The sequence below is a fragment of the Lepus europaeus genome, chromosome 7, assembly GCF_033115175.1.
Source record: "Lepus europaeus isolate LE1 chromosome 7, mLepTim1.pri, whole genome shotgun sequence".
NCBI classification, from domain to species: Eukaryota; Metazoa; Chordata; class Mammalia; order Lagomorpha; family Leporidae; genus Lepus; species Lepus europaeus.
The window spans coordinates 7,763,955-7,835,673 of NC_084833.1; the positions used below are offsets into that span (position 1 = coordinate 7,763,955).

A 71,719-nucleotide genomic window follows, 5' to 3' on the forward strand; every position below is an offset into this window, starting at 1 on the left:
GCAGGGGCCCAAGGACTTGGGCCATCTTCTTCTGCTTTCCCAGGTCATAACAGAGAGCTGGATTGGAAGTGGAGCAACTGCGACTTGAAGTGTCTCCCATATGGGATGCCAGCATTGCAGGTGGTGGCTTTACCCGCTACACCACAGTGCCGGCTCTCTTCTCTAATTTTAATCATTTCTTTCCTCCTACTAATTTTGGGTTTGGTTTGTTGTTGTTTTTCTAGGTTCCTGAAATGCATTAATAGCTTGCTTATTTTGTGTCTTTCAAATTTCTTGATGTAGGCAGTGGTTGCTATAAACTTCCCTCTTAACACTGCTTTTGCTGTATCTCATAAGTTTTGATATTTTGTATTGTCATCTTAATTTGTTTCCATGAATGTTTTGATTTTTTTTTAGATTTTATTAATTTATTTGAGAGGTAGAATTACAGACAGTGAGAGAGAGAGACAGAGAGAAAGGTGCTTCCTCTGCTGGTTCACTTCCCAAATGGCCTCAACGGTTAGATCTGTGCCGATCTGAAGCCAGGAGCCAGGAGCCTCCTCTGGGTCTCCCATGTAGGTGCAGGGACCCAAGAACTTGGGCCATCCTCCACCGCTCTCCCAGGCCACAGCAGAGAGCCAGATCGGAAGAGGAGCAGCCGGGACCAGAACCGGCACCGATATGAGATGCTGGCGCCACAGGCGGAGGATTAACCCACTGTGCCATGGCACCAGCCCCATGTTTTGATTTCCATTTTGACTTCCTTTTGACCCACTCTTCATTTAGGAGCATGTTGTTCAGTCTCCATATATTTGTATATTTTATCGAGAGTATTAATTTGTTATTTTCCAGCTTCATTCCGTTGTGGTCAGAAAAGATACATGGTATGAATTCAACTTTTTAAAAATTTGTTGAGTTTAGCTGTATGGCCTAGCATATGGTCTACTCTAGAGAATGTTCTGTGCACTGATGAAAAGAATGAGTATTCTGCAGATGTAGAATGAAATTATCCTGTTGATATCAGTTAGGTCCATTTGGTTCATAATGTAGATTAACTCTGTTGTTTCTCTGTTGATTTTCTGTCTAGTTGGTGTGTCCATTGATGAAGCTGTGGTGTTGAAGTTCACCATTGCTATTGTATTGGAGTCTGTGTCTCCCCTTAGATCCATTAATATTTGTTTTAAATAGCCAGGCACCATGGTATTGGGTGCATATATATTTAAAATAGTCACATCTTCCTGTTGAATAGATTCATTAATCATTACCTAATGCCTTTCTTTTTCTCTTTTCATTGTTTTTGTGTTAAAGTCTATTTTGTCTGATATTAGAATGGCTACCCTGCTTGTTTTTGCTGTGCGTTAGCATGGGATATCTTTTCCCACCCTTTCACTTTCAGTCTATTTGTATCTTTGCTGGTGACGTGCTGTCTTGTAGACAGCAAATAGATGGGCCTTGTTTTTTAATCCTTTCAGCCAGCCTGTATCTGGTCAGTGCTCCATGGAGGGGTGAGAATCCAGGGTAACACCCAAGTTGGGTGTGGGATTGCCTCTATTGTCAGCAGGGGAAAGGGTATGATTATGCCTATTGGTGTAATCACAACCTCTTATCCTTTCTTCCATGTGATCAATGACCAGGGTTAGCCCACTATGGGTACAACCCCCATCCATACTGGCACATGAACTGCACAAAGGATCTGTGTTCTCAATGTGAGCAGTGACCCACTCCAGGCCATCAGGGAGCTCTGAGCTTCTGATGGTAGACACTGTGATTGCTCAGAGACCAAACTACACCCTGTGGCTTATTGTGGAGTCACAGAATTCCCACAGCCACAGTGCATAAAGCTCCCATAGTCATGGAGTGTGGAGGATCTGCTCTGCCCCATGAGCTGGTTCTGTCCATGGAGAGAACAAAGATGGTCCCAGACTCAGCTGCCTGTGGTGCTCTTCCTTGGCAGTTTGAGCCCCAGAGCCTATGAAACATTGAGAGGATGGCGGCACCTCATCATCCCGTATGGATGCCAAGACCCCTGTCAACTCCCTCAACCAGACTCAAAGTTGGTGGGGGAATGCAGATTTTTTTCCCTCTTAAAATCCTGTATGCACAAGAGCTATGTAGCTTCTATTGGTGTCAAAACGGTCCCTTCTACATACTAGTTGCTGGGTGCCCTTGTGAGGAGACGGGGAGAAAGAGACATGGCTTTCTTTTGCTGGATTAAGTAGTTATGCTACTGCCGGCTAGGACTCCGGTCTGGACTCAGACAGTGTGGTCAGCAAGGCTCTCCCCCAGGGAATATCGCCAGTGGCACACACTGCTGCAGTCTGCTCTCACCCACTCTCCTCCAGCTCCAGGCTACAGGGATTGTGTGTGGTGCACCTGCTTGTTGCTGTGCATCCACGCCTTCCACACTGCTCCATGGCATCCCCCTTCCTTCTGTAGAATTTCCACCGCAAAGTTCTCTCCAACTCTCCCCTTGGGAATGCACTTCCTCTGGTTTTCTTTTGCTATTTTCCCCTGGTCAAAAGCAGCATGTCTTTTCTCTATTCATCCGTCTTGTAATCTTTGTTCTATTTCCTAATAATGTGGAAGCATCATGAAGGTTGTGTTCCCAATTCATTTTGTTATTCATGATTCATTAGGATTTGTGGCACTCCACAATTTTTCAATAAATATTTTATGCATGTGTATAACATGAAGAAATATCTACTTAATGACACACAGCAAAGATTGTTTTCAATACCTGGGGTGGAGAAATAAAAGGAAAAGCATCTCCCCACCACATTTCCATTCAGTCATGCTTTAGAATTTCTAAGAAACAGAGTGCAACCCCATACGAGTAGGGATTTGGAACTCTGTGGGCACTGTCATATATCCAAGGAAAAGTACAATCTCCCACAGTTAGGCACTCACTAAATACACCTTGAATGGAAGAACGTATGAGTGAATGTATTATATGTTTTCCTTCTGAATCGACTAAATTCTCAATTATACATTCCTCCTTAGACTCTGTATGCCCACTAACTTTTCACTTCTCTGACCTTCTTATCCCAAATGGGAATGAGTGGATTACTTTGGTTTAGTACTTATTACATAGTTGATTACTTTCATTATATATTTAGAATGAGTCTAATGGAAAAACCTTTATATTTTTTACACTTATTGTACACTTCACTTATAGATACTTTGATTTCTAGTTTTGGCTTTTGATTCTTTTTAGAGTTTTGTGATGGCTTGGATAACACTTTGGGTGTGGTGTATCCTTTAAGGATCATTTATTGTGGAATTGATCCCCAGTTTTACGTTAGCGGTTAATGGATCAACATTAATGGTTAACTGGTTAAGAGTAGAGACCGTAATGATGATGTCGAGAGCTTTTGGTCATTGGGGTGTGGTCTCAGAATGCAATTCTCACAAGAGGATTGTTATTTAAGCCAAGTTTGCCTTAGCTTCTCTCTGTGTTTCCTGCCTACCCTGTGATCCTTCCTTTGCACATGTCCTGCCATCCACTGCCCGCATCAGACACTTGACTGAAGTGGCCACATTATCTTAGACTGCAAGTTTGCAAAACTGTAAGCTGAAATGAACATTTTTTGTCCTCCCCCTCACGTAGCTCCTTTCATGTGTTTTAGATAAGGTAATGAAAAGCTGACCAATACAAATTCCTGTCTCTCTGTTACATTATGCAATTATTCTTCTCTGTTGTCTTCTATTCCCATTAGAATCTGTAGCACATTATCAGTTATTTTAAATTCTGGTGACTGCTCTATCTGAATCTATTTCTGATGCTCCCCTTGATTCTTCAGATTATGTTTTTTTTTTTCTCTTTAGCATGACCTGCAGCTTCTTGTTATATCCTAATATGACTTATTTGGTAATCAGAACTGCAATAAATAACTTAGTGTGAGGTTTAATGTTTCTCTAGCCAGGAGACAGGCTGTTTTTAATATTTTCTGCAGCTGTTGTCAGAGGATACGATTTCTTCTTTGTACTTGCTTTTTTCCTCTCTTGTGTCTTTAGCTATCCACAGAAATTCCTCATTAAATAGAGTCTTGTCTTGCAGCTCTCTGTGTGGTAATCTACTGTTACTAGTGCTTTCATGTGGTGGTGGGGTGTTGAGGATGGACTGTCTCCCATTTTATTATTATATATTTATTGTTTTCTAAGTTTTTTATTTTTAATGGGCCAGATTCCCTGGCATGTGATCTTTAGAAGAGTTTATCTCCCTTTATGTGAGATAGGAAGTCTAGAAGGGGTTAGAAAGGGCAAATTTCCTTCCCCCAGGTCAGATAAGTCTTTGGCACTATGATTTTCTCCAGACGGCTGATCTTCCTTACAGAGATTAGGACCAAGATTAGATGTTCTGGCCCTGGGAATACTCTACAATGATTGTTTTGCTTGTAATCCTGCCAGAAACTAGAAGGTATTTTTCTCTGATCTTCTCAGCAAGGACATGGTAGGGTTCCAAGAATGTGTGGGGTCCACTCCTAAAAATTTTACCTTCTCCAGAACTTTTAACCCTTAGGATAGTCCACAGTGAGTACCTGGTGATTATTCAATTACAATTTAATTGGTTCTATGAGTTTTGACTCTAGTAGTGGCGTTAGTAGTCTGCACCTGGGCTTCTGTGTTGGGTTGGCTATGTTTTTCTGCAGTTGATTGTCTCTTCACATGCCATGGTTTGTAGGTGTTTGTCTCCCAAATTTCACACGTTGGAAACTTGGTTCCAACTGCAGTGTAGAACCTTTGAGAGGTGTGGCTTCGTGCAACATAACCAGGTCATAGCGAATGCTGTCCTTGGATGGGATTAATGCCAATGTGGCAGAGTGAATTTGTTCCCATGAAAATGGATTGTTTTAAAAGAGCAAGATTGGCCCCTTCCACTCTTCAGCTTCCTGGTTCTTCATGTTGATTTTTCTCTTTCATGTGTGCTCCCCCCATAATGTGGTGCAGCCAAAGAGGCCCTCACAAGAGTTTGAATTGATGGGGCCACCTGATCTTGGACTTACCACATCTAAAACAGTGACCTAAATAATCCTCTTTATAAAGTATCCAGCATCAAGTGCTTCGTTACAGCAATGGAAAATGGACCAGTTCTCATGGGCTTCATTTTCTTTGTTAGATGCTGCTTTTCAGTTTCTTTTTACATGCTGTGAGGGTGGTCTTGACAACTGCCAGAGCAAAAAACTGGTCTTCTCTATTAATTATGTTAGACTACATTCCTCAAATATGATGATGAGCTAGCACATGTGAAATTGAAGCTGTGACAACTTCAAGTTATTGTGTTGCATTATACAAAGAGAAGATATGGCAATTTTCATCTTACACTGAACAAAAACAGCTGTTTTCTTTCTTTTTTTTTTTTTAAATATGGAACGCTTCACGAATTTGCGTGTCATCCTTGCGCAGGAGCCATGCTAATCTTCTCTGTATTGTTCCAATTTTAGTATATGTGCTGCTGAAGTGAGCACAAAAACAGCTGTTTTCTGACATCAAAATATATGCTGTACCTTATTCTAAGTTTCTGACCAAAAAATTAATACAATAGTATGTAGAAGCTAACTTTTTATAAATGGTCAACATCAATACTGATATTGAGAAGATAATAGTTCTTGAATACGTGAAGTAAAGTTATGCATTGTTATCTCTAAAAATATCATGTAAAACATAACCCCCCAAATACTTGAGTATTGCTTTTATGTGGAATTAGTAACTGACACAAAAACAATACAACCTCTGTTGTCTGTAAGTATCTAAGATAGATGACCAAGAGGAAAAGAAGCAGTCTATTAGAGGTTGATATATAAAACCAATTAGTGGAATAGTGCACATAGATGCAGAAATTCTCAACAAAATACTAGCAAATCAAATGCAAAACCACATCAAAAAGGTCATACATCATGACCAAGTGGAATTTATCCCAGAAATTCAAGGATGGTTCAAATGCACAGGGATGCACAAATCAATAAACATAATAAATCATATCAATAGAATGAAGAACAAAAACTGTATGTTCATCTCAATAGATGCAGAGAAAGTATTTGATAAAATTCAATACCACTTGATGGTAAGTATAGAAAGAACATTTCTGAAAGTTATAAAGGCCGTATATGACAAACCAACAGCCAATATCATACTGAATGGAGAAAAGCTGAAAGCATTTCCCCTCAGATCTAGAATAAGACAGGGAGGTCCACTTTTGCCAGTCTTATTCAATATAGTATGGAAAATCTTAGCAATAGCAACTATGGAGGAGAAGGAAATAAAGGGTATCAAAAGTGGAAAAGAGGAAGTCAAATTATCCATGTTTGTAGATGCATCATGTTGCATATGAAAAAACCTAAACACTCCACCAAAAAGCTGTTTGCATTGATAAACCAATTCAGTAAAGTTGCAGATTACAAAATAAACATACAGGCCGGCGCCGTGGCTCACTTGGCTAATCCTCTGCCTGAGGTGCCAGCACCCTGGGTTCTAGTCCTGGTTGGGGCACCAGATTCTGTCCCGGTTGCCCCTCTTCCAGTCCAGCTCTCTGCTGTGGCCCGGGAGTGCAGTGGAGGATGGCCCAAGTCCTTGGGCCCTGCACCCGCATGGGATACCAGGAGAAAGCTCCTGGCTCCTGGCTTCGGATTGGTGCAGCGTGCTGGCCGTAGCAGCCATTTGGGGGGTGAACCAATGGAAAAGGAAGACCTTTCTCTCTGTTTCTCTCTCTCACTGTCTAACTCTGCCTGTCAAAAAAAAAAAAAAAAGATAAAAAACAGTAGCTTTTTTGTATGCTAATGATGAACTCACAGAAATGGAACTCAAGAAAGAAAGCCTTCACAATAGCCACCAAAAAAATCAAATATTTAGGAATAAATTTAATGAAAGAAGTGTAAGATCACTACAATGAAAATTATCAAACATTGTTGAAAGAAATCATCAAGGATGCAATGAAGGAAAGATAGTCCTTGCTCATGGATAAGAGGAGTCAATATCATTAAAGTGTCTATACTACCTGAAGCAATATACAGCAATCCCTATTAACATACCGATAACACACTTTACAGAACTAGAAAAAACAATTCTGGGGCTGTTACTGTGGCGAAGAGGGTTAATGCCCTGGCCTGAAATGCTGGCGTCCCTTATGGGTGCCGGTTCTAGTTTCGGATGCTCTTCTTCCGATCCAGCTCTCTGCTATGGCCTGGGAAGGCGGTAGAAGATGACCCAAGTCCTTGGGCCCCTCTGCCTGTGTGGGAGACCTGGAGTAGCCTCCTGGCTCCTGGCTTCAGATCGGCGCAGCTCTGGCCATTGTGGCCATCTGGGAAGGGAACCAGTGGATGGAAGACCTCTCTCTCTGTCCATACCTCTCTCTGTAACTCTGTCTTTCAAATACACAAAATAAATCTTAAAAAAAAGAAAAAGCAATTCTAAAATTCATATGGAATCACAAAAGACCCAGAATAGCCAAAGCAATCCTGAAAAAGAAAAATCAAGCTGGAGGCATCATGACACCTGACAGAACTTCTCAATGTGGCAAAGAATGTTTTCCTTTCATTAAATAATGGGATATCTACATGTAAAGGAATCGATTTCAGTACTATCTAATACTAAGCACAATTTTTTCACGTAGTTATACTCTTCTTCATTTATTTATTTTAAAAATTTATTTATTTTAGTGGAGTGGGTATTTGGTATAGTGATTAAGAATCCACTTGGTATGCACACATTCCATATCAGAGTGCCTGGGTTAGAGTCCAGCTCTGCTTCTGATTTCAGTTTCCTGCTAGAATGCAGCCTGAGAAACAGCAGGTGATGGCTCACGTACGGCCATGTGGGAGACCCAGATTGAATTCTGGGCTTCAGGCTTTGGTCTGGACTTGCCCTAGCTGTTGCAGGCATTTGGAGAATGAACCAGTAGGTAGACTATCTGTCTTTGTCTTTCTGTCTGTGTTTCTCTATGCCCATTATTCTTTCTCTCTCTTTTTCAAGTAAAATACAATTAACAAAAATTTTAAAAAGACTCAAGGATGACACAGCAGGTCTCATGCTCCCAAAAATATTTCTGTACAAAAATATTAATTAAAAAAGAATCAAAGATCTAAATGTAATGGTAAAATACCAAAGTTTGTAGAAGAAAACATTGTACTAAATCTGCTTGACCTTAGGTTGGGCAACAGATTCTTGGATGGACATCAAAATCACAGCCATCAGTGGAAAAACAAATTGGGGTTTTAAAAAAATTAAGAGGCAATGCTTCAGAATATTTCATAGAAAGTGTGACCCTAGAGGATATTATGCTCAATGAAATAAGCTAAACACAGGGAGGTAAGGATTACACATTCCCATTTGTATTAGAAATCTAATGTGGTCGTATTCATAGAATCAGAGACTAGCAGGGAGGTTGCCAGGAACTGAGGGAGTTGGAAGCAGGGAGATATTGGTCAAAGGTAAAACGTTTTAGCTGTGTAAGACAAAGAGGTCCTAGAGATCCACTCTACAGCACAATTCCCGCAGTGAGTGATTCTGCATTGAATACTTAAAATTTTGCCAAGAAAAGTGGCTATTTAAAAAATGTTCTCAAATCACACACAGAAAAAAGTATACAAAGAAGGCAGGAGGAAACTTTTGGGATAGGTTGCATGTTTGTGGCATTGATCATGGTGACAGTTTTGAGTGTAAGCTTATCTTGCAGTACATCAAGTTGTATACAATAAATACCTACAGTTTATGTAATATCTTGATAAAGTGGCCAAAAAAGAGCGAAGATCCAAAGAACAGAGCTAAATATTTCGAATGTTGTCAAGAACATTTAAAGAACACTTACAACTTCTTAAAAAAATAAAAATTATGTAAACAATGGGCAAGTCATTTCAATGTATTTTTCTCCTAAATATTATATACAAATGGTCAATGTGCATAAGAAAAAATGACTACTATAAGTCATTAGGGGAATGTATTTGAATACACAGTGAGAAACCACCTCACACACACTAAGATGTCTATAATCAAAATAGAGATAACTTGCATTGACACAGCTGTGGATGTTAGAACCCTCACATGTTGCTGATGTAATACAAAATGGAGCAGCCACTATGAAAAGTGTGGCAGCTCAAAACATAGTGTTAAGTTACCTACTGTTCATCAACCATATTCATACTTTGGTTTGTGTACAAGAAATTTGAATACTTCACACTAAAACTGTGCAAACATTTATAATAATATTATCCTTAATAGGAAAAAAGGCAGAATTGACCCAAATTTCATAAACAAACGATGAGATCTAAAAATGTAGTTTATTTAATATTTGGCAGTGCAAAAGGAGCAAGTTAATAAAACATGTTATAAAATGTGTGAAGCTTCAAAACATTACACAATGTCAAGAAAGTCAGCCTCAAAACACCAACTATTGAAATCACAGAAAGTGACATTACCCAATAGCCAAGAAGCAATTGAACTTCATTCTTCTCCACAGAATACCAAATACAAGATTGCAAACACACATGGCTAGATTACCACCCAGAATATCCCAGGACTTAGGACAGGAGCTGGGCAGACGAATTGCAGAGCAGTGCAAGGCCATGATAATCAGTAAAACAATTCTGCAAGCAAAGGCTGATGTCTGTAGGGCTGTAGGTCTTGAAATCTGCTAAAAACAAAAGCAGAGTGGGGCTGGAGAAAGCCAGATCTGGTGACTACAGCCAGCCAGGGGAAGCAGAATCCTGGAGGGTCCTAGAGCAAGGAGTCATGCTGTAGGAAATTTGCCACTCTGTTCCTCCAGGAGCAAATCCCAGACCAGATTTCCCACCTTCATCTTGCCAAATTGAAAAAAAAAAAATTGTGGGATACTTGGCAAACCTGAACTTAGGGTGCCATCTAATGCTATAAAGGAGGCATTGTCTCTGAGTGAAGGGAACCTGGCAGTCTTCACAAGGTCATCAGACAGGTGCGACTTAAAAAAGACAAAAACCAAGCAAGATAACAAAGACTGGAACAGACACCAAGTTCTTCGATGCAAAGACACAGACACATGTCCATAGGAATCAAGAGCAAGCAGGAAAATACGACCTCACCAACTGGAAGGGACAAGACACAAGTGAACGATCCTCTTCAGATGGAGAGATGAGGAACATTTGAGAATTCAAATGGCTGTTAGGAGGAAATTGAAAAAAATCCATGAGAACACAGGAAAGTAATTCCGAAAATTCTCAGAGGAATAAAACAAAGAGACTGAGATAATGAAAATAAAAACCAGAAACTGTGGGATTGAAATTAGCGGTGAATAAATTTAGCAACAAATATGAGAGCCCCCAAAACAGGTCTGATCAAGTGGAAGAAAGAATAAGTGAACTTAAAGACAGGTTATTTGAAAATACACAGGGGAAAGGAAAAATAGAGAGTGAAGAGAAATGAAGAAAACATTTTGGGTATCTGAAAAAACATCAAAAGAGAAAATCTAATGGTCGTTGGAGTTTAAGAAGGAATTGAAAAGAAAAGGGCTAGGAAGTCTATTTAAAGAAATAATAGGAGAGGCCGAGAGCCTCGGCACCAGCGCTAGAAAGTGAGGTGAGACGAGACCGCAGTAGCCTGAGACATTGGCAGAAAAGTGGCAGGAAGAGCCTAGAGGGAACGAGGCTTGAAGCCCCGTGGGAGAAAGTACACCAGCCTAACTAGAGGAGAGGAAACGTAAAAGGGACGGTAGGGACGCGATTCTCTCCACTCACCTTGCAAAGGCATACGAGCCAATAGAGCAGGCGCCATTTTGGAAATACGTGACAGCTGCACCAGCTTGGGGCTGTGCCCAGCAATCAGCTGAGCAGAGAAACCTGACTCTGGTGGGGAGTAATAACAGGAGACATGGACGGTGTGGAGTTTCTGAACCGGGACTGTGGAAAAAAAAAAACTGAGGGTGTGTGGGAGAGTTCACGGTGCGGCTGAGACATGCATAGTCTCGGTGGGAGATGCCACAAGCTCGGGCGTCCCTGGCTGCCCGGTGGGAGACATTGCAGGGGAATCTGAGCTTATGCTGAGGACTGCACAGATCCTTTGTGTGGTCCTTGGGACAGAGCAGATGGATTTTTTTTAATTAAACTTTTATTTAATGAATAGAAATTTCCAAAGTACAGCTTATGGGTTACAATGGCTTCCCCCTCCCAAAACTTCCCTCCCGCCCACAACCCTCCCCTTTCCCGCTCCCTCTCCCCTTCCTATCACATCATGATTCATTTTCAATTCTCTTTATATATAGAAGATCAGTTTAGTATATATTAGGCAACGATTTCAACAGTTTGCCCCCATATAGCAACACAAAGTGAAAAAAAAAATACTGTTGGAGTACTAGTTATAGCATTAAATAAGAGTGTACAGCACATTAAAGACAGAGATCCTACATAATATTTTTTAAAAAAATTAATTAATTTTCTATGCCATTTCCAATTTAACACCAGTTTTTTTTTTTTCATTTCCAATCATATACAGAAGATCGATTCGGTATATAATTAGTAAAGATCTCATCAGTTTGTACCCACGCAGAAACACAAAGTGTAAAAATACTGTTTCAGTACTAGTTATAGCATCACTGCACATTAGACAACACATTAAGGACAGATCCCACATGGGATGTAAGTACACAGTGACTCCTGTTGCTGACTTAACAATTTGACACTCCTGTTCATGGCGTCAGTAATCTCCCTAGGCTCTAGTCATGAGTTGCCGAGGCTATGGAAGCCGTTCGGGTTCGCTGACTTTGATCTTATTCCGATAGGGTCATAGTCAAAGTGGAAGTTCTCTCCTCCCTTCAGAGAAAGGTACCTCCTTCTTTGATGGCCCCGTTCTTTCCACTGGGATCTCACTCCCAGAGATCATTCATTTAGGTCTTCTTCTTTTTTTCTTTTCCATGGTATCTTGGCTTTCCATGCCTACAATACTCTCATGGGCTCTTCCGCCAGATCCGAATGCCTTAAGGGCTGATTCTGAGGCCAGAGTGTTGTTTAGGACGTCTGCCATTCTATGAGTCTGCTGTGTATCCCACTTCCCATGTTGGATCTTTCTCTCCTTTTTTGATTCTATCAGTTAGTATTAGCAGACACTTGTCTTGTTTGTGTGATCCCTTTGATTCTTAGACCTATCAGAGCCATCAATTGTGAACTGAAATTGATCACCTGGACTAGTGAGATGGCATTGGTATATGCCACCTTGATGGGATTGTATTGGAATCCCCTGGCACATTTCTAACTTCATCATTTGAGGCAAGTCTGATTGTGCATGTCCTAAATTGTACATCTCCTCCCTCTCTTTTTCCACTCTTAAATTTAACAGGGATCACTTTTCAGTTAAAATTTAAACACCTAAGAATAATTGTGTGTTAATTACAGAGTTCAACCACTAGTACTAGAACAACAACAACAACAAATACTAAAAAGGATAAAGTGATACATTGTACATCTAGAGTGAGGACAAGAGCTGATCAGTTCATTGTTTCTTATAGTGTCCATTTCACTTCCACAGGTTTCCCCTTTGGTGCTCAGCTGTCGCCGATCAGGGAAAACAAATGATATTTGTCTCTTTGGGACTGGCTTAATTCACTCAGCATGAAATTTTCCAGATCCCTCCATCTTGTTGCAAATGACTGGGTTTCAGTGTTCCTTACTGCTGTATAGTATTCTATGGAGTACATGTCTCATAATTTCTTTATCCAGTCTACTGTTGATGGACATTTGGGTTGGTTCCAGGTCTTAGCTATTGTGAATTGAGCTGCAATAAACATTAATGTGCAGATGGCTTTTTTATTAGCCAAATTAATTTCCTTTGGGTAAATTCCAAGGAGTGGTATGGCTGGGTTGTATGGTAGGGTTATGGTCAGGTTTCTGAGGAATCTCCAGACTGACTTCCATAGTGGCTTAACCAGTTTGCATTCCCACCAACAGTGGGTTAGTGTCCCTTTTCCCCCACATCCTCTCCAGCATCTATTGTTGGTAGATTTCTGAATGTGAGCCATTCTCACCGGGGTGAGGTGAAACCTCATTGTGGTTTTGATTTGCATTTCTCTGATGGCTAGTGATCTTGAACATTTTTTCATGTGTCTGTTGGCCATTTGGATTTCTTCTTTCAAAAAATGTCTATTGAGGTCCTTGGCCCATCTCTTAAGTGGGTTGTTTGTTCTGTTGTTTTTGGATTTTCTTGATTTCTTTGTAGATTCTGGTTATCAATCCTTTATCTGTAGTATAGTTTGCAAATATTTTTTCCCATTCTGTTGGTTTCCTATTCACTTTCCTGACTGTTTCTTTTGAAGTACAGAAACTTCTCAGTTTGATGCAATCCCAAATGTTAATTTTGGTTTTGACTGCCTGTGCTCCTGGGGTCTTTTCCAAGAAGTCTTTGCCTGTACCTATATCTTGCAGGGTTTCTCCAATGCTCTCTAATAATTTGATGGTTTCGGATCGTAGATTTAAGTCTTTAATCCATGTTGAGTGAATTTTTGTGTAAGGTGAAAGGTATGGGTTTTGCTTCAAGCTTCTGCACGTGGAAATCCAATTTTCCCAGCACCATTTATTGAATAGACTGTCCTTATTCCAGGGATTAGATTTGGATCTTTGATCAAATATAAGTTGGCTGTAGATGTTTGGATTGATTTCTGGTGTTTCTATTCTGTTCCATTGGTCTATCCATGAGCAGATGGATACTATACCCACTGGGGCTAGTGCTCACGCACAGATTGCCATCGAGGAGAAGAGCTCAGCTGAATAGAATAACTTCCCTTCTGATTAAAAAAAAAGAGAGAGAAGATTTACCATGCCAAACCTGGTGTGTCACCTTAGGCACACCCTTAACCCTGACTGGCCACACCCACCACAAGCCTCTAGAGATTCACTGAAAGCAGACAGTCCACTTATCTACAGAGTCATAGTGCAATGAGAAAAGCCACCACAGTGGAAAAAAAAAGAAGAAGCCAATGAGATGCATATGATATGATTTTTTATTTAGGGGATCCAAAGAACTCTACTAAGAGACTATTGGAACTCATAGAAGAGTTTGGCAAAGTAGCAGGCTATAAAATCAGTGCACAAAAATCAACAGCCTTTGTATACACAGGCAATGCCATGGCTGACAAAGAACTTCTAAGATCAATCCCATTCACAATAGCCACAAAAACAATCAAATACCTTGGAATAAACTTAACCAAGGATGTTAAAGATCTCTATGATGAGACTTACACAATCTTAAAGATTGAAATAGAAGAGGATACCAAAAAATGGAAAAATCTTTCATGCTCATGGATTGGAAGAATCAATATCAAAATGTCCATTCTCCCAAAAGCAATTTATACATTCAATGCAATACCAATCAAAATATTGAAGACATTCTTCTTAGACCTGGAAAAAATGATGCTAAAATTCATATGGAGGCACAGGAGACCTCAAATAGCTAAAGCAATCTTGTACAACAAAAACAAAGCTGGAGGCATCACAATACCAGATTTCAGGACATACTACAGGGCAGTTGTTATCAAAACAGCATGGTACTGGTACAGAAACAGATGGATAGACCAATGGAACAGAATAGAAACACCAGAAATCAACCCAAACATCTACAGCCAACTTATATTTGATCAAGGATCTAAAACCAATTCCTGGAGCAAGGACGGTGTATTCAACAAATGGTGCTGGGAAAACTGATTTCTATATGCAGAAGCCTGAATCAAGACCTCTACATTACACCTTATAGAAAAATCCATTCAACGTGGATTAAAGATCTAAATCTATGACCTGACACCATCAAATTATTAGAAAACATCAGAGAAACCCCGCAAGATATAGGCACAGGCAAAGATTTCTTGGAAAATACCCTGGAAGCACAGGCAGTAAAAGCTAAAATTAACAATTGGGATTACATCAAATTGAGAAGTTTCTGTACTGAAAAGGAAACAGTCAGGAAAGTGAAAAGGCAACCGACAGAATGGGAAAAGATATTTGCAAATTATGCAACAGATAAAGGGTTAATAACCAGAATCTACAAAGAGATCAAGAAACTCCACAACAACAAGAGAAACAACCCACTTAAGAGATGGGCCAAGGACCTCAATAGACATTTTTCAAAAGAGGAAATCCAAATGGCCAACAGACACATGAAAAACTGTTCAGAATCACTAGCCATCAGGGAAATGCTATTTCAAATGAGATTGCTTTCTTTATTTTCTCTTCAGGAAGTTTATTATTGGTGTATAGAATTGCTTCTGCATTTTCTATGTTGATTTTTGTACCTGCAACTTTACTGAATTCTTTTGTTAGTTCTAATGCTTTTGACAGCATTTGGGTTTTTGCATGTATAAAATCACGTCATCTGCAAACATACATATTTTTACTTCCTGCTTTCCAATTTGAACGCATTTTGTTTCTTTCTCATTCTAATTTTTAATTTAATTTGCTTTACTTTTCTTTGTACTTGAGGTGACATTTTAGACTGTTTCTTTTAAATCTTTGTTTTTTATTTTTTTGGTGTGTGTGTGTGTCTGTGTGTGTCTGTGTGTGACAGAGAGAGAGAAAAAAGGAGAGAGGGGGAGCAAGAGGGAGAAACATGCATTGGTTGCGTCACCTAAATGCCTGCAATGCTTGGGCTGTACTGGGACAATCAAGGTTGCCCACATAGGTAGTGGGGATCCAAGCACTTGGGCCATCTTCCACTACTTTCTCAAGAACATCAGCAGGAAGCTGGGTCAGAACTGAATCCATGCACATGTGGAATGCTAGCGTTGTAGGCAGTAGCTTACCCATTTTTTAAATTTTTAATATAAGACTCCCTTAAACATTTCTAGTAAGGTTGGTCTGATGGTGATAAATTCCCTTGTTTTTTTTTTTTTTTTGTTGGTCTGCAAAAGGCTTTGTTTCTCCTTCATTTTTGGAGAATAGTTTTGCTTGTATATAATATTGTTGATTGTCAGACTTTTCTTTCAAGACCTTGAATATATCATCCCATTCTCTTCTGGCTTACGGAGTTTCGGCTAAGAGGATTACTGTTAGTATTGGGTTTTTCTTTACATGCATCTTGACACTTTTTTCTCACCATCTTTAGGATTCTCCTTGTTTTTGTCTGTTTGACTATAATATGCATTGTAGAAATTCTTGGATATTGATAGCCATGTATCTTTCAAAACTCAGGAATTTTTTTAGCTACTATTTCATAAATAGGTTTCAATGCTTTTTCCTTTTCTTCTTCAGGATTTTGTATACAGTGTGTATGCTCAATGGTGTCACATGTGTCTTAACTCTTTACTTTTTTCTGACTGGATTATTTTAAAAAAATTGCACTCAAGCTCAGGAATTCTACTTGCTCTCAATTGCAGTTTTCATTTAATTGATGAAAATTTCAGCTCTACGATTTTTGATTTTTTTTTTGACAGGCAGAGTAGACAGTGAGAGAGAGAGATAGAGAGAAAGGTCTTCCTTTGCTGTTGGTTCACCCCCTAAATGGCCGCTACGGCAGACGCACCGCGCTGATCCGAAGGCAGGAGCCAGGTGCTTCTCCTGGTCTCCCATCTGGGTGCAGGGCCCAAGCACTTGGGCCATCCTCCACTGCCCTCCTGGGCCACAGAAGATAGCTGGACTGGAAGAGGAGCAACCGGGACAGAATCCGGCGCCCTGACTGGGACGTCAGCGTGTGCCGTGTGCCGGCGCTGCAGGCAGAGGATTAGCCTAGTGAGCTGCAGCGCCGGCCGATTTTAGATTTTTAAAAACAATTTCTATCTCTTTGTTGAATTTCTCATTCATAGCATGCATTTTCCCCATATTTCTTTGAATCTCTTTTATATGTATTGTTTTTGCATCTCACTGTTTTCTGTCATTATTTTGAATTATTTTTTCAGGCATTTCATAGATTCCTTTAAATCATGGTCTACTCTTAGAGAATTATTGTGTTTCCTGCTTTTTCTGTCCCTAGGTTTATGTCTATGCATCTGGTACAAAACTTCATTCCTCTTTATAGAGTAGGTTTTATTGGCACTTACTTCTTAGGTTAGTTGATCTATTGGGTGTCAGTTTGGTAGTTGCTTTGACTTTGTGGAATTCATCTGTATTTACGGTGCTAGACTGCATCAATGATGGGGATTCCTGTGCTTCCCTGTGTACCTTCTCCAGCAGGGTGGAGTTCCCGCCTGGCTGGGATAGGAGCTGCAGTATGCTTTACGTCTCTGTTTCTGTTGTCGTTCTGACTCTGTGCTGTTTATGGAAGCTATCACTTCTTTACTGATTTCCAGTCAATGTCCTGATTCTTCTTTGCAGCATATTCCCATTTTTTTAAAAAAAGATTTATTTATTTATTTGGAAGAGTTACACAGAGAGAGGAGAGGCAGAGAGAGAGAGAGAGAGAGAGAGAGAGAATGAGAGACAGAGAGATCGGTCTTCCATCCACTGATTCACTCCCCAATTGGCCGCAATGACCAGAGCTGCGTCGATCTGAAGCCAGGAGCCAGGAGCTTCCTCCTCCAGGTCTCCTACATGGGTGCAGGGGCCCAAGGACTTGGGCCATCTTCTACTGCTTTCCCAGGCCATAACAGAGAGCTGGATTGGAAGTAGAACAGCTGGGTCTCGAACTGGCGCCCATATGGGATGCTGGCGCTTCAGGCCAGGGCATTAACCCACTGTGCCACAGTGCCGGCCCCAGCATATCCCCATTGAATACTTCCTGGTTCCCCATGTCAGAAGTAGCATGGAAAAGGTCCTTATGAACATTTTCTGAATGAATTCATCAGTGTAACAAAACACCTGTCTGTGAACACCCTACTGACTTACTCCTCCACCTTCACTCACCAAACTCAACCTTCCCCGTTTTGAGAAACTTGTTTTCAAACTGATATTTAGTGTGATTTAGCCAGGATCAGAAAGTCAGTTGCCAAAAGGGAAGATCGTACCATATTTCACAATCACCTCCTGGCAGGTCCCTTTTCCAGGCTTAAAGCAGTGCCTTCTTCATCTTAGGAAAATCCTCTTCCTTCCACTGGTTCTCATTTTTTTTTTTAAATCTCATTATTTTGGATGCTTTTGTGGTCTTATCTAACCCCTTCTGCTCCAAGCTTCGTACATTCCAAACCCTTTTCTGTTGTCTGCTCTACCCAATTTCTCCCTCCTCTCCATGGTGACTTGCCCAGCCTTTTTCTTCATCTTTGTTTTCACAGTGTTTCAGTCCTAGTAGAAATCCATGTGACCTCATGCTACGCTGTGGCCCAGTTTGAGTTACACTCTCTGCATATTTCCTTGGAAGCATCCTAATCACAAAGTGCCTTCACCAGCCACACTATGAGAAAGAGTTTCATTGAGATTCAGTCTTTAGAAAGCAACTGACTCACTTTTGTGATCATAGGTGATGTGGTAAGCGTGCAAGATCAATGAAAACTGCTCTCCTGAACCCTCTTTAGGTTTCAGTTATATCCACTGCATTTCAGAGTTTTACCAATCACATGGCATTAAGGGAAATTTGTGAATATGATAAATAATTATCATTTAAAGGATAAATATCAGCTCTACCTCTGATCTCACTCACAAAGATCTTCCCAAACCCTACTGGATCAATGTGTTGTCCTCCTGTGTTGGTTCTAGACTTTCAGAACGTTCAGCTTCTAATCTTATTCCACCCTCTATCAGCTCTTACTATCTGCCTTTCCTCAGTTTTCCTGCCCTCACACCTCCATTCTAAATTTGTGCCGTGTTACGTGATGATAGATGTTGTGGCTGAAAGGGCAGACAACACCAACAGATTCTCTCTTCAGAAAAGTCAGCCACCCTCCACAAGTGAAGGGCTTGGTAAAGCCTCAGTGAAGTAAAGCAAGGTGAAAGTGAAGGTCAAGGGGCAGGCGTAACCTGGGTTGTGTGGAAGGAGGCAAGCAGAATGCCTCTTGGAGGCTATGGCGTCTGAAAAGGGTTAGGGGTTAAGGTGGTAAAAGGTTTAAATGGGGCAGGCCTATGATAAAGTTTGCAGTTCAGAGGAGTTCAAGTGACTGCAGGAGGCAAGTTAGGGTTGGCCTGGTAAATGTTTAACACTCACCATTTTAGTAGGAAAAAATCCCATGGATCTCAGGTTTGTGATGATCATCAGTTTCATGGTGTGAATAATTGCACCATAATTGATTTTGGCTATCGGCATGATAACACCTGCCTTGTAAATAACCGCTGCATTGAAAGGACTTTTCTGAACATGTGCAAACCAACTCTAGAACAACACTGGGCAAGACTTCAGCAGGAGGCTGTCTCATGCTTTTTGTACAGCGTGGTATTATGGTTGGTACATACACATTTTTTTTTTGTTCATTTTTGTACCAGAGGAGGTGAAAGTCACAGAGAAAGTGCATTAGAAAAAGTGAAGATCCAACAAACTTTGAACATGAATTTCCCACTTCCCAAGTAAGAATTCTACCACGTACCAGAAGCTTCCTGAATATCGATCATGTGATCTGGCATCCCCCACTTGAATCTGAGTTCCTCTGCAAACTCCACTCACATTGCTAGATATACAGCAAAAAGGAATGGTCAGTGCAAAACAGCAACACCGCATCTCAAAGTTTTAATTTTTAATGGTTGATATGAACTTGTCTTGCGGACATGACAGTCTTTATGGGGCTCAGGTGTAAGGTCTTCTTGGAGCCTGTTCTTACAGCAACCCCTGTAAAAATGGCACAGGGTCATGGGCTTATATGTTGGAGATAGAGTTCTCCATCTTGACTCCTCTCTAACAAGGACAAACTGAGTGTGACGTGTCTGAGGCTGTGGTTTCCAACAAAGAACTTTTTTGATAGTGTGAGTTTTCTGTTATGGCGCCTTTTCTTTCTCTGAATTTCTTTCCTTAGGGAATGTTTCAAAGTACTGGTTCATCTGTAGCGGTGGGACAATAAAGAGGTTAATATTAGCCGGCGCCGCGGCTCACTAGGCTAATCCTCCGCCTTGCGGCGCCGGCACACCGGGTTCTAGTCCCGGTCGGGGCACCGATCCTGTCCTGGTTGCCCCTCTTCCAGGCCAGTTCTCTGCTGTGGCCAGGGAGTGAAGTGGAGGATGGCCCAAGTGCTACAGTTTTAATATGATTTGGTCCCAAAACTCAAGCAGGACATTAAACCCCAAAGTCATAAGGTAATGATACTTGGAGAAAAACTCTATTCCAATTATGGTGTGTAGGAAGTGAGATCTAACACAAACTCATTTAGTCATCAGGGGAATGCTTTCAGAAATTAGTTCTTGGCACAAGAACAAGGGTCTTACAGTATAGCACTCACTATACTGTAAGACCCTTGAAAATCTTGTCTTACACTAACTATATGGGAACTTCAAAAAGCTCATAAGAAAAATGACCTTAAAATATGTTTATTTTGGTTGAAAAAGTTTTAAAGTCCATGCATTTTTTTTTCATAAAAACACATTTTAATGAACTTTTAGCAGACCTTATAGGTATGGCTTTAAAATATTTACACTGAAAATGTTTATCTTTCCTTCTGCTTTTCACAAAGTTTTTGAAGGACTTCTTGGAACTAGCAAGGAAAAGTTTCACACAAACTCTATATGAATGAATCAACAAGTATAGACAAATAATCCTCACTCTGTGTTTACTACGGACTTACTCCTTGGCCATACATTGCTACTCTCACAACATCCATTTTAGGGGATCTGTTTTCTTTATTCTTATTCATTTACTTATTTAAAAATTATATATAATTATATATAGTTTATATATATATATATAATTTATATATAATTATATATATATAGGGAGAGAGAGAGGGAGGGATATATATATATATATACATATATATATATATATATGGAGGGAGAGAGAGAAAAAGAGAGAGAGAGAGGGAGGACAGAGAAGAAATGAACAGAGACAAATTTCTCATCTTTTGGTTCACTCTTCAGATGCCCACAATGGCTACAGCCAGAAGCTCAATCTGGGTCTCTCATGTGCGTGGCAGGCATGAACCACTTAAGCTGTCATCTGCTACCTCCTAGGGTCTTCATTAGCAGGGATATGGAATGAGGGCACAGAGTCAGTGCTCGAACCCAGGCATGTGGGCATCCCAACTGGTAGCTTCACCATGGTACCAAATGCCATCCCCATGCACAATTTATTTATTTATTTATTTTTAAAAATTTTTTGACAGGCAGAGTGGACAGTGAGAGAGAGACAGAGAGAAAGGTCTTCCTTTTGCCGTTGGTTCACCCTCCAATGGCCGCCGCGGTTGGCGCGCTGCGGCTGGCGCACTGCGCTGATCCGATGGCAGGAGCCAGGTGTTTCTCCTGGTCTCCCATGGGGTGCAGGGCCCAAGGACTTGGGCCATCCTCCACTGCACTCCCTGGCCACAGCAGAGAGCTGGCCTGGAAGAGGGGCAACCGGGACAGAATCTGGCACCCCGACCAGGACTAGAACCTGGTGTGCTGGCGCCACAAAGCGGAGGATTAGCCTAGTGAGCCGCGGCGCCGGCCACACAATTTATTTTTAAAGTTAGTTTCTGGTATGGTTTAACCTGGTTCAGAAAGTCAATTGCCACAGGGAAGATTAGAACACATTTGCTGGCTTTAACTTAACTAAAGATTATTTTCTCCTGGCTGGTGTTGTGGTGTAGTGGGTAAACCTGCTGCCTGCGATGCCTGCATCCCATATGGGCACCAGTTTGTGTCCTGGATGTTCCACTTCCAATCCAGCTCCCTGCTCATGGACTGGGAAAAGCAGCAGAGGATATACATAGTACTTGGGAACCTGTACCCACATGGGATACCTGGAGGAAACTCCTGGCCCCTAACTTCCACCTGGCCTAACTCTGGCCATCGCACCCTTTTGGGGATTGAACCAGTGGATGGAAGATGTCTCTCTCCTTTCTCTCTCTGTAGCTCTTACAAATAATTAAATAAATCTTTAAAAAAAGTATTATTGCTTCTCTATTTCAATCAGAAGTCAGCACTAAACAGGCAAGCCAATTACTTTCAGTGCTTCCCACAGGGAAAAAACCACTTCTGATTTTTTTCTCACAAATTACACATTCGGGAACGCACTGCCCGTCACATTCCAGGTTTTTTAAAACTTTGCTTTGTTTACAGACAACGGGGGAGACTAAAGTTCAATGCCGACTTTTGGCACTGCTGACAACATGAATTTTTACAAAGTAGAAATTTAAACAGACTTACTTGAGAGCAGTTGGGATCATCCAATCAAAATGTTTCTCTGCCCGATTCCTCAATAATTTGAGGAATCGGTTTTCACACAGACTTGTTGGGGTCAGGGTGAGTGCCGCCTAGTGCCATTTAGTGAAAGTAAACGCTTCTCTCTTTGCATTTGATCCGCATAAAGTCACCAGGCCAGTTCTTGGGGAGCCAGCTGCTCAGCCTCAATGGCCTTTAATGAGCTCTTGGATCAAGTTGGAGGCCTGGGGAGATTCCAGATTCTCCAGTTTCTTTCCCTCATAGGCATCATGGTTTTAGCTTTCCCTCAGGTTCAGTTAGAGAACTTCACTGCCGCTGTCCCTGACCATCGCTGCTGGGTCCCCCTCCTGGACAACCACACCGCCTCTGGCAATGCCTCTGACATCCTCAGCCAAGACGCCCTCCTGAGAGTCTCCATCCCACTGGACGCAAACCTGAGGCCAGAGAAGTGCCGTCGCTTCACCCACCCCCAGTGGCAGCTCCTTCATCTGAACGGGACCTCCCCGAGCACGGATGAGCCGGACACAGAGCCCTGTGTGGACGGCTGGGTGTACGACCACAGCTCCTCCGTCTCCACCACCGTGATGCAGGTAGGAGACCGTTTTCCTCTTATGAGTGCCTGGCTGGGATGTCCAGAGGTAACAACGCAAGTCGTGAGCATGCTTCAAGCCGGGGATCTCTGTGTGGGCGCTCATTCTTCACTCTTTCAGGAAGTGTTAATTGCTTCTGTATTAACCACTGGACTCCTGTATAAAATAGGCAGAACGGTAGCATCACAATGCTTTCTTCATGAAGCAAATTGCTCGCATGTTGTGCTACAAGTGTTATGCTGAGTCAGCAATACTCCACCCTAATCTCCTGTTAGAAGCCCCTGGGCAACTGAACAGAACGCTGTGATTATAAGGCCGGCTGTGATGGTTCCTTCTCTTACAGTGGGACCTGGTATGTGAATCTGAGTCACTGACTTCAGTCCTTAGATTCCTACTTATGGCTGGAATGATGGTGGGAAACATCGTGTTTGGCCATTTAACAGACAGGTGAGTGTCTCTGGTTCACAATTCTCTTTACTAGTGGGTGTTCTCATCAGTTTACGAGCCATTCATTCATCGTGAATGTTTGTTGCAAATTACCCTATGTTGGAGCCACCTGTTACCCAGGAATCGACAAATACCTCTCAAAAATCAGTGTGGTGGACACTGTGAAAGCTTGAGTGCAGGACCCAGAAATGACATCTCCATGGGACCTGGGAGTGTTTCCATAGAGACTTTAAGGGTGAAGTGTGAGAATACATAGTATAGCAAGAGGAGAGTTAACTATGGGATCAGAGAGGTGGATGTTTCACCCCCATGACGTACAGCCTGTTTGAAGACACAGATATGGAAATAAGTATTGTCAACACTGGCCAGGGTCACTGTGTGTCTTAAAGATTTATTTACTCGAGTGTGTGTGTGTGTGTAAGAGAGAGAGAGAGAGAGAGAGAGAGAGAGAGAGAGAGAGAGAGAGAGAATCTTCCACCCACTGGCTCACTCTCCAAATAGCTGCAACACTGTGCTAGATGAAGCCAGGAGCCAAGAACTCCATTTAGGTTTCCTACATGGTGACAAGAACTCAAGTGCTTGTTCCATCACCTGTGGCTTCCCAGGCACATTAGAAGGGAACTGGATCATAAGGGAAGCAGCTGGGACTCAAACTGAATATTCTGAATTTTAGGTTTTTTTTAAAAGATTTTATTTATTTATTAGAGAGGTAGAGTTACAGACAGTGAGAGGGAAAGAGAAAAGTCTTCCGTCTGTTGGTTCACTCTCTAAATGGCTGCCAACTGCCGGAGCTGCACCAATCCAAAGCCAGGAGAGAGGGTCTTCCATGTGGGTGCAGGGGCCCAAAGACTTGGACCATCTTCCACTGCTTTCCCAGGCCACAGCAGAGATCTAGATCAGAAGTGGAGCAGCCGGGACTAGAACCAGCGCCCATATGGGATGCTGGTGCTGCAGGCAGAGGATTAACCCACTGCGCCATGGCGCTGGCCCCTGAATTTTAGTTTTTGCAAAGTTTTTTTTTTTAATTTGTTTATTTATTTGAAAGTCAGAGTTACACAGAGAGAGGAGAGGCAGAGAGAGACAGAGAGAGAGAGAGAGAGAGAGAGAGAGAAGTCTTCCGTGCGATGGTTCACTCCCCAGATGGCTGCAATGGCTGGAGCTGCACCGATCTGAAGCCAGGAGCCAGGAGCTTCTTCCAGGTCTCCCATGTGGGTGCAGGGGCCCAAAGACCTGGGCCATCTTCTACTGCTTTCCCAGGCCATAGCAGAGAGCTGAATCGGAAGAGGAGCAGCTGGGACTAGAACCGTTGTCCACATGAGATGCCGGCGCTTCAGGCCAGGGCGTTAACCCTCGGTGCCACAGCGCTGGCCCCTGCAAAATTTTTAAATGGAAATTTTGCAGGGAAAGATATAAGAATTTCTAATGTAGTTGTGGTCTTAGGGATTTGGGCTACTCTGTGCGTGACAGTACCTCTTCAGAAATAGCTAACTTTGCCATATCTACGCGTGTATCCCTGGAGGGATATGGGTGAATTAAGGTAGTCCTTACAACCTGCTGGTATCATGTCACCTGTGGTCTCAGCTGAAGTCTGATATATGTAAATCCATAAAAGTAGATGCAATTTACAGAAGAATTGAGTCACTGTCATTTTCTACAGCACAATAACCCCACGATCTCTGAACAGAGAATACAGAAAAGTAAATTTTGGGGAATCATAGGATGATATCATGGGAGATTAGAGGGGTGTTGTGGGAGATGGCAATGAACTCTATGAATCTGAGGCATCAGGATACTCTGAGATAGCTACCTTTATCAGGGCAGGGTGTCAGAGCCTGTGCAGACTCTGCTCCCCTCCTCCACTGCTTCCTGCCAATGGCTGCTGTCCCCTTTGGACTTGTTCCCACAGCTGGTTAACACATGAAGTTCCAGGTATGCAGAGACAGGCCTAACCCGAGTGTATCACCAAGGGATATTGGAAACTGACGCTAAAGTGGCAACCAGATTAAAATCCTGGGAGTCAAGAAGAGGCAGGGATAACATTCAGTCAAGCAGCTGAGGCATCTGATGTGTTTTCAGATGCTTAAAAAATGACACCTGTGACCCATGGCAAAGAGGGATTAAAGGAAGAAGGTTATTACTTTAAGTGAAATAAGCCTAACACAGAAAGACAAATATCATATGATCTCTTTCATACGTGGGAGCTAAAAACAAGATGAACTCATAGAAGTTAGAAGTGTTATGGTGGTTACCAGAGGTGGGGGGGAGAAGGTGGGAGAATAAAAGAAGAAAGGTTGACTAATATTTATTATGTTATGGGGGCCGGAGCTGTGGTGCAGAGGTTAAAGCCCCAGCCTGCAGCGCCACCCTCCTGTATGGATGCCAGTTCAAGTCCTGGCTGCTCCTCTTCCAATCCAGCTCTCTGCTATGGCCTGCGAAGATGGCCCAAGTGCTTGGGTCCCTGCACCCATGTGGGAGGCCCAGAGGAAGCTGCTGGCTCCTGGCTCCTGGCTTCAGATCAGCTGAGCTATGGCCATTGCGGTCATTTGGGGTGTGTACCAGCGGAATGGAAGACCTCTCTCTCTCTCTCTCTTGCTCCACCTCTTTCTGCAACTCTGTCTTTCAAATAAATAAAATAATTCTTTAAAAAACAGTACTATGTTATGGCTAGATAGGAGGAGGAAGTCTTGTTGTTTGATTGTACTATAGGTTGATTATAGATTATGTACTGTAGATTTCTCTATAAAAAATCTAGAAGATAGGATATTGGATGTTTTTATCATTAAGAAATGTTAAATATTTGAAGAAATACATACATTCATCTTGAATGGACATTATACATTGTATATGTGTACTTTAACATTAAATAGTATTTCATAAATAGGTACTACTTTTATAAATCCGCTATTTTTTTAAATTAAGAAATTAAATTCTGCATTTGAGGAAAAATGGGTGAATTAGAGGTAATTTTGTTAAGTGAAGACAGAAAAGGACAAATAATGCATGTTTTCTCTCCCATGTGGAAGTTAAGATTAGTCAATCCAAACTTAGAATAGCGATTACCAAAGGTTGGGAAGGGTGAAGGGAGGGAGGCAGGGGAAGACATGGTAATGGATATCACAACCCTGTCTGGTAGAAGAAACAGGTTCCACTGTTCCACAGTGCAGCTGGGTGGCTTTAATTCACAGTATGCATTAACTACTGCACAAAAAACTGGGAGGGAGGTAGTCTCCAAACATACAGAAAAGATAAGGAGCCGGTGCCGTGGCTTAACAGGCTAATCCTTCGCCTTGCGGCGCCGGCACACTGGGTTCTAGTCCCGGTTGGGGTGCCGGATTCTATCCCGGTTGCCCCTCTTCCAGGCCAGCTCTCTGCTATGGCCTGGGAAGGCAGTGGAGGATGGCCCAAGTGCTTGGGCCCTGCACCCGCATGGGAGACCAGGAGAAGCACCTGGCTCCTGGCTTTGGATTGGCACAGCACACCGGCCGCAGCAGCCATTGGAGGGTGAACCAAGGGCAAAAGGAAGACCTTTCTCTCTGTCTCTCTCTCACTATCCACTCTGCCTGTCAAAAAAAAAAAAAAAAAAAAAGGATAAGGAAATGTAAATGCTAAGTGCCTGATTGTATCAATTTACCCTGTATACCTGTGTTGCAGTATTGCATAGTGCCCCGTGGAAATTTTTGAGAAATATTATATGCTAATCAAAACTTCTTTAAATAAAAAGATTACACACCATATCATTCCACTATATCCTTAAGTTTGTATTTATGAAATGATTGACATTTGTATACCTTATATTAAAAAAAGGAAAAGAGAAAATAATGCATGGATTTAAAAATATTTAATACCAAAATATTTTTCTCTTTTAATTCCATTTTTAATGAATTTTTGATGTACGTTTATATGAATGCAATTTACTTTTACATAGTAAGCTTTCATTTTGCCATCCTGATAAATTAACTTATTAGAATTATTAGTGTTATTGTGAATTCCTTAATGTCTTCTATTGTACAATCATGTCTTCAAGTACACATAGTTTTGGATATTGTTTTCTGGATATTTGTCTTTTTTTTAAGTTTTTTTTTTTTTTTGACAGGCAGAGTGGATAGTGAGAGAGAGAGAGAGAGAGAGAGAGAGAGAGAAAGGTCTTCCTTTTTGCCGTTGGTTCACCCTCCAATGCCCGCTGTGGCCAACGCATCGTGCTGATCCGAAGCCAGGAGCCAGGTGCTTCTCCTGGTCTCCCATGCGGGTGCAGGGCCCAAGCACTTGGGCCATCCTCCACTGCACTCCCGGGCCATAGCAGAGAGCTGTCCTGGAAGAGGGGCAACCAGAATAGAATTCGGCGCCCCAACCGGGACTAGAACCCGGTGTGCCAGTGCTGCAAGGCGGAGGATTAGCCTGTTAAGCCATGGCACCGGCCGTCTTTTTTTTTTTTTTTTAAAAAAAACTAGGACCTTTGCTAAAATGTGAGATGATCATATGATTTTTATCCATTCTGTTGATGTAATGTGCTATACTTATTGATTTTGGAATATTGAGCCATCTCTGCTTGCCAGGGGTACATTCCACCTGATCTTGATGTGTGATTTTTTTCTCTGTTATTGGATTCATTTTGCTAGTATTTTGTTGAGAATTTTTGCATCTATGGTCATCCAAGGTATAGATCCCTAATTTTCTTTGGTGGCCTTATCTGTGTTGGGGATCAAAGCAATGTTCACTTATACAATGAGTTTGAAAGTGTTCTCTCCCTTTTAATTCTTTGAAATTATTTGAGAGGAACTGGTGTTAGTTCTAGATCAGAGGTTTGTTAGTGTTCAGCAGTGAAGCCATCTGGTCCTGAGCTTTTCTTTGCTGGTAGACTTTTTATTACTGATTCAATTTCATTTTCATTCTCAGTTGATTTTGTTCTTTATGTCTTCAAGTTTTATAATTTATGTGTATCTGGATATTTACGCTTTTCTTCCACGTTTTCCAATTTGTTTGTGTAAAGTTCTTCCTAGTAGTCCTTGATTATTGTCTATATTTCTGTGGAATCAGTTGTGATACCTCCATTTTCATCTATGGTTTTATTCATTGGTGTTTTTTGGTGTTTTTTTTTCTAGTTAACCTAGCTAAAGTTTTGTCTATTTATCTATTCAAAGAACCAACACTTCATTGATTGATATTTTGTGTTTTCTTAGTTCACACTTCATTTCTATCTACTCTGGTCTTTATTACTTATGTTGGGTTTTTTTTCTTTTCTAAGTATTTTAAGTCCATTTCTAGGCTGTTTTATTGAGATCTTTCTTTTCTTATTGCAAACAGTTATTGAGATCCTCTGCTGTATCCCTGTCAGTTTTGATACATTGTATTTAAACTTTCACTGGTTTCAAGGAATTTTTAAATGTCTTGTTTGATTTCTTTTTTTTTTTTTTTGACAGGCAGAGTGGATAGTGAGAGAGAGAGACAGAGAGAAAGGTCTTCCTTTTTGCCGTTGGTTCACCCTCCAATGGCCGCCACGGCCTGTGCACCACGCCGATCCGAAGCCAGGAGCCAGGTGCTTCTCCTGGTCTCCCATGGGGTGCAGGGCCCAAGGACTTGGGCCATCCTCCACTGCCTTCCCAGGCCATAGCAGAGAGCTGGCCTGGAAGAGGGGCAACCGGGATAGAATGTGGCGCCCCAACCGGGACTAGAACCCAGTGTGCCGGCGCTGCAAGGTGGAGGATTAGCCTGTTAAGCCACGGTGCCGGCCTGTTTGATTTCTTAAATGATACTTTGTTCATTCAGAATCATATTGTTTGGTTTCTGTGTATTCATATAATTTTTAGTGTTTTTTTTTTGTTGTTGATTTCTACTTTTATTACATCATGGTCATAAAAGATATATCATATATTTTCTAATTTTTGAATTTGTTAAGACTTTTTTTGTGGACTAATATGTGGCCTATCCTAGAGAATTCTTCAGGGCCAGATGAAAGGAATGTTTCTCCTGTAGCTATTGAAAGGAATGTTCTGTAAATTTTAGGTCTATTTGGTCTAAAGTGTAGTTCATCTCTGAGGTTTCTTTGTTGGTATTTTGTTTGGATCATCTGTTCCTTAATGGAAGTAGGGCGTTGCAGTCCCTCACTGCTGTTGTATTAGAATTTATCTCTTCATTTAGATCTAATAACATTAGTTTTACAAAGCTGCTCTGGCATTGGGTGCATGTATATTCACTGTTATTACATATTCTTGTTTATTTGCTCTCTTGGTCATTATAAAGTTATATTCTCTGTCTCTTTTTATAGTTTTTGTTCCAAAGCTTATTTTTTTCATACTAGTATAGCTACTCCTATTCACTTTTGACAATTGCACATCATTCAAACAGTTAAATGACTGCAGAAAAATATAAAAAGTAGACAAAAGTGTTTTTAAATGAAAAAATGGAGAGTAGTAAACATTTTCAAGTTTTGTATTCTTTTTATCTTAAGATTTGTTTCCTGCTTTAATGAGGTATAACTGATGAAAATTTGGATGTATTTATACTGTACAATGTAATTTTTTTGCAAGAATGTGGAAAAGGAGAACTATTATACACTGTTGGTGAGAATATAACAGCCACTGTGGAAAACAGTATGGAGACTCCTTAAAAGTTAGATACAGAAAATGATTCAGCAATCCCACTAGTGAACACCTGTTATATACCTGTATGTATATGGAAAAAAAATGTATATGAACAAATATATAAGCCCAAAAGATATGAAAATACCATAGCAAAGAGATAGCTTTTCTACAATGTTCATTACTGTTCAGCACTGTTCACAATAGCTAAGGTGTGGAATCAACAAAGATGTCCATTACCAGATGAATGGATAAAGAAAATATTCAATATACACATGATGGAATATTATTCAACCATAAAGAGCTTCAAACTCTGTCATTCGTAGCAAATTGGCTGAAACTGGAATACATAATGTTAAGTGAGATAAGCCAGACACAGAAACACTAATGCTGCATTTTCTCCTTTATGTATAGAAGCTTAATAAATCCTTCATCTGAAACAGAATAGTGGTTCCTAGAGGCTGGGAAGGGAAGGGGAGAATAGGGGGAGTCTGGATAACAGGTACCATGTCAGAGTTTGATGGATGGAGTAAGTTGCTAGTGTTACACAACCTATTGTGGTGACTATAGTTCACAAAAACCTGTTATATACTTTCCTGAGCAAACAAGAAAGCAGCTCCAAGGCTCCAATCATAAGGCCATGTCAAAAGGGGGCAATGTTGTTTACCTGCATTGAAATGTTGCACTGTAGCCCTCGAATATGTACAATTATTGTTAAAACTATAAAGAAGACTATCCTTTCACTTTTAGAATTTGTGTCTTTACTGAAGTGAGTTTCTTGTAGGCAGCATATTGTTTGTACATGTGTTTTTTTATTTAATTCCCTTACTCAGTCTGCATCTTTTTAAAATGGGGAATTCAGTCCATTACCATTTAAAGTTATTGTTGTTAAGCAATGGCTTAGACTTGACAAGTTTAAAGTTTGCTTCTATTTATCTTGGACATCCTTTTTTCTTTCTGCAGTGGATTTTATTCTTCCATGTTTTCCTCATGGTAGTTATCTTTCTTTGTTTCTGTCTGTAGGGATCCCTTAAGCATCATTTGTCGATCTGATCTATTGGAGATGAATTCCTTCAATTTTTGTTTGCCTCGGAAAATCCTTACTTTTCCTGTTTTTATGAAAGAAACTGTTGCTGAGCAAGTTATTCTGAGTTGGCAGTTATTTTCTTTTAGTACTTGAAATATGTCACTCCGTTCTCCACCAGCTTGGAAGATTTCTGTTGAAATCTAATGGAATTTGGTGACTTGACACTTCTGCAGATTTTACGATTTGCTCCTAGTGTTGTACATTTACGAGTTTGACTATGATACGTGGTGATGAATATCTTTGCTGGTCATGTCTATCTGGGGTCTTACAGGGTTCCTTTACTTGGATGTCCATATCTTTCTCTGGATTGGGAAAGTTTTCAGCTATCATTTCATTTCGTAGATTTTCTATGCAATCACTTCTCCTTCTTTCTTGGAGATTTCCACAATTTAAATATTTGTTCATTGAATGAGATCCCAAATGTCTCAGCTGCTGTATTCATTCTTTTTTCCCTTTTCTTTTTGTCTGGGATATTTTAAGCGACCTGTCTTCAAGTTCGGATAGTCTTTCTGCTGACCAATCAAGTCCATTGTTGAGGCTTTCAAGTATAATTTTTACTCGACTTACTGAGTTCTTTACCCCCAAGCATTTTGTTTGGTTCCTCTTCAAGATCTCTATCACCTCGCTGAATTTCTTATTCCTACAACGCATTGTTTATCTGATTTTGTTGCTGCATTCTCTTGCATCCCTTTGGGCATCCCTTATAGACATTCTTTTGGATTCTTTTTTTTTTTTTTTTTGACAGGCAGAGTGGACAGTGAGAGAGACAGAGAGAGAGAGAGAGAGAAAGGTCTTCCTTTTCTGTTGGTTCACCCTCCAATGGCCGCTGCGGCCGGCGCACCGTGCTGTTCCGAAGCCAGGAGCCAGGTGCTTCTCCTGGTCTCCCATGTCTTTTGGATTCTTTACCAGACATCTCATCAATCTATTTTTTCTTTGGATACTGTTGCCAGAAAGTTACTATATTCCTTTGGAGGCATCACGTTCCCTTGTTTTTTTTTTTTTCATTTTACTTGTGACCCTATGTTAAGATTTGTGCATCTAGTGAATCAGTTGTCTCCACATTTTTATAGAGTAGCATTCATGGTGATTTATATTCCGTTGAAGATGTGACCCTGAGGTGTCAGTTTGAAAGGCAATATTAGCTTTGGTTCTTCTTGTACACGCTAGTGTATCTTTTCTGTAATTTCTTCAGCTGTAAGTGGTACCTGTTGTGGTAGAATCATAGTGACATGATGTCACTGGGGGTCACACAAAGTTGTAGGTCCTCTAGTGACCCAGACTTGTGTGGTACACACAGAAGTGGGAAGAGGAGTGTCCACTGTGGGGTCATCTCAGTAGTGAAAGTGGAAGCACATGGATCAGGATAGATATTAATCCTGGCACCTCTGGGGTATGCTCTTCAACCAGAGGAGTTAATCTAGACTAGTAGCCCAAGTGGGTAGCACCCATCCTCAATTCCAGGGGCAAGGTGGGCACAGAAGCAGTTTTGGGGGGGATGGAGAAACCACAAGGAACACTCTCACATTCTCAGTCCCGGTGACGGTACAGACCCAAAAGCATTGTTGGCAGTACTCTCTTTCTACCCATTCTCAGTCTCTCAGGGTACCTACTTTCAGTATCCAACAGAGGTTGCAGAGATTTTCCAGCCAAGTGATAAGGGGGTGGGGGAGATTGCATATCTCTCTTTGGGTACTTGCTCTTAGTCCTCAGAAAGAGCTGGTCAGGAGAAAGAGGTGGGTGAGGGCACTCGTGCTCTGAGTGTCCCTAGCATATGGACCCATTTGTGGCTTGTGCAGAGGGTCAGGTACTGCAGAGCTTGCTCTTATTTCCAGCAGAGATTCCGTCTCACGGGGAGTCATGTGTGAGAGACAATGATGTTACCTGGAAGGGAGCAGGCCTTTGGTCTCAGAGGACAAATGCCCTTGACCCTGCCTCCCCAGGGTAGTACTTCCTTCCCAAGACAAACCTCCTAACCCCTGCAGTGCAGGACCCTGTTCTGGTTTGGGTGTTGGAGTCACAGGCAGTCTGCTGTGGGTCCAGGATCTGTAACCTCATCAGCTAGTAGGGGAGGATGCCTGGGGGTTGAGGCCAGGGGTGAGGCCAGACAGAAGCTTCTGGGCCCCAGGACAATAGAGAGGTAGGTGAGACCTCCTTTCTCAGGACGGCACCCATCAACCACAGCCTGGCTCTGAAATTTGGGGGAGACAGGGCAACTCTTTCTCCAAAGTAAAGCTATTGTGCTGATTCCAGGTAGCTCTGACAACACAGCTGCAGGCCCGTGACTACTGCGGGACTCTCTTTACCTAGGTTTGCTGTTATCTGTTTTGATGGGCAATGTTGGGGTTTGCCTGTCACCCTGCCACCTGCATCAAGGAGTCCCCTGGGCTAGGGATTTCCTCCTCTTTCTATGCAGGCTCCCCAGGTTTCCATATCTGTTGTGCTCCAGTATCTCCTTTGCTGGGTTCCAGTGCTCTACCTCGGATACTCACCTCAATACACATCTCTCTACCTGTCACTTTGGTTCTTTGTGTAGGAGAAAGTGACTATAGGGCACTGATACTTGACTATCTTGGCTTCAAAAACCCTTTGCACAACAAAGATTTATCTTCTTTTGGCTATAGAGCACAGACAATTCAATGACCACACACCTCATTTCATGAGTCGGTGTCCTAAATAATGTGGATGTGAAATCCCTTTGTTAATGCATACATATATCTGCTTCCATTTTCCTTCACTTCCTGATATTCTTTCCTACCTTCCAATACAGGGATCATCATAATGTATTAACAAAGAGGAGTCTTCAAAAAATGCCAAGGGAAATGTACACTATGAAAAAAACTATGCATGGATTTAAAATTATTTTGCATCACAATTAATCTTATGTTTGAATTCCATCTTTCTGTGAACCTTAAAAATGCCCTCCTACACATTGTTGGGTTAATATGTATGTTTTCAGAATGAGTGACATTGTTTGGTTTGTATATATCTTAGTTTACGTCTTATGCAAATGTATTATCTCAATCTTTTTCTTTTATACGTTCACCACCATGGTTTTGAGTCACATACACATTGTTGTATATACTTCTAGGACATTTTTCTATTGTTTGCATAATGGTTCACAGTGAAGATCAACAGCAATGTCTCTAATACTGTTTTAGGGGTGGATAATCATAGGCCATCAAAGGCTTACCACTATGAATATCACTGGATGAAATAAATTTTATGTGGCCTTTTCCCATACATGTTATATCTTTATATATTGCTGCTTTTTATTATGGCTGTCCTGACTTCCAATCATTGCCACCTCATCATTTCATTAATCGAAGCCCTTCTTTACATAGATCCTTACTCTATACTTAATTGAAACACAAATTTTCAGATGAGGCATGTGTTGTATAAATGCTCAGAACAGAAAGATTTCATAGTCCTATTATGCGAATGTGCTCAGACAGCAGAAAAGATAGGAGAGCGAATGCCCCATCTCAATGTGTGCCCATCATGATGGATTACAAGCCACACCAGAATCAACACAGGCCCTTTTGTCCAAGTTGTCTGTATGAAACCTCACTGTCCTAGAGATCCTTGACACAGAGAATTTGCCCCCCCCCTTTTTAAAAAAATTTTCCCCTTTTTTCTGTTTTCTTCCCCCCACCATGCCCATGTTACCTAATCCTTTCCTCTTCAAACGAACTTTAAACTTATCTGTCTGGGCAATGGACCCTGTGCATCTTGTTCCGGAGGAAACACATTACCCAAAGCCTACAACCTGTGACTCAGCAAAGAGAAGCTCTTGTGAAACCCATCAGTGACTCTGGTGTACTGCTCCAAGGATATATATATTTTTTTTTCACAGAAGTTTAGTCATGGCCTGCATGATGCAAGAGTCCCAAGTGCAGATTTAGATTCTGCATTAATTAACCAGGGATGCCATAACAAAATGCCACACCGGGCAGCTTACACAACATAAATCGACTTCCTTGCAGCTGTGAAGGCAGTGGAGTTCAAGATCAAAGTCCTGGCCAATTCGATTCTCACTGGGAGCTCTCTTTTTGGCTTGTAGCAGGTTGCCTTCTCCCTGTGTCTTCACAAGGAGATGAGTAATGGAGTGCAAGCGAGCTCTCTGGAGTCTCTTCCTAATTCCACATGAAGGTCCCACCCTATGTCCTCCTAATTATCTCGCAAAGACCCCATCTCCAAGCATCATTCATTGGTAGTTAGGGTTAAACATATGAATATGGGAGAACACAAGTACCCTTGGATTCTAGACACTACTTAGGCTTTCTACTATGCTAAATACATAAAATTAGTACAAAAGACGTTTGTGATAGGTTAAATGTTTCTAAATTTCAACTCATTTTACATAGCTTCAACTGGGGTCGAAGATCTACTGGTGAGAGATTGGAAAAGAATCTTTAATACATGGAGTAGTTATTTACATACATAGATGGTTACTTTTGAGGTCTACTATTAATTAATTGTGGATGGATGCTTGAACATTTTAAGTAAAAAGTTTTACTGTTAAAACATCCCTTAAGTTAAAAAGAAGTGTGCTTTGTTTTTGATAATTCTTACAAGCTGTCATTATTCCCATTCTCTACTCTGTCCCCATTTCTCAGGTTTGGGAGGAAGTTAATACTCAGATGGTGTCTCCTCCAGCTGGCCATCGCTGACACCTGTGCAGCTTTTGCTCCCACCTTCCTCGTTTACTGCTTACTGCGCTTCCTGGCTGGAATGTCTACTGGGACCATCATGGCAAATGTTTCTATGCTCAGTAAATGAACACTTTGAATCTTGGGGCATTTTTCAAGGCCTTGCAACTGAACCTTTGTTTGAAGTCAAAATCCTCCTGTTTGTGTTCTCTTCCAGTTATAGAGTGGACATTGCCCCGGTTCCAAGCCATGGGAATGACATTTATGAGTTCTAGTGGCTGTATTGGACAGATAATCCTGGGAGGCCTAGCTTTTGCTATTCGTGAATGGCACATACTCCAGCTGGTGGTTTCTGTGCCATTTTTTGTCTTTTCTCTGTTCTCAAGGTATAAACTTTTTCTCTCCCTCTGTCTTAAAGGTCCTTGAGATGCAAGGCACACAACATCAGGAAACATGAGCTCTCTTGGGTATTTGGGAAAGGCTTTATCAAACACTTGCTCTACTAATCTGTGTAGCAGCAAAACAAGATTGTCAGATAACATCAAGACCACAAGATTAAATTAGAATTTCAAATCAATAAGATTTTTTTTTTTTTTACTTGAAAATGGGGAACCTCCCATCCACTGATTCAATCCCCAAATTCCACAACAACCAGGCCTGCATATGGTTGGATCCAGGTCCCAAGAGTCAAGAAATCATTCCAGGTCTACAGTGTGAGTGTTGGGGGGCAAACTAATTGTGACATCACCTGCTGCTTCTCAGGATGTTCCTTAACAGGAAGCTGGACTCAGAGTCAGAGCTGGGCACTCCAATGTCACAACCAGCAGCTTGGTAGCTAGGCCAAACACCTGCCCCAACAACAAATATGTCCTGTGTAATAATCCCCATATTGCATGAGCCCTGGATACATTGATTACCCTTCCTTTTGTAGGTCAAGCTTCTATTTATTGGGGAGTTCTATATTTTCCTTTGCTTATTGCATAAAATATACTATGTCCCATCAAATTCAAATTTTGAATGGAAACAAGTTTGGTAGAAATGAAGCCAAAATATTGCATGAGACACACTAAAGAATTATTCATTGTATACCTGTATTAAAATTTAAAAAGGCACACCACAGTTTTTGTTTGCTGAAACCAGCAGTCTTCCTGAATAAGAGCAGCAATATGACTCCTGGTCTGCGTTCCCTGCAGTGAAGGCATACCCCATGGTGAGATCATCCTCATATTTTCCTAGTGATTGTGCAAGAAATTGCAAGATTACATTTCCTGCATGAACAAGTAATGGGTAGTAGCTAGGAGAGGAAAGGCATCTCAGGTTAAAGGTCAGGTGAAAATAAGCAAATGCAAATTGGCTGTGTGTCTCTCTTCTTTGATCAGGTGGCTTGCAGAGTCTGCTCGGTGGCTGATTGTCGCCAACAAATCCCAGGAGGCCCTGAAGGAACTCAAGAAAGCTGCACACAGGAATGGAGTGAAGAACGTGGAAGACACCCTAACTATGGAGGTGAACAGGGAAGGCAGCTGGTTACAGGATGCAGGAAAAGCATAATGTGATGTGTCAGCGTCCATCAGTTGGGTAAGGGGTGGAAGCACAGGTCTGATATGGATCTGTCTCACTTCACTGTCCTGGATCTAGAGGGTGTCAGTGTTCACTGTTTCACAGACAGTTGTTGAAATGATTAGGTGCGGATTTTCTATTCAACAGAGGTAGGAAGCACTTATTATCAGTAATTGTAGGGATCGTGCATTGATCGCATTCTACCGTAGAAAAAACAACAGAAACACACCCATGCCTTCCTGTTCAATATCCCTCGGGCCTTCTTTCAGGGCAGTGGGGCACTTGGAAGGGTTGGTGATCCTGCAGAATGGAGCACGAGGAGGTTGACTGATTTGTCCGGCTAGTCACACTGTGTGTCACTCAGTGGATGTTTGCTGAGCGTGTGGCGGGGCCAGGTTCTGCTCCACCCTGGCCATGTGGCAGTGGCCACGACAGCTCAAATCTGTGTTCTGTGGCGTTTTCATTATACTTCTTCTTCTTCTTTTTTTTTGACAGACAGAGTGGACAGTGAGAGAGAGACACAGAGAGAAAGGTCTTCCTTTTGCCGTTGGTTCACCTTCCAATGGCCGCCACGGTTGGCGTGCTGCGGCCGGCGCACCGCGCTGATCCGATGGCAGGAGCCAGGTGCTTCTTCTGGTCTCCCATGGGGTGCAGGGCCCAAGGACTTGGGCCATCCTCCACTGCACTCCCTGGCCACAGCAGAGAGCTGACCTGGAAGAGGGGCAACCGGGATAGAATCCGGTGCCCCGACCGGGACTAGTACCCGGTGTGCCGGCGCCGCAAGGCGGAGGATTAGCCTAGTGAGCCGCGGCGCCGGCCTCATTATACTTCTTATATGTTTCAAAGGCATGGCTGAGTGGAAATACCTCAGATAAGTCTTTTCTATTTTTCCACCCCAAGTACGGAAAGCAAAAATTACTATGGGTCTTATTAAAGCCCATTTATCATGTAATACACATATACAAACTATGTACTGAAAATTTACATTGTGCTAGGCGGGGTGCTTTATCATGAATAACAGTATAAATCAGAGTTCCAGGTTTCAAGGAACTTTCATAGTAAGAGGAGAGAATACAATGAATAGACTTTTAAATAACTTTTTTTATGGTCAAAATTAGTTAAAATTATATTTTGTCTTAAGCTTTTGTTTTGTTTTCTTTTTTTTTTTTTTGACAGGCAGAGTTAGATAGTGTGAGAGGGAGAGAGACAGAGAGAAAGGTCTTCCTTCTGTTGGTTCATCCCCCAAATTGCTGCTACGGCCGGGGCACTGCGCTGATCTGAAGCCAGGAGCCAGATGCTTCCTCCTGGTCTCCCATGTGGGTGCAGGGCCCAAGGACTTGGGCCATCCTGCACTGCCTTCCCGGGCCACAGCAGAGAGCTGGACTGGTAGAGGAGCAACTGGGACAGAATCTGGTGCCCCAACCGGGACTAGAACCTGGGGTGCTGGCACCGCACGTGGAGGATTAGCCAAGTAAGCCATGGCATCGGCTGTAACAAGCTTTTAAGTGTACAATACCATAGTGTTCAATATAGGCACAGTCTAGCACAGGAGATCTCTGGAGTGTTTCTGATCCCACATCACTGAAACTCTAATCATTGAACAACTGTTTACCATTGGCTCCTTCCTCTAGTTTCTTACAGTCACCATCACACTCTGATTCTCTGAGTTTCCCTCTTTCAGAGGCCTTAGTATAAAGGAAACAGAGCACTATTGGTACTTCTGTGACAGCTTATTTCACTTAACATAATGTCCTCAAAGTTCACCCATGTCATAACACAGGGCAAGGGTTTTTTCTTTTTCTGTCTGATCAGTAGCCTATTGTATGTGTATACAACATTTACTTTACCTCTCAATGGACATTTACAATTTTTTCCAACTTGTGGCTCTTGTGAACAGTGTTGCAACAAGCACGAGTATGCAAATATCTCTTAGAGATCCTGTTTTCAATTTTTTTTGCTACTTCTCCAGTAGTGGGGTTGCTGGATTTTATGCTAGCTCTATGTTCATGTCATTTTTTTTTGTTTGTTTCTAATGGTAAGGAAATAGGGAGGAGGGGTGGCAATGCAGACAAGGAAAAACATCTATCACCAATTATGTGCAATAAGAGAAGATTGGACCACAGTAGAGGAGGAGTAAAATATGTATTTTTACAAATCTGCTCAATGGCAAATCTGATAGGAGTTCTTAAGTTTTCAGAGGGAGGCAGGGACTCTTTAGAAGATTTCAAATAAGAAGGAACAAAGTGTTCCTGAGAATTTAGATTCCACTGAAGATGGCAGGAAGAAAGAAATGAAGGTTTCCCAGTGACAGAGCCATTGCACAGAGACCATGGCACTGAGAGACCCTGGGTTGATCAGGGAGCATTGCCACAGGCTTTTTTGGAAAAAAGAAATGAACTTAAAATTAAGGTTGAGCTCTGTGGAACGACTAGGTAGTGTTAATGTCTGCATTATTTATATGAAAATCTTTTGCATCAATTAAGTTCTCAGGAATGATCTTTCATTCTGAGCCCCGTCCTGCATTTGGCTTACTCTAGAGAATGAAGGCTGAACTCATTCAGGGGCCAGGCAGATAGCAACATCAAGTGCAGCAGTCTGGAGTCAAGAAAACAACAATGCATTATCAAGGTGAATGGTAACTGACAGTCCCTTCACTGCCCAGAGGAGGAAAGAGAACACTGACACTGCCCAGGAAATGCAGAAGAAATCTGGTTTAGAACATGGAGTCTGTGCTTGAGCAGGCACCCAATGTGCCTGAATTTGATGGCTTTGAAACAATCCTGTAAAGACAATTCAGAAATGTGTGGGCTTATTCCTGTTCTAATGACCGTCTCATGGACTGCTAGACATCTGCTCTAGCTGTCCTAAAGCTGACACACTGTGTCGATTGCCCTGGTCTTAGGGAGCATCACATGCACCTCCTACGCCAGAATCTCTCATAGCTGAGGGATGGACCAAGTGCTCAGAAGGAGTGACGCCCCATTTTGATTATTTCTCGTGCTGTGAAACCTGGAATTGAGGCCACACCATTAAATACTTAGCATCGATGGATTTGCTAACACTTCACCCACGACTGGACTTACCTCACAGATTTCCCCCCAGCCACAGAGCCTGCCCTACTTGCTGTAGGATGTGGCCCACAGGGTAGTCCTGAGTGCTGGACCCTGGAGCATGCCCGTGGCATCCTCTCCCACTCACCAAACACGGTGGTCCTCCAGGTGCGCCTGGGGGTGAGTGGAGCCAGCTAACAGTGCTGATCTTTCAAAGACTTTCTTCCTGGAAACCTGAACATTAGGAAGAAAGTGCCTGCAGCCCTTTGCCCCCAACTTCACGGTTCTTCAAGCAACTTCTGTTCGGTGCAATTTCCTTCCAATCATCCCCTGACAGGTGCCCTCTTCCACCTTCAGAGAAGTATCTTCCTCATCTTTTATTTAATAAAGCGTTCTCCTCCTTGGTCAGCATATTCCATTGGTTCTCACTTTTTGATGCAGTTATGGTCTTTAACTTCCCTTGTCTCTAAGCTCTGTGTATTCCGAACTCTGCTGCTCTCTTTCACCTCTGCTCTGCCCAATTTTGTGCTCCCATCTATTGTGACTTATCCAGCTGTTTTCGGTCTTCAACTGTATTCCTCTGACTGTGTCAACCATGATAGACACTCAAAAGACTGGTGCTCCACAGCGACCCAGTCTGAGTTACAGTCTCCTTATACTTCCTTAATGCATCCCCTAATTGCGAGGGGGCATTTGCCAGTCAAGGCATAAGTGCATCATTGAGACTCGATCCCTAAAAAGTCAATGATGATACCTTCTGTGATTATGAGTGATGTGTTAACTGTACAAGATCCACACAACTTTCTCTATTGAATCATCTTAAGGGTTCTATTATATTCATCAATCCAGAGTTTGAAACTAAATTGCATTAAGAAATTTTTCTGAATATCATAAATAATTGCAATAAAAAATAAATGTCCTCTTTCTATCTCTGCTGTCATTAACAAAGACTTCCCTGAAGCTCTCTGGATGAATATGTCTTATTCCTGCATTAGTCCTGGAATTTCAGATCTTCCAGCTTCTAAGTACATTCTACCCTCCATTGCCTCTTTCTACTCTCATTCTCAATGTTTTCCTTCCTTCATCCCTCCCTCACATAACTTGTTTCATATATACTTGGTGACAGATGCTGTGACAGAGAGGGTAAAAAAAAAGTCAGCGGTTTCTGTGTTCAGAAATGTCAGTCCCTGGGGCTGGTGCTGTGCCATAGTGGATTAGGCTGCCGCCTGCAGTGGGTTTGAGTCCCCGCTAATCCACTTCCGATGCAACTCCCCGTGAATGTGCCCAGGAAAGCAGAGGGAGATGGCCAAGTGCATAGGAGACCCAGAAGAAGCTCCTGGCTCTTGGCTTTGTCCTGGCTCAGCCCTGGCTGTTGAAGCCATTTGGGGAGTGAACAGATGGATGGAAGACCTCTGTCTCTCTGCCTCTGCCTCTCCCTCTCTGTAATTCTACTTTGAAACAAATAATTAAGTCTTAAAAATAAGAAAGATGAGTCACTGGGCAGGGGGAGCATTTGGCACAGATGTTCAGCCACCTTATTGAATGCTCGCGTCTTTTTGAGCCCCAGCCGGTCTGCTTCCAATAAAGCTTCATGGAGGCAGTAGGTGATGGCTCCACCCAGGTGGGAGATCCAGATTAAGTTTCAGGCTCCTGGCTTTGGTCTGGCCAAGCCCTGGCTATTGTGGGCATTTGGCATTAAACTAGCAGATGGAAGCTCTCTCTCTTTGTCGCTTTCAGTCCCTCTGCCTTTTAAATAAAATGAAAATACATTTTTCAGGAAGGTCAATCAGTTTCCATGAGTAAATGAGCCTGATAAATCCTCTGTGAAGTGAACTGAGGGTGAGATGTGAAGAACAAGGTGAGACACACCTGAAATATGTGGATGGAGGCACTAATGCAGCTTGGAGGCAGTTACATCTGCAATGGATCTTAGAGGTTAAGGTGGTAACAGGTTTACAGGGCAGGCATATGATTAAATTTGCAGTCAGAATAATCCAAGTGACTGTAGGAGACAAATCAGGGGGTGGTCTGGTACCTGTTTAACATCCAACAACCTAGGAGGAAAAATGACCAAACAGGTTCCAGATTTAACAGCAATTGTCAAATTCCATGATGTGAATAATTTTACACTAGTTGATGACAAACTTGATAGCTTATATAATAGCAACAACATGTCCTTTGCTGGCCCAAGTTTAAGGTCATCTTATAGATCCCTTTACAAAAATTATTTATTTATTTTCATTTTATTTGAAAGAGAAACATAAAGTGAGAGACAGAGACCGAGAGGTATCTTCCTCCTAGTGGTTCACTCCCCAAATGTTCACAACAGCTGGGGTTGGGCCAAGCTAAAGCCAGGAGCCCAGAAATCAGGCCATGTCTCTCAAGTGGGTGGCAGAGACCCAAGTACTTAAGTGATCACCTGCTGCTTTCCAGGGTGCACATTAGCAGGCAGCTGAAATTGGAGGAGGAGTCTGGACTCAAGTCCAGGCACTCCGATACGGGATGAGAGCATCTCAGGTGGTGCCTTAACTGTTATGCCAAACACCCAGCCTTCGATCCCATTCTTACATCAGTTGTACCAATGGCCTGCAGTCAGGACTTATGTGTTGTATGTGGAGGTTACCACTGTGGTGGAATGAGAAGGCCACGCCAAGGTGGCCACTGGCAAGCGGGCATCAGTTACTCAGGAATGGCTTTGGAAACTGCCTGGCAACAGGCTGTGATTGGATGGCTTTGGAAACCGCCTGGCAACAGGCTGTGATTGGATGGCTTTGGAAACAGCCTGGCAAACTGTGATTGGTTGGGGCATAGACCGCCCCTTGACAGGATTGGCTGGTCTTGGCTATATAAGCTGTTGTACCACCTGAAATAAACGAGTCTGTGGGCTGCTCGCCTCAAGCCTGCTGTCACCCGACTCCCGGGGTCTGTGTGGTGACTCCGTGCCTCTTGCTCCCACCACGCTGCTCCTCTCAGAAACGAAACCACTGCAACATTGTTGAGAAATCAACGGCAATATACCACCATAACTCCTCTCTAACAAAAGTGTAAACCTGATATTCTGCTACTGAGGCTGGAGCTGTGAACAGAGACACTTTTGATAAAAAGAAAAACCTTACCTAAAGACACTCTTGGTAGTGTAAGATTCCACATCTATTTTAACTTATCCTTTCTCTGAATTTCCTTCATTGTGGATTTTTTTAATCTGGCTTTATGATATTCTTTCATTTGCAGAGGTGGGATGATGATAAAACTAATGGTATTTGAAGAGTTAATAAATTAACAGGTACCTGGGGTGTGATAAATATCATTGGATAAACACATTTGTGACCTTGTGTGTGGAAGAGGAAATCCTTGGAAGACAGATGCTATTTTCTTTCTCCTCTTACTCCTGACTCTTCTGTTTTTTCTTATTCCTCTTTTGAATGACGAAGAAATTGAGGCTTTCAGGTGTTCTACATTCCTCATGGTGTAGACCCAGCAAGTGCAGAGCCAACGTATTACTCCAGGTTGTAAGTAAGTCAGGTAGAGATACTTCTATGCCCGAGCCCCTGACTTTATTCTAGGCATCTCATTTGTTCAGGCACAACCTGCTAGGATTTTCCTCGAAGAAGCCAAGAGAAAGAACAAAATAAAGACTCTTGGGAAAATTTCCTTTTCTTTGAGATAGTTTTTCTACAAATGGCAGCCAGCTGAGGACCAAGCTCAGGCACCAGGTCTCTGTTCATCTATTGTGCATGGAGCTTTGGACACTAATCCAGGTGACTGCACATTCACTTCCTATCCAGATCTGAATCTCCAGCCCACACAGCCTTTCCAGTCCTGCAGCCCCTTGAGTCCAATGTTCAAAATGTTTGCATCATTGCACAGTTACCCTGAGGCATCTTCAACTTTTTACCATTTTTACACTCATCGATGCTTCTTTAAAGCCTTTATTTCCTACCAAGCGCAAGAGAGGTCCTTAATCTCATCCCCTGTGAGTGCCCAGGGCTCCCACGTTGCATGTCACATGGTGACAACTGAGCAGTTTGTTGTTGCTGTCGTTGCTGAAGGTTATGAGAGCCACCATGAAGGAGGAGCTGGAAGCCGCAGTGACAAAGCCCTCTCCATGGGACTTGTTCCGCGCACCCATCCTGCTGAAACAGATCTTGCTCTTGTCCTTTGTGAGGTAGGCTTCCCACGAAGAGCATCGAACAGAGAGACTGAGCCTGTTATTTCAAAGGGCGCGACAGGTTATGGGGGCAGATTGGGAGAGAAGAGATGAGAAAGCTATGAAGATCATTCATATGTTGGAAGGTGGTCAAAATATACAGTGAGGAGCTTTGCTTTTCCACATCACCCTACCGGAGTCATCATGGCAGACCGAGCATGATAATTTACACTTGATCTCAGCCAAAAGGCGAGAAGCAGCGAGCATGATAATTTTAATCACGGTATAGATTTTAACATCAGTTGGGTTTTTTGTTTGTTAGTTTCCATTTTAATAAGGATAAAATTGCAAATAATAAAGTAAACCAGAGGATACTGCTCAAGCTAACATGTCCAACATCTCACATGGTTATTCCTGTGAATGTGTTTGTGACAAGAGCACCTAAAATGCATCCTCTTAGCAAAAATCCTGAATCCAATACAATGTTGCTTAATCATCATCTGTCAAAGTATCATGTTATGTACTTCATTAAGTATAATAAAAAAATATATGCCGCAAGTGGAGATTTGTGAATATGTAAGCAGGGCCCAATTCAAAATATTGAAAAAATGCTAAAACTGTAGAGAGTTCTACCAGGTAGTCTCCACAGTTACACTCCCCACCTAGCAACAAAATAAACTCAAAAACAATTTTTTTTGTGATATAATAGTTTACAACAATTTTTTTTTGACAGGCAGAGTGGATAGTGAGAGAGAGAGAGACAGAGAGAAAGGTCTTCCTTTTTTTTGCCATTGGTTCACCCTCCAATGGCCTCTGCAGCTGGTGTGCTGTGGCCAGCGCATCGCGCTGATCTGAAGCCAGGAGCCAGGTGCTTCTCCTGGTCTCCCATGCGGGTGCAGGGCCCAAGCACTTGGGCCATCCTCCACTGCACTCCCAGGCCATAGCAGAGAGCTGACCTGGAAAAGGCGCAACTGGGACAGAATCTGGAGCCCCGACCGAGACTAGAACCCGGTGTGCCAGCGCCGCAGGTGGAGGATTAGCCTATTGTGCCGTGGCGCCGGCCACAACAATCTTAAAATCATGTTCATGCAAAGATGTTTTCTTTAAAATAAGCCATGCTTTTATGCCTTAATACCAACCACTGACTGCCTGGACCAATGTTGTCCTCATCTGTGAGACATGAGCTCTAAACCTTATGACATGTACCTCTCTTGGTTCACCACAGATTTGCAAACTCCATGCTCTTTTATGGCCTGAATCTGCACATACATCACTTGGGGGACAATATTTTCCTGATACAGTGTCTCTTTGGACTGGTCAACATCCTGGCAAATTGTGTTGCCCTTTTGGCACTGAATTACATAGGCCGCCGAGTAAGCCAGGTGCTGCTCATGTTCCTAATGGGAATCTCCATTCTGGCCATCACATTTGTGCCTCAAGGTAAGAAACGAGGACAAATCAAAGGAAGAAAATCACCTGTCCCCTTTCCTCAGCCATTGCATGGATTACAGCTGTCCAGAGTCAGAAGAAAAAGAGAATGAGCGTCTAAGGATTCTCTAAAGCAAACTGAGGTTGTAGGATAGGTTCTGCAATTAAGTTGCTGGGAACAGAGTCAATAATGGGTGAAGTTCAGTACGAAGATGTGGCCGTCTTCATCACATCCAAAAGGCATCTGGAAATTCGTGCCATTTATTCCTATCAGTTTCTCTAGGACATCAATGTATCATGTGCCCTTGGGCCATTCAAACTTGTCATTGTGTGTGACACTGTTTTATCCACTACACGTCGTTGTGTCCCATGTGAGGAACCAACTATTGCCACTTCCTCTGTCCGGGCTCTTCCCTATTACAGAGCTTCAGTGACAATAGGCTCCCTGATCTCCAGGTAACCACTCATGAGTCATGGATCAGGTCACCATAACTGCAACCTTGGTTTAGCAGACTCATCTTTTTTTTAAAAAATGATTTATTTTATTTACTTGAAAGCAGAGTTACTCACAGAGAGAGGGGTGGGGTGAGGAGAGAGAGTGAGAGAGAGCGAGAAAGAGAGAGAATCTTCCATCTGCTGGTTCATTCCCCAAATGGTTGCAAGGGCTGGAGCTGGGCCAGTCTGAAGGCAGTATCCAGGAGCTTCTTCCTGGTTTCCCGTGTGGGTTCAGAGGCCCAAGCACTTGGGCCATCTTCCACTGGGTTTGGTGCATGTGCAGGAAGCTGGATTGGAAGCGGAGCAGCTGGAACTTGAACAGGCACCCACATGGGACGCTGTGACTTAACTTGATGTGCCACAGTGCTGGCCCCAGCAGAGTCATCTAGATTTCAAGGAAATAAAAGTCCTTTATTTTCACACTGAGAAGAAATGTCCAGTAGGAACAAGGCATGAAACAGTTGAGACTGTCTCTTAGAATCAATTTCCTTAACAGAAATGGTCCCATTAAATGAATAGAGATGCTCTGGTGGCCATTATGCTTCACCTAAACCCCAGGGAAGCAGAGCATTTTACAGGGCCTCCAACCCTCCTCCTGGAGTCTGCTGCCCCCCAACAGCACACAAGGTCACGTGCTTCCAATGATGTCATGTGATCATGAGAGTTTTTTTTTCCCTTTTAACTAGGTGGAAAACAGATTCTGAAAATACTTTTAAGCTATTCTTGAACTTGTCCATTAAACAGGAGTTGCTTCTTTCTATGACTCTGTTCTTTTTTTTTTTTTTTTTTGACAGGCAGAGTTTAGACAGTGAGAGAGAGAGACAGAAAGGTCTTCCTTCCGTTCATTCACTCCCCAAATGGCTGCTACGGCTGGCGTGCTGTGCCGATCCAAACCCAGGAGCCAGGTGTTTCCCCTGGTCTCCCATGCTCCCATATGGGTGCAGGGCCCAAGCACTTGGGCCATCCTGCACTGCCTTCCCGGGCCACAGCAGAGAACTGGACTGGAAGAGGAGCAACCGGGGCAGAATCCGGCGCCCCAACCGGGACTAGAGCCAAGGGTGCCAGCGCCGCAGGCGGAGGACTAGCCAAGTGAGCCGCGGCACCAGCCATATGACTCTGTTCTACAATACCAATTTTGCATTTGCATCTGGATCTTTAAAATATAGATGTCATTTATTCATTTGATAAATTATATCAAATTGTATGTACATATACAGGAAGGGAGTACAGGAAAGGAGAGGAGAGGAAAGGAGAGGAGAGGAGAGAGAGAAAACTTTCATCTACTGATTCACTTCTCAAATGCCCATAACAACTGGTTGGGTCAGACTGAAGCCAGCAGTCAAGAACTCCAGCTGGGTCTCCCACATGGGTGCTGGAGATTCCAGTACTTGAGCCGTCACCTGCTGCTTCCCAGGCTGCACATTTGCAGGAAGCTGAATTGGTTTTTTTTTTTTTATGTTAATTGCCCCAGTCTGCAACTGGTCTTTCTTTCTTTCTTTTTTTTTTATGTTTTTTTTTATTAAACTTTTATTTAATGAATATAAATTTCCAAAGTATAGCTTATGGGTTACAATGGCTTCCCCCCTCCCATAACTTCCCTCCCGCCCGCAACCCTCCCCTTTCCCGCTCCCTTTCCCCTTCCATTCATGTAAAGATTCATTTTCAATTCTCTTTGTATACAGAAGATCAGTTTAGTATATATTAGGTAAAGATTTCAACATTTTGCCCATATAGCAACATAAAGTGAAAAAACTACCATTGGATTACTAATTATAGCATTAAATAGCAATGTACAGCACATTAAAGACAGAGATCCTACATAATTTTTTTTTCAAATTAATTAATTTTCTATGCCATTTCCATTTTAACACCAGGTTGTTTTTTTTTTTTCATTTCCAATTCTCTTTATATACAGAAGATCACTTCAGTATATAATTAGTAAAGACCTCATCAGTCTGCACCCACACAGAAACGCAAAGTATAAAAATACTGTTTCAGTACTAGTTATAGCATCACTTGGCTTTAGACGACACATTAGGGACAGATCCCACATGGGGTGTAAGTACACAGTGACTCCTGTTGCTGATTTAACAATTTGACACTCCTATTCATGGCGTCAGTAATCTCCCTAGGCTCTAGTCATGAGTTGCCAGGGCTATGGAAGCCTTTAGGGTTCGCTGACTTTGATCTTATTCCGATAGGGTCATAGTCAAAGTGGAGGTTCTCTCCTCCCTTCGGAGAAGGGTACCACCTTCAAGGAAGCTGAATTGGAAGCGGAGCTGGGATTTGAACCCAGGGACTCTGATAGGGCATGCAGGTGTCCAAAAGGCAACCTAACTGGTGCAGCAAATGACCGCCCTGCTTCTCGGTTTTAAACTGCTCCGTGGCTGATGAGTTTAACATCCTTAGTAACTGCCCTCTGGCCATCCCACATTCCACATGGAGGACCTGAGAACACTGGAAAAATAATGAAAGCAAAACTCTCACCAGACTCACATTGTCCCCTTATCTTTTGTGAACCTCAGATTTGCAGGGACAGAATGATGCAATATGGTGAAAATCCTTCACTGTGTCAGCACAATAGAGAAGTCACATTTCTTAGCTGTCAGACACTGAACATTCTTTGCCTCTCAGCAGCCTTGTCCTCAATGAATCTTGCACTGCAAACATCTCCAATAGGATCTCTTGTGTCTGATATTTGGGGGATAGTGATTCCTTCCGCTCTGGCTTTCTAAGTCTCACTGGTCTTTTTTTCCAGAGATGGATACCCTGCGTGTGGTATTGTCTACTTTTGGAGAAGGAGTTTGTGTGGCCACTCTCCTCTGCTCTATTACCCAAGGAAATGAACTGATCCCCACTTCATTCAGGTACAAAATCTCATGAGTGCTTTATGAGGTCAACATGGCCCTTTCCAGCTCAATGAGACTTACAGAGGGACCAAACAAAAAATAGGAAAGTTATGCAAACATCAGCTGTGATAGTAACAGCAACAACAAAAAGGATAGTCTGATTTTACAGGAAGCTGACTTTTTACCTTTGATGGATTGACTCATATAGTCTTTTTTTTTTTCTGACAGGCAGAGTTAGACAGTGAGAGAGAGACAGAGAGAAAGGTCTTCCTTCCATTGGTTCACCCCCCAAATGGCTGCCAAGGCCGGTGTGCTGTGGCCGGCACGCTGCGCTGATCCGAAGCCAGGAGCCAGGCGCTTCTCCCGGTCTCCCATGTGGGTGCAGGGCCCAAGCACTTGGGCCATCCTTCACTGCCTTCCCGGGCCATAGCAGAGAGCTGGCCTGGAAGAGGGGCAACCGGGATAGAATCCGGTGCCCCGACCGGGACTAGAACAGGGGTGCTGGTGCCGCAGGTGGAGGATTAGCTGCGGCGCTGGCCGACTCATGCAGTATTATGACCACAGAAAGAGTGGGTACTATAGATAACAGTGTTTTGTTTTTATTTTTGATTTACATTTTATTACTATAAAGAGAATAGATTTAATGTAGTTCATAGACACAATTCTAAGAATATAATGATACTTCCTTTCCTCCCTCTTCTCTCTCTTTTTCTTTCCTTTCTCTTAATTTTTGAGAGAACATATTTTTAATTTACTTTGTAGTCAAAGGCTAGTGTTCCACTATATAAAGAGTTTAACAAGTAAAAAAGTAAAAAGATCTGTCCAACAGGAATATAGATAAGTGCTATAAACAAAAATGTCGGGGTCGGCGCTGTGGCACACTGGCCAGAAGCGCCGGCATCTCATATGGGTGCCAGTTCGAGACCCGGCTGCTCCAATTCCAATCCAGTTCTCTGCGATGGCCTGGGAAAGCAGTAGAAGATGGCCCAAGTCCCTGGGCCCCTGCACCCACGTGGGAGACCCGGAGGAAGCTCCTGCCTCCTAGCTTCGGGTCGGCACAGCTCCAGCCATTGCGACCATCTGGGGAGTGAAACAGCAGATGGGAGACCTCTCTCTCTCACTCTCTCTCTCTCTCTGCCTCTCCTCTCTCTGTGTAACTCTGACTTTCAAATAAAAATAAATAAATCCTTTAAAAAATGTCAGTTTCACTCACAATCAGTAAAGTTTTTATATAGCTTTTATACTCTCGCTATATTAACTACTACAAATAAGAGGAAACATTTGATATTTGCCTTTCAGGTTCTGGTTAATTTCATTAAGCCTAATGATCTCCAGTTGCATCCATTTTGTTTCAGAAGTCATGATTTTATTTATTTTTAAGTGGCTGATATATACAACATTTTCTTTATCCAGTGACCTGTTGGTGGATATCTAGGTTGATTCCATATCTTATCTACTGTGAATTGGGCTGCTATAAACATGAGTGTATATGCTAATTTCATTCCTTTGGATATATTCTGAAAAGTAGGATGGCTGGGCCGTATAGTTGATCTATTTTTAGTTTTCTGAGGAATATCCATAGTGTCTTCCATAATGGTTGTACCAATTCACATTCCCACCAGCAGTGTACTAGGGTACCTTTTCCTCCTCATCCTCACCAGTATTTGCTGTTTTTGGATTTTTGGATGATAGCCATTCTGACAGGGGTGAGGAGACATCTCATTCTGGTTTTTATTTGCATTACCCTGATGGCTAGTGATCCTGAGCATTTTTTCATGGGTCTGTTGGCCATTTTATTGCATCCTTAGAAAAATGGCTATAACAGTATTTCTAAAATATTGAAAATGTGTCTTGTACACTTGAAAAAAGTTGCTATCAACTAAGAGAGTTTATTTAAAATGCAAGATTATATTGTGAGTCTAAACAGTCTGTTCGGGTGTCCCCCATAATCAAAGAAAAATAATAAATCATGACATACTTATGAACATTTTTCCAAATAATTTTTGTGTTGTTTGTGTTCCAAGGGCGACAGGTTTAGGAATAATTGCAATTTGCGGTAACTTTGGGGCTGCCCTGTCTCCCCTGACGATGATTCTAAGGACATATTCTGAACCCCTGCCTTGGATCATCTATGGAGTCCTCTCCATCATCGCTGGCCTTTCTGTCCTCCTTCTTCCCGAAACCAGAAACCAGCCTCTGCCTGACTACATTCAGGAAGTGAAAAATAAGTGAGTGAACCCTCTAGCTGGCCCGCCTCTCTGTGCCACAGGTCTGTGATGAGCAAGGCAAAATGCCAAACAGGGACGCTGTCTCCTGCGCAGGCTTACACCAAACTCCTTGGATCTAGCTTCTTCCCACATGGTCAGTGACTTCGGCTTAGGGACAGCATTGCTGCATCCTTCAGTGACTCCACTGATCCTACAGACCAGATCCGGCCAGCCTGCACCTGTAGCTTCAGTGGTGAGGAGGCCACAATTAGATCTCCTCTGCTCTACCTGTCCTGATGTGACATACATGTTCCTAAAGATATCTTAAAATCATATACGAAATCTAATGCGACATCGCATCCCCCAGACGCTGTTTGCCCACAGATCCATAAGTGCTGGCACTATAGGGGAACTGTTACAGGACTACGTAGCCCTGTAGCTCTGAGGGTTGTTGCCCTGCTGGCCAAGGACACTGGAGGAGACCAAGTACAGGAGTAGGGCCTCTCCCATGAATGCCAAGACATCTATGGGTAGGGGAACTGCTGTGTTACCTGTTGCAACCCTCATTGCATCTGGATGTCACTAGGAGGGAAAGTGTTCAAAAAAAGACAAGAAAAGGGTGGTAAATAAAATAAAATAAGGAGATTTAAAAATGATGATTAATTGGGTAGGATTGGAAGCCTTTTGTGGGCCTCCCTAGTTAGTTCCTAAGAGCTCCCTGGGTAATGGCAGGAAGTCTGAGGGTGGCGTGGACACTGTCAGATCTGCCTTCCCAGCCGCTGCCAGAGAGGCTGGTCTTTGACTTAAAAAAATCATTGTACTAAAATCGATTTAGTTTTAAAATGAATTTTAAGTATCCCCATGTGACACATTCTTAAGATTTTATTTATTTACTTGAGAGGTAGAGTTATAGACAGTGAGAGGGAGAGACAGAAAGATCCAGGGGTTGTGGTTTTTGCCCAAGCTGGTGGTGAAGGATGAGGGTGCTGCAAAGACTGCAGCGGGTATCTGCTTTTGTTGAGCCCTTTCATGTTTGTGTTTGTGGTTTTCACTCCAGGGCCAGAGCCTCAAGTAAAGCCGAGCAGGAAGACACTCTGGACAAGGTGACACGGTTTTAAGGAATTCCAGGAGCTGACTGCTGTGCAAAGTACAAGAGAAAACAAAACCCATCTGGATCATTTGTAGATACTGGCAACATTTAGAGAATAAATAAGAACACACAGAAGAAAAAAATAGATTTTGTATTTACAATTGTGGTACCAAGTGACTAATGTAAATTATCAATGACTACTCACTCTAAGAAATATGAAGAAGCCGGCGCCGCGGCTCACTAGGCTAATCCTCCGCCTGTGGCACCGGCACCCCGGGTTCTAGTCCCGGTTTGGGTGCCGGTTCTGTTCCGGTTGCCCCTCTTCCAGTCCAGCTCTCTGCTGTGGCTCGGGAAGGCAGTGCAGGATAGCCCAAGTGCTTAGGCCCTGCACCCACATGGGAGACCAGGAAGAAGCACCTGGCTCCTGGCTTTGGATTGGCGCAGCGCGCCGGCCGCAATGTGCTGGCCAAAGCGGCCACTTGGGGGGTGAACCAACGGAAAAAGGAAGCCTTTTCTCTCTGTCTCTCTCTCTCTCTCACTGTCTAACTCTGCCTGTCAAAAAAAAAAAAAAAAAAAAAAGAAGTCTGAAGAAAAGGAATGAGGGTTTCAATTTTATATTAGGACACACAGTTGCTCAGAACCTTAAATTAATTCATAAAAGAAGATATTGAGTTTTAATTGGTTATTTCTCATAAGTGTAGCTTTTGATATTGTATCCTGTTATTTTCATTTTTTATTTTGCTAAAATTGTGTGTAAACTTACACTTTTTTCCCCTAGGGGAGAAAAATACATGAAATAAACAAAAATTGAGACATCTGAATCATCCTTACTCTTCTTATTTGGTTTTCAGCCACTCTTGGGTTTTCTCCTTGTAGAAACCAACAAATTATTCCCTTACACTAATATAATATATTTGTATTTGAAAAAAAACAGAATCATGATATAATATTTGTGTAATTGTAGATATTTAACATGTTCCTGGATGGAAGACAAAATAGATTTTAAACCCGAATTCATTCCCAATTTTTAGTACAGTAATTGATAACATTTTAAGAACTCTGTGCTTTTAACACAACTTGAAAATATTTTTAAATTTATCTAGAAATGAATAATAGACAAGAAGCTATTGAAAAATGATATTCCTGGAACAAGGTTGGAGCCGACTGGTATAAATCAGAATGAGCTGCAATACTCAAAATTGTGATAGCAGATACATGTACAAATCAAAACAAGTCACATGACTAAAAAATTAAGTAGAACAACTAAAGCATACTACTTCAAAGAAAAGTCTCCTCAAAATCCAGGAAAAAAAAGATGTGTCCAATAAACCAAATGCCATAAGTTTAAAAATAGGCAGATTTGACAGCTTACTTGTATAGAACTTCTGGAAGACAAAATATTCATAATTTATGAGGGAAATCTAAGCAAATATTTGCAAAAACAGTAAAAGCTGTGAACTTTTGATAGTGTGTCTGTAAATGATTTGTACTTTCTTTGTAATTTTTGTGTCCACAGTTACAAAAGGATTATTCAATGTTTCAAAACTATTGTAAGGTATTGTTAAAAATCAAGTGCAAGGACAAACTAGCAATTGTCAAAATTTAAATATATCTAATATGTATGATTCTTCTATAGGTCCATGAGAAGGAAGACACAGTATAACACTAAAATGTTCAAAAGGCAAGAACGTATAGTACGTAAAAGAAAAACTCACAGGGTTAACGAAAAGCTATATGAATCAACAGAAAATTAAACACGTAAAAACCAGAATGAGGGGCAGGCATTTGGCACTGTAGCTAAGACATCACTTGGGATACTCGCATTCACATCAGAGTGTCTGGGTTCAAGTCCTGGCTCTGCTTTCTAATCTATCGTCCTGAAAGAGTGCACCCTGGAAGACAGTGATGATGGGTCAAGTACTTGGGTTCCCGCCAGTCTAATGGGAGACCTGGGTTTAGTTCTGGGCTCCTGGCTTTGACCTGCCTCAGCCCCAGCTATTGTGGATGTTTGGGGATTGAATCAGAGGTGGAAAATCTCTTTCTGTCCTTCTGTCTCCATTTCCCTCTTTTTGCTTTCCAAATAGATCAAAATAAATAAATTTTAAAAAGAAACTCACATTAAAGAAAAACTGTAATGAAATGCCAGATTTTATTTCACAAAGATTTCTTAACATGCTAATTCCCAAGATTGCTGAGAGCATAGTAAAGTGGAAACTTGGTAATATTGGGATTATAAAATAAAACTTCTGTAGAACTGCGTAACACACAGAACAGCATCATTATCAAGAATTTTAAAAAATGTTTCTTTAATTCAGCACCCATTTGTTCTGCATGAGGAATGAAAAAAATAGGAACCGATGTAGCAGGTATAAATATTAGTCTGTGTGGCATCACATTTTTATATTCTACCAACAATTGTCTTTGAAGGTCCTCATCCTCTCTGGATTGGTGTCAAATTGCAAATGAATGAGTTTGGGGTATTAGAAGCAGAAGGCTTGCACTCAGGATCTATCTTGTGGCAAGGGTACCAGGTACTACAACAAGGCAGAACACACAGGCTCCCCGTTACCTGGCCAGAGCTGACCAGGTCGTATCTGGGTTTCTCATCTGTCTGCTCAGCTCCCTTTGCAGTCACACCAGTACAGTCCTCTGCCAAGGGTCGGTACTGGGTTCTTGCTCCCTGAAGACACACAGATACTCCTCATCCTTCCCTCTCTTAAACACTCAGCTGCTTCCTACAAACTCCTCTCTTGTTATCTCTTCCATGGTCCTGCCAGTTATACTGTGAACTTCAGCTCTTGAAACAGTTAACTTGCTTTTCATCTGTAAATCGCCTTCCATAGGATGACCAAGCCCAGAAAGGACCAGCAGCAGGAGTGTAGGAGAGACAAGAGGGATGCCAAGGACTCAATTATAGCACAGCCATTGGGTTATCCAGCCTCATTTTTTTCTGCTCGTGATCTCATAAGAAGAACCAGATGGCATCTGCCATGCATGTACCATGACAGAGCCCGGCATGAGCAGTCCATAAAATCTATTGTTTCAGGGCAGACACTGTCCTACAGACGTGTCTCTCATGAGCCTTGGTGCTGAAAACCAGCTGCTGGGACCCAGCAGGTGTTCGGTGGCACAGGGAATAAATAGAATGGGATATACTTTGGGTGGAACACGGTAGTGAGCAAGAGTATAGAAAATCTACCGTAGTGAAGGGATTGGGTTAGTTTCCTTTTGGTACGACACAGAGCAGAGTGGCATCCTTCAAATACCTAGCTAATATAGCAACGGTCATCATTTTGCAATAGCATTGTTGGTGAATATTGACTGTTTTTTGTGGTGTCTCTTAAAGGATTTTTATAAAAAGGAAAACAATTCTGAGAACGGAGGGTGCCATTATAAAGCAGTAATCCTAAATATTATGGTAATAAACGTTTCTTACTTCTGGACATGATCCATGTATTCCTTAAAGGGGCCCCTTCCACCATCCCCTTCTGAGCCACGGAGGTGTAAATAATTATTGGTAGTCATGTTCTATAAAGCATGATTCTAGTATCTGGAAATAATAACATGACATTCCTTCCTATGTTTCTAGACAAGGACTGTGCATAGAACAAATGCAGATGGTGGGGTTTGTAGGCTGGAAAGTGACATAGTGACATGGAACAAAAAAATCTCTCTGCTAGAAAAGGCTTCCAATGGTGGTCTCAGCAGTTACTGGCTCTGTTTACAGCACAGGTACCATAAATAGGCAAGAAAGATTAAGTAGACTTTTTAACCTCGTTCCTGGAAGATAATGGTGATTTGGGGACCGAGAGAAGGAAATGTGGGGGATGTAGAGACCTAGGCCACTCGTGGGACTGACTAAAGCTGTGGTTTTGTTTTGTTTGTTTTAGGCCAAGGATGTATTGTCTTTCTTTTCAGAAAATTCAAGTAGACTTTAGTTGAGTCCTGTCTATGAGAGTTCATTTTCATAGAGTCTGGGAGCTCTTGCTAATCACAAAGCAAGTTGACATACTTATGTCACCATGAACAATTGTCTGAATGGCAGGTTCTATTTATCAGAATGGACACCGGTAATATGCAAAGATATGCCAACTATGAAACTAACTACTGATCATTTATCTATGAGTATTACTTGTTGGATATAGTATCTGCTATTCCATGAAAAACAGAAACTAGTTTATCCTGGGGATATAGTGTATGTTTTGAGACTTGAAATCTAAAATAAGGTGCATTTTAGTTTAGTTTAATTTCTCAGGCTGATTGGAATTCCAAAGAGGAATTTCTTTGAGGTGCAGCCTCTCTGAAAACCTCACTGGTGAGTAGAATTCAAAACTGAGAGCTGAATATCTTGCATTCCACCAGCCCTGGGGGGTTTCTTTGAAGAGACTGTAACCTCACATCTGCCAAAAATCCATATGCCCTCTCCCCATCACACAATCTTACTTTAGATAAATGGTTTTTGCCCAATATTAATTACACACAAGTAAAAACATCTTTATAAAGCCTAAGTATCTTTGTTAACAGAAATGAAATAATCTACAAAATACACGTGTGCTTTTCCCCCTTACAGTGTACCCCCCTTAAGCCTCTTCTTTAAAGAATTCTGAATCCAAAATTCATTTTTAAATAGTTTCTGTGTTGCCCTGGAAACCTTAGACAATGCAAAACTCTTTTTTAAGCTTTTATTTCATAAATATAAATTTCTAAAGTACAACTTTTGGATTATTGTAGTTTTTCCCCCCATAACCACCCTCCAATTCACAAACCATCTCATCTCCTACTCCCCCTCCCAGCCCACTCTTCATTAATATTCATTTTTAATTATCTTTATATACAGAAGATCAACTTCGTATATACTAAATAAAGATTTCAACAGTTTGCACCAACACAGACACACAAAGTATAAAGCACTGTTTGAATACTAGTTTTACCATTAATTTGCATAGTACAACACATTAAGGACAGAGATCCTACATGGGGAGTAAGTGCACAGTGACTCCCATTGTTGATTTAACAATTGACACTCTTATTTATGACGTCAGTAATCACCCGAGGCTCTTATTATGAGCTGCCAAGGCAATGGAAGCCTCTTGAGTTCACTCCGACCTTATTTAGACAAGGCCATAATCAAGTAGAAGTTCTTTCCTCCCTTCAGAGAAAAGTATCTCCTTCTTTGATGGCCATTCTTTCCGCTGGGATCTCACTCACAGAGATCTTTCATTTAGGTCTTTTTTTTCCCCACAGTGTCTTGGCTTTCCATGCCTGAAATACTCTCATAGGCTCTTCAGCCAGATCTGAATGGCTTAAAGCCTGATTCTGAGGCCAGAGTGCTATTTAGGACATCTGCCATTCTATGAGTCTGCTGTGTATCCCGCTTCCCATGTTGGATCGTTAACTCCTTTTTAACTCTATCAGTTAGTATTTGCAGACACTAGTCTTATTTATGTGATCCCTTTGACTCTTTTTTTTTTTTTTTGACAGGCAGAGTGGATAGTGAGAGAGAGACAGAGAGAAAGGTCTTCCTTTTTGCCGTTGGTTCACCCTCCAATGGCCGCTGCGGCCGGCGCATTGTGCCGATCCGAAGCCAAGAGCCAGGTGCTTCTCCTGGTCTCCCATGCGGGTGCAGGGCCCAAAGACCTGGGCCATCCTCCACTGCCTTCCCGGGCCATAGCAGAGAGCTGGCCTGGAAGAGGGGCAACCGGGATAGAATCCGGCACCCCAACCGGGATCCTATCATTATGATCAATTGTGAACTGAAACTGATCACTTGGCCTAGTGAGATGGCATTGGTACATGCCACCTTGATGGGATTGAATTGGAATCCCCAGGCACATTTCTAACTCTACTGTTCGGGGCAAGTCCAATTGAGCATGTGCGAAACTATACATCTCCTCCCTCTCTTATTCCCATTCTTATATTGAACAGGGATCACTTTTCAGTTAACTTTAAACACCTAAGAATAATTGTGTGCTAATTAAAGAGTTCAACCAATAGTATTAAGTAGAACAAAAAAAAATAGTTAAAGGAATAAAGTATTAAGTTGCTCCTCTACAGTCAGGTCAAGGGCTGATCAAGTCTTTTTTCTCATAGTGTCCATTTCACTTCAACAGCTTTCCTTTTTAGTACTCGTTTAGTTGTCACTAATCAGGGTGAACATATGATATTTGTCCCTTTGGGACTGGCTTATTTCATTCAACATGATGTTTTCCAGATTCCTCCATTTTGTTGCAAATGACCGGATTTTTTTTTTTTTTACTGCTGTACAGTATTCTTTTTTTTTTTTTTTTTGACAGGCAGAGTGGACAGTGAGAGAGAGAGAGAGACAGAGAGAAAAGTCTTCCTTTGCCATTGGTTCACCCTCCAATGACCGCTGTGGCCAGCGCACTGCGGCCAGTGCTCTGTGCTGATCCGAAGGCAGGAGCCAAGTGCTTCTCCTGGTCTCCCATGCGGGTGCAGGGCCCAAGCACCTGGGCCATCCTCCACTGCCTTTCCGGGCCACAGCAGAGAGCTGGACTGGAAGAGGGACAACTGGGACAGAATCTGGCGCCCTGAATGGGACTAGAACTTGGTGCACCGGCGCCCGAGTGGAGGATTAGCCTATTGAGCCAAGGCGCCGGCCGAATGCTGTATAGTATTCTATAGCATACATATCCCATAATTTCTTTATCCAGTCTACTGTTGATGGGCATTTAGGTTGATTCCAGGTCTTAGCTATTGTGAGTTGAACTGCAATAAACATTAAGGTGCAGACTTCTTTTTTTTTTGTTTGTTTGCCAATTTAATTTCCTTTGGGTAAATTCCAAGGAGTGGGATGGCTGGGTTGTATGGTAGGGTTATAGTCAGGTTTCTGAGGAATTTCCAGACTGAATTCCATAGTGGCTTTTCCAGTTTGCATTCCCACCAACAGTGGGTTAGTGTCCCTTTCTCCCCACATCCTCGCCAGCATCTGTTGTTGGTAGATTTCTGTATGTAAGGCATTCTAACTGGGGTGAGGTGAAACCTCATTGTGGTTTTGATGTGCATTTCCCTCATGGCTAGTGATCCTGAACAATTTTTCATGTGTCTGTTGGCCATTTGGATTTCCTCTTTTGAAAAATGTCTGTTGAGGTCTTTGGCCCATCTCTTAAGTGGGTTTTTTGTTTTGTTGTTGTGGAGTTTCTTGATTTCTTTGTAGATTCTGGTTATCAACCCTTTATCTGTAGTATAGTTTGCAAATATTTTTTCCCATTCTGTTGGTTGCCTCTTCACTTTCCTGACTGTTTCTTTTGAAGTATAGAAACTTCTCAATTTGAAGCAATCCCAAATGTTAATTTTGGCTTTGACTGCTTGTGCTTCTGGGGTCTTTTCCAAGAAGTCTTTGCCAGTGCCAATATCTTGCAGGGTTTCTTCAATGTTATCTAATAATTTGATGGTGTGGGGTCATATATTTATGTCTTTAATACATGTTGAGTGGATTTTTGTGTAAGGTGTAAGGTAGGGGTCTTGCTTCATGCTTCTGCACATGGAATCCAGTTTTCCCAGCACCATTTATTGAATAGACTGTCCTTGCTCCAGGAATTGGTTTTAGATCCTTGATCAAATATAAGTTGGCTGTAGATGTTTGGGTTGATTTCTGGTGTTTCTATTCTGTTCCATTGGTCTATCCATCTGTTTCTGTACCAGTACCATGCTGTTTTGATAAAAACTGCCCTGTAGTATGTCCTGAAATCTGGTATTGTGATGCCTCCGGCTTTGTTTTTGTTGTACAAGATTGCTTCAGCTATTCGAGGTCTCCTGTGCCTCCATATGAATTTCAGCATCATTCTTTCCAGATCTGAGAAAAATGTCTTTGGTATTTTGATTGGTGTCATATTGAATATATAATTTGCTTTTGGGAGAATGGACATTTTGATATTGATTCTTCCAATCCATGAGCATGGAAGATTTTTCCATTTTTGGTATCCCCTTCTATTTCTTTCTTTAACATTTTGTAATTCTCATCATAGAGATCTTTAACGTCCTTGGTTAAGTTTATTCCAAGGTATTTGATTTTTTAAACTTTTATTTAGTAAATATAAATTTCCAAAGTACAGCTTATGGTTTAAAACAGCTTTTTACCCCCTAACTTTCCTGCCACCCGCAACCCTCCCTACTTCCGCTCCCTCTCCCATTCCATTCGCATCAAGATTCATTTTCAATTCTCTTTATATACAGAAGATCAATTTAGCAGATATTAAGTAAAGATTTCAACAGTTTGCACCCACACAGAACGTAAAGTGTAAACTATTGTTTCAGAACTAGATATAGCATTAATTCACATTGAACAACACATTAAGTACAGAGATCCTACATGAGGAGTAAGGGCACAGTGACTCCTGTTGTTGACTTAACAATTTGACACTCTTGTTTATGGTGTCAGTAATCACCCTAGGCTCCAGTCATGAGTTGCCAAGGCTATGGAAGCCTTTTGAGTTCGCTGACTTCGATCTTATTTAGACAAGGTCATAGTCAAAGTGGAAGTTCTCTCCTCCCTTCAGAGAAAAGTACCTCCTTCTTGGGTGGCCTGTTGTTTCTACTGGGATCTCACTCGCAAAGATCTTTCATTTATGTCCTCTTTTTTTTTTTCCCAGAGTGTCTTGGCTTTCCATGCCTGAAATACTCTCATGGGCTCTTCAGCCAGATCCGCATGTCTTAAGGGCTAATTCTGAGGTCAGAGTGCTTTTTAGGATATCTGCTCTTCTATGAGTCTGCTGTGTATCCCACTTCCCATGTTGGATCGTCCTCTCCATTTTTTATTCTATCAGTTAGTATTAGCAGACACTAGTCTTGTTTGTGTGATCCCTTTGAGTATTAGACCTATCAGTATGATCAATTGTGAACAGAAATTGATCACTTAGACTAGTGAGATGGCATTGGTACGTGCCACCTTGATGGGATTGAATTGTAATCCCCTGGCACATTTCTAACTCTACCGTTTGGGGCAAGTCCGATTGAGCATGTCCTAAATTGTACATCTCCTCCCTCTCTTATTCCCACTCTTATATTTAGCAGAGATCACTTTTCAGTTAAATTTGAACACCTAAGAATAATTGTTTGTTGATTACAGACTTCAACCAATAGTATTAAGTAGAACAAAAAATGCTAAAAGGGATAAAGTATTAAGTTGTACATCAACAGTCAGGACAAGGGCCGATCAAGTCACTGTTTCTCATAGTGTCCATGGTATGATTTCTATTCTTTTGAATTTGCTGAGACTTGCTTTATGGCATAGTAGGTGGTCAATCCTAGAGTAGGTTCCATGTACTGCTGAGAAGAATGTAAATCCTTTACGTGTAGGATGAAAAGTTCTGTAGATATCTGTTAGATCCCTTTGGGCTATAGTGTCAATTAAATCTGTTGTTTCCTTTTTGATCTTCTGTCCAGTTGATCTATTTCTGAGAGTGGAGTATTGAAGTCCTCCAGTGCTATTGTATTGGAGTCTAAGTCTCCCTTTAAGTCCCTTAACATATCTTTTAAATAAACTGGTGCCTTGTAATTAGGTGCACATACATTGATAATAGTTATATCTTTCTGTTGAATTGATCCCTTAATCATTATATAGTGCCCCCTTTGTCTCTCTTAACAGTTAGTTTTCCTTTTACAGGCAGAGTGGACAGTGAGAGAGAGAGACAGAGAGAAAGGTCTTCCTTTGCCATTGGTTCACCCTCCAATGGCCGCTGTGGCCAGCGCGCTGCAGCCGGCGCACCACACTGATCCGAAGCCAGGAGCCAGGTGCTTCTCCTGGTCTCCCATGTGGGTGCAAGGCCAGAGCACTTGGGCTATCCTCCACTGCACTCTCGGGCCACAGCAGAGAGCTGGACTGGAAGAGGGGCAACCGGGACAGAATCCGGCGCCCCAACTGGGACTAGAACCCGGTGTGCCGGCGCCGCAGGCGGAGGATTATCCTATTGAGCTGCGGCACCAGCCTTAACAGTTTTTGTGTTAAAGTTTATTTTATCTGATATTAATATGGCTACACCTGCTTTTTTTTTGGTTTCTGTTGGCATGGAGTATCTTTTTCTAACCTTTCACTTTTAGTCTGCATGCATCTTTGTTTGAAAGATGAATTTCATGCAAGCAGCTAATAGATGGGTTTTGTTCCTTAATCCATTCAGCCAGTCTGTGTCTTTTAACTGGAGAGCTGAGGCCATTTTCATTCAATGTGACTATTGATAAGTAGTATCTTTGCCCTGCCATTTTCCCAAAGATATTTTCTAGTACACGCTTTGAACGTCCTATGATCTTTTACTGGGAGGTTTTCTTCCTTTACTTTCTTTCATATTGATGGCCGTGTTTCTGTGTTTCTGTGTGTAACACATCTTTAAGCATCTTTTGCAGGGCTGGATGAGTGGTGACAAATTCTTTCAATTTCTGTTTGCTATGAAAGGTCTTTATTTCACCTTCATTCACTAATGAGAGCTCTGCAGGATATAATATTCTGGGATGGCAGTTTTCTTCTCTTAGTACTTGGGACATATTTCGCCATTCCCTCCTAACCTGTTGGGTTTCTGATGAGAAATCTGCTGTGAGTCTAATTGGAGATCCTCTGAGAGTGATCTGATGTTTCTCTCTTGCACATTTTAGAATCTTTTCTTTATGTTTCATTGTGGTGAGTTTGATTACAACGTGTCCTGGTGAGGAACTCTTTTGGTCATGTTTATTAGGGGTTCTATGTGCTTCCTGTACTTGGATATCTCTGTCGTTCTCCAAACCTGGGAAGTTTTCTGCTAGTATCTCACTAAAAAGGCCTTCTAATCCTTTCTCTCTCCATGCCTTCAGGAACTCCTAGAACCCAAATGTTGGGGTTTTAAATAGTATCCTGTAGGTTCCCAACACTATATTTTAGGTTTCTAATTTCCTCTTCTTTTCTGTGGTTTGACTCTATACTGTCCTGCGCTCTGTCTTCTAAGTCTCATATTCTCTCTTCTATCTCACTGATTCTGTTTTTAAGGCTCTCAAATGCATTTGTCATTTGTTCCATTGAATTCTTCATTTAATTTTGATTTCTTTTCAATATCACATGTCCTACTAAATTCCTCATTTCATTTTGATTCCTCCTTAAGATTTCATTTTCACGAGAGAGATTTTCTATCCTGTCCAGTATGAATTTCTGTAGTTTATGAATTTGTTTCCGATAACTTCTAAATATTCTTATCATAAATTTTTTGAAATCCGTATCTTGCATTTCTTCTATCTCATCATCTTCATAATCTTGTATTGGAGTGTCATGTTTATTTGGGGGCATTATAATGTCTTCTTTTTTCTTGTTTCCCTAATTCTGCACTTGTTGTTTGGCATTGTGGAGATATTCTTTGGTTTCTTCTTTTTTTTTCCCTCGCTGTGGTGGCTTTTCTCATTATACAATGACTCTAGATTAAGTGGACTGTCTGCTTTTGGTGAATCTCTAGAGGCTTGTGGTGAGTGTGGCCAGCGAGCTCTGTTCAGTTCTGTTCTTCAGGGTTAAGGGTGTGCCAAAGTGACACACCCAGGTTTGGCGTGGTAAATTTCTCTTTCACTCTCTCTGTCTCTCATTTTTTTTTATTCAGAAGGGAAGTAATTCTACTCAACTGAGCTCTTCTCCTTGAAGGGAATCATTGCCTGAGCGCTAGCCCCAGTATAATGTTCACCTGCTCTGTCCCAAGGACCTCACAAAGGATCTTTGCAGTCTTCAGTGTAAACTTGGGTTCCCCTGCAGTGTCTTCCACCGGGTTGCCAAGGTTACTAAGATTGCGGTGTCTCCCACCAAAAGTACGTCTCAGGCACACTATGAGTTCTCCCACACACGCTCAGTTTTTTTTTTTCCACATTCCTAGTTCATAAGCTCCACACATTCACTAGGTCTTAACCTCCTGTTATTTCTACCCACCAGAGTCAGGTTTTTCTGCTTGGCTGAGGGTGGGCCAAGATTTGTTAACACTAGGAGAAAAAAAGGTTAAAGCAGCCAAATTGAGATGGAAGGTGAATGCCTAATGATTTCTCATTTAAAGCCTCACCAAATTGTGTTATTTGTATGACAAGGACACACAAACAGCCTGTTGGTAAAATCCACAACAGGAGGAATCTGCAAAAAGTCCCAGGAAAGTGTATAATATGTATAAACCATGCCAGATTTAAAAATTTTATGCATCAAACAAAACTCATCTTTTAAGTCCATTTCACCCCAAGTTCTTTGGAGTTTCTCATACTGAACTACAGACTCCTGTATTGAGACTGGTAATTTATGATGACAAAATAACCATTTCTTACTCCAGCTTATGCCAGCCTGCCCTGTCCTTAGTCCATGAAATTCATTTTCCTAAATCTTGCTAATTATTTATTCCGTGTCAATTTGGAATTTTCTTCAAGTTGTTTTGAAACTGTTGGCATCCACATTAGAATTACTGTATCAATTATTATGTTAATGAATTGGGAGAGAATCATTGCTTTAAATCTATCCTAGTTTCTTTTTTTTTAACTTTTATATTTAATGAATATAAATTTCCAAAGTACAGATTATGGATTACAATGGCTTCCCCCCCCCATAACTTCCCACCCGCAACCCTCCCCTTTCCCGCTCCCTCTCCCCTTCCATTCACATCAAGATTCATTTTCAATTCTCTTTATATACAGAAGGTCAGTTTAGTATATATTAAGTAAAGATTTCAACAGTTTGCCCTCAAATAGCAACACAAAATGAAAAAATACTGTTGGAGTACTAGTTATAGCATTCTTATCCAAAAATATGCTAAGTATTTATGCTTACACAAACATTCTGTCACGATTCATTTTAAAGTATGATTTTCTTCATACTTCATACTGTGTTTAATCATGCATATTTTATATACAGTAATTTAGCACCACATTTCTAAGTGGGATCCGTTTTTTTCTGTCATATCTATTTACTTTCCAAGTTTATTAGTACGAAGGAATGGCCTTGATTATTTTCCTTTTTCTTGCATTTTGATCAGTGGTCAGCTCCCGGGATTCATTAAAACTGTGTCACTTTGATGAAGGTTTCGTCCTGCTTTGCTTTTTTTGAGGCTTTTCTCCTGGGACAGACACAATGAAAATCACAAATAAGTAAACACAAACATGAAAGGCCAGAGAGAAAACAAGTATCTCCTCATTCTTCAGAGCATGCTGGTAGGGCATCAGCCTTGGGAGGACCTGCCTGTGGTCTTGAGTGAATCTTGCAAAGTAAAAGACCAACCTCCCTGGCAGGAGTTGAGAAGGCAGCATGGACAATTTCTACTCCCTATCCTATGGCATCCCGCACTTCTCCAAAGGGGTCTCTTTGGAAATAACAAAGATTTACAATTCTGCCCAACTGTTCATCATTTTAAAATCCATTTGGTATACCTTTCTTGGTGTTTTATGAACACCATGAAAACCACATGGACTGAACCTCACAGGCAAACAGGACTTCTTCCCTTAGATACACTGCCACCTTGGAGAGTGACCCCAGTCCTGTAATTAGTCTCCACCTGGTGGTTTAGTGAGAAGGTGGGCCTCAGACCTACAGGGAACTGGAGTCCCAGATGGCTTCCCAGCACTCTTGCAACCCCAGGCTTCCAGGGACGGGGAAGGAGATGTGTCGTTCGTTTTTCTGCAGTATTGTGTGATACCTTCAGGGATGTGCATGGCACACCAGGGAAGAGAGGGCTGATGGGATACAGTTTTGGTCTCCTTACACAAAACCTACAGGTGCATAGCTTCAGGGGAGATCTGAGGTCACTGAGAGGTGAGATGACACTGTCCCTAAGCCAAAGGCAATGACCACATGGAAAGAGCCTGGGCCTATGGGCCTAGCTCTAGGCTGACCCAAGGGACAGCAGCCCTGCCTGGTGTTTTGCCTTTCTCATCACAGATCTGTGGCACACAGAGGCTCTCGGGACAGCTGGAAGGTCACTCACCCATCTTCCACATCCTGGATGGAGTCAGGCAGAGGCTGGTTCCTGGTCTCAGGGAGGATGAGGGCAACAAGGCCAGAGAGGATGGACATAGCTCCGTAGATGATCCAGGGTAAGGGTGCATAATAAATCCTCAGGATCATTACCAAGGGAGCCAGGGCAGCCCCAGTGCTACCAGCGATGGTAATGATTCCTAAAGCTGTTGCCCTTGGGACACAAACAACACAAAAATAATCATGTAAGTTGTGATTTATTATTTTGTGGACACCAGAACAGTGTTTAGACACTTGCAGGTTGACAACACACACTTGCATTTGAAATATGCTCTCTTATTTGCTAGGAAATTATTTCCAAGTCCACAGGGCATTAAGGCATGTTCTTTCTATTTTTAAAACACTATGGCCCACAGTACCCACCCTTTAAGAGACTTAGAGTGCATGAAATGATATATTAAAGGCAAAAGGCAACTTTTAACCAACGTAAGAATTATTATTATTATTATTATTATTATTTTGACAGGCAGAGTGGACAGTGTGAGAGAGAGACAGAGAGAAAGGTCTTCCTTTGCTGTTGGTTCACCCTCCAATGGCTGCCACAGCCGGCGCGCTGCGGCCAGCGTGCTGTGGCCAGCGCATCACGCTGATCCGAAGGCAGGAGCCAGGTGCTTCTCCTGGTCTCCCATGTGGGTGCAGGGCCCAAGGACTTGGGCCATCCTCCACTGCACTCTCGGGCCACAGCAGAGAGCTGGCCTGGAAGAGGAGCAACCGGGACAGAACCGGCGCCCCGACCTGGACTAGAACCTGGTGTGCCGGCGCCGCTAGGCGGAGGATTAGCCTGTTGAGCCGCAGCACCGGCCAGCTTCATTATTATCAATATTAATTGATAACTTATAAATAAGATTTTTGGTGATTTACCAGTCTCTGTTTATAGTCCCCATATAAGTCCCGATTAGTTGAAAAGGTCTGTTTTTGGCCTTGAGAGATCCTCCAAAAGATTTTCTACCTGATTGCTGTGGGGAGAAGTTCATTTCCATGGGTAACAGAACTGCTCATAGCTGCACTAGAAAGTCCTCCTCCGAAAACTGACAAAGTCACACGCAGAGTCTCCATTTCTTAAGAAAAAGACAAGAAAAGACTCAGAAAATCAAAACCATACGAATTTAACATCCCTCAAATTCCAAGTGACAAAGACCTTGCAGTTTGGAGTGTAAATACATATTGAGATGATTCAAGTGTAAAATATACTGAGGGAAAGCTGCACAGAGGCAGAGAATATGCCTAAGAAATGTGACTTCTCTACCTAGAGTGACTGGTGTATTAAATAAAATGACTTCAGCTATTGCATCACTTGTCCCTGCATACTGGAGATTTGCCAAAGAGAGAGGGGAGAATGTGAGTCCAACAGGACTTTGCTTTCATTTATCCTTCCAGGGTTCTTGGGTTCTTCATGGAGAATATAGAATCGTCCTGTGGGCAAGTACTGAGAGGTGTAAGACACATCCATTTCCTACAGGAGTTTAACATCTAGATGCAAACACAATATCGGCATGAAACTGCTGTCACAGAGGAGAGTAATAAAGCCGAGAGGATTTGGAGGCTCATGGACAAATTCAAGAGTACTTGATCTAGAATAATATTAAAGAATATTAATCTATTGCATACCCAAATAAAAGACAAATCTCACGAGAGGTTACAACTTGGAGCTCTGCTGTAAGGCAGCACACTGGTATCATTGTGGACATTTGGGAGAAGTGGGGCTCCTGTAGAATCACTACTACGGGATTTGAGTGAAGCATGTGTGCACTATTATGCTATGTGCAGAATGTATTATTATATGATCACACTATTTGGATTACACTATTATGCCCTGTGATTTAGGCTAAGTATAGTGACAACCTGGGTTCCCCTGTTCATTAAGTATGATCATCTCATTCAGTAAAATTGATTCTAAGAGAATCTTAACCACTTTTTTTTTGTTAGTGGACACTTCTGGGAGTGACAATAGGGACTTTTATTTCCTGAAGTCAAGATGACTCTTCTACACCAAGCTTGCAGTGTTATGACCCACCAGTGGATACCCAGAGAGGAGGCAGTATATTGCCACTGAAGCTGGGGTCACGTGGAAGAGCCCACATGGGATGCAGCCTCACGTAATGGACACCATCATGTCAGAGATGCTGATGAGTTGGATTCGTGAAAAGTCAAGTGAAAAAGTCTTGTTCGAGAGAAAGTGCCAGATTAAATAGCACCAGTTTGAAGATCCTTCTTGGACATGAGGAAGACAACCGTATGTTCGCAGTGACTCTTCCTGACTTCCAGTTCTCCCAGTAACCCACTGGCAGAGTCAGTCACAAAGCCTCAGCTTGCTTTACGGAACCTTTACAACCCAACTGCTTTCTCTTTTTTGGTTCAGACAGGTACGAGCAATGCAACAACTGAGGAAAGGGGCAGGGGAAGACTTTTATTTTCTTCCACCTGCTCTCTTTTCTTACCTTGAGGCACAAATGTGAGCGACAGAATGGAGATTCCCAGTACGAACGAGAACAATGCCTGACTTCCCCGACGGCCTATGTGATTCAGTGCCAACAATGCCACAAAATTTCCCAGGAGGTTGACTACTCCGAAGAGGCCTTGCAAAAGGTAAACACTGCTCCCAAAATGCTGTAGGTGGATGTTCAGGCCAATAACAACCATGATATTTGAAAGTCTGTGGTGAAAAAAAAAAAAGAGAAAAATCTATGTCATAAAATTTCAAGCCTTGGTCCTACAAATACCACTGTCTTGGCCCAGGCAGCCAGTGCTTGTGCTGAAAGTAGGAAAGCACTAGTCATGTTGTGGAAGACATCCTTGCACGGTCATGATTTTTAAATTATAAGATATTGTAGGATGATGGATGTCACAGTTCTTCTTAAGGGATATTTTTTGGAGGTAGAGGCGTCATTGTGGGTATTATATGGAAGGACTTTGGCTATTTTGATCTGTGTAGAGGTTTCATATTTACAAGTATTCATGGGGCATTGCTTCTCATGCTTTTGGCTAAGATCGAGTGTAGTACAAATATTCATGGGGCAGTGCACTTTTTTTGTTGTACGTGTTTACAGTTTGTGACATGGCATTTTGATAGACTGCAGTTAATGATATATCATATTCAGAACTCTTACAGCACACAAAAAAGAATAACTGTGCGAGATGATGAACATATCAAATCGAGAAGGATCCATTAATGTACTTCACTATAATTTTATCACAGTTAAGGTGGAAGCAAACCAATGAAAAAATCCTAAAATTAAAATTTGTACTGTAATTAAAGTTATTGTGGTCACTCTCCTATGAAAATCCTGACAGGGCGATGCGCAAAATCAAAGCTCCTCATTGCACACTTAGTTCCATGTCAGTATCTATAATCCTTTGATCACTTCCAAACATGAATTACCTTCATAACTTTCACATCTTTTCTCCCCAAATTTGTTCCCACAACACGTTGTACCCCTTGAAATTACAGGCTCAGTTCTCTACCATTTTATGTCCTTATGCACTGTGTGACGCCTACCTCACAAGGGACAAGAGCAGGATCCGTTTCCGCAGGACGGGTGTGTGGAACGAGTCGCACAGGGAAGGCTTTGTCTGTGCGTCCAGCAGCTCCTCCTTCATGGTGGATCTCACAACCTTCAACAATGACAACAGCAAAAACAAATTGCTCAGTTGTCACAAAGTGCGGGTCAGTACAGGAGCGCTGGGAACCCATGGGAGAATGAGATCCACCTTCTTGCTTTCTGGTAGAAAATACAGACACTAAAGATGTATTGACAGGAGTAAACATGGTAGAAAGTTAAAGGAACCTCAGGGCAGTTGTGCAGTGACAACCTAAGACTCCAGAGGGCTGAAGGGTTGGAGATTCAGATGGAGAATGGGAAACAAACGTGGAGTCACTTGGAGCAGGGTCTAAAGGTCCATTTATGACCGATGGGCACAGAGACCTAGCCCCTGAGCTTGGTTCTAAGTTGGCTGTCTGCTGTGGAAAACTGTTTCCAAGGAAAGGAACTTAGCTTGAGAGCCCTTATTTTGATTCTTCCATCAGCCTCCTTCAGGGAAATCCTAGCATATTCTATTTCCATGGATGAGAAACCTACAATAAAGTCTAGGGAAGAAATCAGGGGGGATGCTGGAGTAGTGCCATCCATATTCAGACTTGGCTATGACCTAGGGTCACATTTTGGCTATGAATTTGCTAGTAATGTGTCTTAAGGAAGGTAGTTAAATACCTGTAAGCTTCAATTTTCTGGGTTTTATTTTTAAAAAGATTTATTTATTTATTTATTTATTTGAAAGGCAGATTTGCAGAGAAAGAGGCAGAAACAGAGAGACAGAGAGGGCAAGAAAGAGAGAGAAGGGGGAAGAGAGAGATAGAGATATAGATAGATAGAGAATCTTCCATCCACTCTCCAAATGGCCACAATTGCCAGGCCTGGGCCAGGCCAAAGCCAGGAGCCAGGAGCTTCTTCTAGGTCTTCCATGTGGATGGCAGGGACCCATACACTTAGACCATCTTCTTCTGCCTTCCAAGACACATTAGGAGGGAGCTGGACCAGGAATGGAACAAGCAGGACTCAAACCAACACTCGAATAGGAAGCCAATATCATAGGCAGCTGCTCAACCTCTGTACCACAGTGTTGGTCCTAATTATCTTGTTTTTTTTTTTTTTTTACTTTTTTAAAGATTTATTTTATTTATTTGAAAGTCAGAGCTACACAGAGAGAGGAGAGGCAGAGAGAGAGAGAGAGAGGTCTTCCATCTGCTGGTTCACTCCCCAAATGGCCACAATGGCCAGAGCTGCTCCAATCCGAAGCCAGGAGCCAGGAGCTTCTTCGGGGTCTCCTACGCAGGTGCAGGGCCCAAGGACTTGGGCCATCTTCTACTGTATTCCCACGCCATAGCAGAGAACTGGATTGTAAGTGGAGCAGCTGGGTCTTGAACCGGTGCCCATATGGGATGCTGGCACTTCAGGCAAGGGCATTAACCTGTTGCGCCACAGCACAGGCCCCATTATCTTGTTTTTAAAAAGAAGAATGAGAAGTAGAAGAATCAAGAGTTGGAAAAGAAGGCAGTGAAAAAAAATAACACCTTTCTTAGAAGGATTTCCTAGTCCACACAAAATGTCAGAAAGGTATTCATATCAAATTACACCTAGCACACCTTGGGTACTTATTAACTTATGAACTATTTAACTAATAAAACTTCATTATCACCGATGAAACAATACCATCACCATGACCAAAGAAACTTATACTTTTGAGAATGTCCTCCTACTTTGCAACCCCAACCATAGCAGCAAAATATTAGGTTTACGCTTTTTAGAGAGCATTCGTGGTGGTGACCCCCGCCCCTGCCCTGCCATCTAACACAAAAATCCAAGACTGCAGGCCATTGTTATAGATATTGTTATAAGAATAGGCTCCAAGAAGGGCTTAAACCTGGGCCAGATGGGGATATATGGCTGCTGTCATGTTAGTAGCTTGTAATCAA

General features: G+C 42.0%; 2 protein-coding genes and 1 non-coding gene across 6 annotated transcripts in view; 1 reads left to right on the forward strand and 2 right to left on the reverse strand.

Annotated features, from left to right (window-relative positions):
• Positions 1-5,337: 5,337 nt before the first annotated feature.
• Positions 5,338-5,444, reverse strand: LOC133764910 (U6 spliceosomal RNA). Its single transcript, XR_009866479.1, has one exon. It is a non-coding gene; the product is annotated as a U6 spliceosomal RNA (small nuclear RNA).
• Positions 5,445-22,209: 16,765 nt separating this feature from the next.
• On the forward strand, positions 22,210-52,858 carry LOC133762927 (organic anion transporter 7-like). 3 transcript variants are annotated; one of them, XM_062195959.1, is made up of 10 exons: positions 22,210-22,708; positions 23,052-23,155; positions 35,434-35,588; positions 35,684-35,852; positions 36,846-36,969; positions 44,123-44,238; positions 45,446-45,660; positions 48,902-49,010; positions 51,017-51,220; positions 52,257-52,858. In XM_062195959.1, exons 1-10 carry the CDS (start codon positions 22,307-22,309, stop codon positions 52,315-52,317), a joined length of 1,659 nt encoding a protein of 552 aa, XP_062051943.1. In that variant the 5' UTR covers positions 22,210-22,306; the 3' UTR covers positions 52,318-52,858. The 3 variants fall into 3 exon arrangements, with proteins under 3 accessions (XP_062051943.1, XP_062051944.1, XP_062051945.1); XM_062195960.1 differs by lacking the exons at positions 44,123-44,238; positions 45,446-45,660; positions 52,257-52,858 and having other exon boundaries at positions 51,017-51,104; XM_062195961.1 differs by lacking the exons at positions 44,123-44,238; positions 45,446-45,660; positions 48,902-49,010; positions 51,017-51,220; positions 52,257-52,858 and adding an exon at positions 39,561-42,693.
• Positions 52,859-64,856: 11,998 nt separating this feature from the next.
• LOC133762928 (organic anion transporter 7-like) overlaps positions 64,857-71,719 on the reverse strand; it is a 25,746-nt gene continuing 18,883 nt past the window's right edge. For both annotated transcript variants that reach the window (XM_062195962.1, XM_062195963.1), the window contains exons 6-10: positions 69,746-69,861; positions 68,688-68,902; positions 67,199-67,307; positions 66,200-66,403; positions 64,857-65,335 (exon numbers count right to left, since the gene is read on the reverse strand). In XM_062195962.1, the coding sequence (XP_062051946.1) occupies positions 65,275-65,335; positions 66,200-66,403; positions 67,199-67,307; positions 68,688-68,902; positions 69,746-69,861 (705 nt within the window). In that variant the 3' untranslated portion in view covers positions 64,857-65,274. The remainder of the gene's footprint in view (positions 65,336-66,199; positions 66,404-67,198; positions 67,308-68,687; positions 68,903-69,745; positions 69,862-71,719) is intronic.

Excerpts from the sequence above, each read along its gene's own strand:
- LOC133762927 (XM_062195959.1), top strand. The coding sequence starts at position 22,307 with ATGGCCTTTAATGAGCTCTTGGATCAAGTTGGAGGCCTGGGGAGATTC. Across the intron at positions 36,970-44,122 it reads AAGACACCCTAACTATGGAG|GTTATGAGAGCCACCATGAA; the intron begins GTGAACAGGGAA and ends TCGTTGCTGAAG. Across the intron at positions 45,661-48,901 it reads CATCACATTTGTGCCTCAAG|AGATGGATACCCTGCGTGTG; the intron begins GTAAGAAACGAG and ends CTTTTTTTCCAG.